At 36.7% G+C, this 63340-nt stretch overlaps 5 protein-coding genes across 8 annotated transcripts in view; 3 read left to right on the top strand and 2 right to left on the bottom strand.

Moving 5' to 3' along the window:
* Positions 1–3000: 3000 nt before the first annotated feature.
* On the bottom strand, positions 3001–14670 carry LOC103025547 (phospholipase ABHD3). Its single transcript, XM_022664351.2, has 9 exons — positions 14171–14670; positions 12354–12514; positions 11859–12041; positions 11614–11659; positions 11407–11510; positions 9165–9338; positions 8898–8946; positions 8207–8372; positions 3001–6148 (listed from the first exon to the last, which is right to left on the bottom strand). The coding sequence occupies exons 1-9, from the start codon at positions 14297–14299 to the stop codon at positions 5943–5945; spliced, it is 1218 nt and encodes a 405-aa protein (XP_022520072.2). The 5' UTR covers positions 14300–14670; the 3' UTR covers positions 3001–5942.
* Positions 14671–19182: 4512 nt separating this feature from the next.
* Positions 19183–29579, bottom strand: LOC103025240 (phospholipase ABHD3). Of its 2 annotated transcripts, none has more exons than XM_022664350.2 (9): positions 28944–29579; positions 27061–27221; positions 25911–26093; positions 25544–25589; positions 23660–23772; positions 22092–22265; positions 21816–21864; positions 20701–20866; positions 19183–19832 (listed from the first exon to the last, which is right to left on the bottom strand). In XM_022664350.2, the coding sequence occupies exons 1-9, from the start codon at positions 29061–29063 to the stop codon at positions 19627–19629; spliced, it is 1218 nt and encodes a 405-aa protein (XP_022520071.2). In that variant the 5' UTR covers positions 29064–29579; the 3' UTR covers positions 19183–19626. The 2 variants fall into 2 exon arrangements, with proteins under 2 accessions (XP_022520071.2, XP_049323176.1); XM_049467219.1 differs by having other exon boundaries at positions 29466–29571.
* An 83-nt stretch (positions 29580–29662) lies between these two features.
* LOC103024284 (uncharacterized) lies at positions 29663–44063 on the top strand. Of its 3 annotated transcripts, none has more exons than XM_049467100.1 (8): positions 29663–29754; positions 39290–40137; positions 40233–40284; positions 41109–41304; positions 41446–41598; positions 42220–42391; positions 43263–43363; positions 43494–44063. In XM_049467100.1, exons 2-8 carry the CDS (start codon positions 39321–39323, stop codon positions 43722–43724), a joined length of 1722 nt encoding a protein of 573 aa, XP_049323057.1. In that variant the 5' UTR covers positions 29663–29754; positions 39290–39320; the 3' UTR covers positions 43725–44063. The 3 variants fall into 3 exon arrangements, with proteins under 3 accessions (XP_049323057.1, XP_049323058.1, XP_022541241.2); XM_049467101.1 differs by having other exon boundaries at positions 29669–29758; XM_022685520.2 differs by lacking the exon at positions 29663–29754 and having other exon boundaries at positions 38476–40137.
* A 2205-nt stretch (positions 44064–46268) lies between these two features.
* On the top strand, positions 46269–56320 carry LOC111196322 (E3 ubiquitin/ISG15 ligase TRIM25-like). The gene is made up of 6 exons (XM_049467124.1): positions 46269–48035; positions 48349–48444; positions 53214–53447; positions 53655–53823; positions 54228–54287; positions 55083–56320. Exons 1-6 carry the CDS (start codon positions 47445–47447, stop codon positions 55610–55612), a joined length of 1680 nt encoding a protein of 559 aa, XP_049323081.1. The 5' UTR covers positions 46269–47444; the 3' UTR covers positions 55613–56320.
* A 3199-nt stretch (positions 56321–59519) lies between these two features.
* LOC125780444 (tripartite motif-containing protein 16-like) overlaps positions 59520–63340 on the top strand; it is a 5869-nt gene continuing 2048 nt past the window's right edge. Inside the window, exons 1-3 of the mRNA XM_049467163.1 lie at positions 59520–61650; positions 62621–62716; positions 63096–63329. Of these exons, the coding sequence (XP_049323120.1) occupies positions 61063–61650; positions 62621–62716; positions 63096–63329 (918 nt within the window). The 5' untranslated portion in view covers positions 59520–61062. The remainder of the gene's footprint in view (positions 61651–62620; positions 62717–63095; positions 63330–63340) is intronic.

The following is a 63340-nucleotide window of genomic DNA, read 5'->3' as shown; positions in this document are numbered from 1 at the left end:
ACACTTGCATTTTCAGATTATTAAACAAACTTTAATATCAGACAAAGATAACCTTCAGTCTCACTACTAGCCACAACCAGACTGTAAGGTGTTTTGAAAGGTGTGTCTCATTACATATAACGTACACACAAAAAGCTCAGGTGAACTTGGGTTCTGCAGCAGGACAATGACCTGAAACACACAAAAAAAATCCAAGAAAAAAGTGTAAACTAAATGAAGGTTTTGGGGTGGCCTAACCTAAATCAGATTAATATGAGACCAGGTTGGTCTCCCATAATGAATGAAATTGACATTTAAAACTGCTATTTATATTTTCTTATGTTATCTTTGTCTTATATTTAAAATGTGTTTGTTAATCTGAAATGTATAAGTATGATAAAAAGAACAAAACAAATATGTAGGGGCAATTCCTTTTTCCACCATACAATCTCTTCCAATAATTAGGGTGATTAAGTAGGGGGGGGTGTTGGTGGTGATGGATTATGGAGTGAGGTGTGTGTGCTCGGACAGTGAGACTGCACTGTGATTGTTGATTGCTGACTATGGGACTGACGCTGTCTACTGCTCTCACTGAGGCGGCTCAGGGATTATGTCACACGCAGCGCCGTGCGCAGTGCCCTAGTGCCTGTAGACTTAATGGTCCAATGAAGGTAATTTAAAAACCAGGACGCCCGGGACAGGACGTGAAATACGGACATGTCCCGGGAAATACGGACGTTTGGTCATTAAGTATATTTTGCTACGTTAAGGTGCACCAGTTGCTAATATGGTGCATTCTATTGCACACACATACATTTTATAATCTCCACAGAAAAGCACTAAACAATAGACCACAGAACACACTGGATCAGCGGCACATGATACTTAAGCTATGTTCACATTACCAGGTGCCTCAAATCAGAATTTTTGCTCAATGTGGCTCAGATCTCATTTTTTTTAAGGCTGTGTGAATGTGCCAAATTTGATTTTTTTATATCAGATTTTAGTCACTTTCATATGTGGTCCTAAATCGGATACGTATCCAATTTATGGACATGTGACATGAATGTGAAAGGTCAAATCAGAATTTTTGCTTTTTGCTTTTACGCATGAGCTTCGTGCCTCTCTCTCATACTCAAACTTTTCTTGATGCAGCTGCAAAAACAGCAAAAGCAAACCACCTGACCTTTTTTCTCCTCCTCGACCTGAGCATGAACTTCAGACCAGCTGTTTGCTCTCACTCCAGCAAAAGATGCTCCATATATGAGCTTTTAAAGCTTCCATTTCCTTTTATAAAGCTACAAGTCTCTCAAATATGCCATTTTTTATTGTTTGTGAAGAAAGCGACATTTATATATGTATCAATGTGCGCATGTGAGGTGTTTCAGGGACAGATTTCTTCAAATGATACACAGATACAGATCACTTACATTTGTGAATTTGAACAGTCAAGATAGACAAATCCGATCTGAGCAAAATTTGGATTTGAGCAATGTGACTTGTAATATAAAGCATCTCCTAAAGGGGTATAAAGCTCCCTCATTGTTAGTGTACTTGTAAACCTCCCTAATATTCTTGTGGCTGACTGCAATCAAATCAACAGATAAATGTAATAGAGGCTGCCAATGAATTTCCTCAATTTCAGAAGAAGTTCTGAATTCTGAAGATATCTAGCAAGTATCTACATACACGCACAAGCTATGCATTTACAGGGCTTTAAAACTGTCAGATTTTATACAAGAACACTTATGCCACGGCTGTCTGGCCTAGGGCTGAGTTTAATGACTCTATGTGTGGTAATGATTACCAGCAGAGGCTGTCACTGGACCGGGGTGTGACTTTGCATAAAATTTCTACACAGTTTTACCTCAAGCCGTTCCACAGGTGATTTCACCTGGATCAGAGAAGCTGGAAATGAATGAATTCTCAAGGAAGTTTTCAAAAATCAATATTATCATTATAAAGGCATCTACAGGCTTAACCAAAGGCTTAAGATGCTCTTTTGTTCTTTTGACAAAAACATGTTATTGATGCCTAATTATTAGAGATCACTGCATTAAGGTGAGTGAATGACACTAAATACAAAACGATTATAGACATACAGACATTTATACCAATTAGAATAATGGGTCTATTAATACAGTCCACTGTGATAATAATCAGGGCTGGATTGAACAAAAAAAATCAGCCCTGGACATTATTTCTAGACCAGCTCCCTAAAAAAAAAAAATACAGAAAAAGTGAAAACACCCATTTTCATCCAGCAGCCCCCCTGCATGTTTCACATGTGACTTCTACTATATTTTAAAAGTAGAATACACATTACAATGATCATGGCATACAAAAGTATTCACAGCCCTTGAACTATTTCACATTTGGTCACCTTACAACCACAAAATTAAATGTATTTTATTGAGATTGCGTGTTCTTTGAAGGCATTAGTGGTTTGCTAGAGAATATTATTGAACTAACAGCATTATGAAAACCAAACAACTCACCAGACAGGTCAGGCATATAATTGTTGAGAAGTTTAAAGCAGGGTTAGGTTATATAAACATATCCCAAGCTTTGAGCATCCCAAGGAGCACTGTTCAATCCATCATCCAAAAATGGAAAGCCTACCAAGACATGGCCATTCACCCAAACTGACAAATCGAGCAATGAGAGCACCGGTTAGAGAAGCAGCCAAGAGGCCCATGATCACTCTGGAGGAGCTGCAGAAATAGGAGATGGGAGAATTTGTCCATAGGACAACTATAAGTGATGAACTCCACAAATCTGGCCTGAAAAAGAAAACCACTGTTGAAAGAAAGCCAGATCACTGCAACAATCTGTGCCCCATTCATAAAATACTACACCATCTACGTGAATTAAGAGAAAGGCCATTGAAGAACGTAAGGCATATTTAAAAGAGAATAATGTGTGCTTCAAATATAGTTCATCACATATTCTCAACAAACTGAATTTGATAAGAAAATCTGGTCACTAGAGTAAAAAAAAAAAAAACTCAAACCACTCTGATTGTTTGCATTTCAAAGTTTTAATTATGCAGAATGCAGCAAAATGATCCTGTAAGCCAACTCTTACACTCAAAATCTAAATTGCAATCTAGGTTATGAAGCAGCATTAGAAATCCACTTAGTTCAGGTGTACACTTAAAGTGGGTACCAGCCCAGAAAGAAACACAGAAAACAGAAAATAGAAGACAGAAAAACAGACTTCAATGACTTATAATTAAGTGATCATGGCCTTTAAAATAGTGCCATGAACATTTGATGACCTTTAAATCATGTGCGTTACACAAAACACTTCTTCAGTGCTTTAATATCTACCTACATATGCTGAAGTATAAAATAAAATTGAAATAATGGCTAGTTTGGAAATGTCATTTGTTCTTTACAGCACTGCCAAATAGAAGTATTTCACAGGCAAAACAAATATAGTATGAAATAATTGAACAGATGTAACATTCAGTACAACCACATTCAGTATGTGTCTACACTGGCAAGTAACAGCAATTCCCAGTTTTTTTTTTTTTTCAAATAATAAATAAACGAACATCAGTGCATTACGACCATTATTTTTTTCTGTAACAGGGTATCCAACATTTAAAAAACCTTTATTCAAATACAGCATATGACCAAAAGTATGTGAAAACAGTTCAGCTATTTTAGCCACATTTATAGCTATGTGTATGAAATTAAGCATGCAGCTGTTCTGTTTACTATAAGACACACCAGGTCTTTCTGTAAGGGCTTAACTGTAAGAGCTGTTACCCTGATGTGGAACAGCTCAGCTGTGAAGCTCTGGGTCACAATTTTTTTTTCTTTAATCCTATTATTAATATGAGAATTCGGTAATGAACAATCATCTGTCTAGCAAAAGTCCGGATCCATTGAAGATATTTTTTTTTTTCAGCCAACACCAGTGAGCAACCCCACTAATGCTTGTAGATGATAGGAAGTGTATCATCACTGCAAAAATTCCAACATCTGTTGTGAAACTTTCACAGAAGAAAAGTGGCTGTGTGGACAAATCCCTATTCAGAATGACATACCTTTGGCCACATCCTATAAAGAAGTAGTGCAAACATTTGTCTAAATGCTGGAGTTTCTTTTTTTTTTTTTTTTTACAACATTGAGATTGAGATCTGAAAATTCATACATCGGTTATCAGTTATTGAGAATCTATGGAAATGAACAATTACAGTTTTACCGTCAAAAGCTTCTTTTTTTTAAAGAAAATAAATAAGTACATAAGAATAACGCATTTGAACATTGCATTAAAATAGTGCATTAAAAGTGGATTATTGCACAAAAAAAAATATTAACTACATGCACTCAACTGGCCACTTTATTAGGTACACTTTGCTAGTACCGGATTGAACCCTCTTTTGTCTTTAGAACTGCCTTAATCCTTCATTGCATAGATTTAACAAGGTACTGGAAACATTCCTCCGAGATTCTGGTCCATATTGTCATGATATCATCACGCAGCTGCTGCAGATTTGTCGGCTGCACATCTCCTGATTTGAATCTCCTGTTCAACTACATCCCAAAGCTGCTCTATTGGATTGAGATCTGGTGACTGTGGAGGCCATTCCAGTAGAGTGAACTTATTATTGTGTTCTTAGCTGCAGTCTTCTGCTGCTGTAGCTCATCCTCCTCAAAGTTGGACGTGTTGTCGTTCAGAGATGCTCTTCTGCAGACCTCTGTTGTAACGAGTGCTTATTTGACTTACTGTTGCCGTTCTATCAGCTCAAACCAGTCTGGCCATTCTCCTCTGACCTCCTCAGAAATGGTGGTGAGTGAAAATCCCAGTAGATCAGCAGCTTTTGAAATACTCAGACCAGCCCGTCTGGCACCAACAATCATGTCACGTTCAATGTCACTTAAATCACCTTTCTTCCCCATTCTGATGCTCGGTTTCAAATGCAGCAGATCGTCTTGACCATTTCTACATGCCTAAATGCACTGAGTTGCTGCCACATGATTGGCTGATTCGACATTTGCGTTAAATGAGCTGTTAGACAGGTGTACCTAATAAAATGGCCGGTGAATGTATATAATTATGTGTACAAATGTCCTAATATCTGCAAAATACACCTATAGGCTACATTCACACAGCAGGTAAAAGTATTAATAATTTCATTTCTCATTTGGGCCACTTCAGTATGTAGTACTGAAACCTGGAACATATCCAATATGCAGTAATGCATAGAAATTATGGAAGAGAGTAGCCTGGAAAATGCCTGACAGAGGTAAATGAGGATTTCACTGGTGCAATAATGAAAAAGCAGCCACTCAGTGATTTCAATGAAATGGCTGGACACAGCCACAAGACCAGGCTACAGCATCAAAGGAAAATAAAAAGCTTTAAAAATACATTTAAGGATAGGACACAGATAACGTGCCATTTTTACAACAAGTTCAAATCATTTCTACATGATAAGACCAGCCTGAACTTTTATCCAATGATCTTGAACATGTATCCAATGATCCTGGAATGTTGCTCTTTTGTGCATGCACATTAGTTACACAGGGGAGAGTTCAAATGAATGTCAGTTCAAATACAATTTAGAAAACAGTGTGAACAGTCTAAAATAAATATAAGATTTGGTGAGGAAAATCAGATTTTGGTTACTTTTCACCTGCTGTGTGAATATATAGCCCAAGACAAAGGAATGTATTTGTTTGTGTGTAAATACAGCATTTTGCTTCTACTCAACTGGCCACATTATTACATCATGTGTAACATATATAACAATAAATGCCCTATAAAAATGATCACTCAAAATGATCACTTATGTGCAAACAAAAAATGAAAAAAGTATTATGAAATGTCAAAATTTAATATTCTTTTACGTGAGCTGTGATAATTAACTGTGCACCGGAAATCTACTTTATTGAACTGAGCGGTGAATGCATTGAATAACTGGTTAAACACAGATTATAGAAGTTTTGTTACTCTGTGAGATGCTCCTTGATGTTACAGGCCTCTCTCAGCTCCTCCAGGTGTTCAAAAGCAGCCCAGATAAACTGTCTGAACAGGCGGTCCACGTAGCCCTCGCTTTTAGGAAAGAGACCCTCCAGAAAGCCGATGTGTCCTCCGTGAGCGGTCACCAACAGAGCCACGTTGGGCATTCTTTGAACGAGACCTACCGGTAATGCTGGAAAGAGAGTCAGATAGGAATATATATAATTAATGTGCGCTTAACTGAGCCCAACACACATTGTTCTTTTAAATTTACTCAAATACTGTAGCTCTGTATTTTGCCTACCAGAATTTTTTACTAAAATTTTACTTTGTGCTGTAGAACATAACTTCATAAAAAAATAAAATAATAATATATATATATATATATATATATATATATATATATATATATATATATATATATATATATATATATATGTGTCATCAGCATGGCAGTGGCTTGCTTTTCACATGGTCCCTCTTTACAGTTAGAATGGCGGTGGTATTCCAATTAATTTCAAATCGGATTATAAGGCGCACTATCAATTAACTAGTCTATTTTTATACATAAGACGCACCGAATTATAAGGTGCATTTTAAGACACTACTATGGAACAGGGGTGTCAACTTGTTTTCCTTCTAATTCAGCAGGTCTTACCGCTGGGTGGGGAAACCTGTAAAGCTAAGCTGAGTAAACAAAATAATAATAATAATAATAATATGCTTTTAAAGGTAAATGACCGCTGAATGTTAATCTACACACATTTCTCTCATGAAAATTGTTTATTAGGGTGAGTAAAGCACTTCTGCTTATTTACAGCAAGTTTAGAGTCCAAATTTCCATTATGGTTGGTTGCAGCAGCATCAGCATCAGCAGCTAACCGCTAGTGCAAGCCATGGTTAGTGGCTAATGCCGTTTGTCAGCACTACACTGAGGAACTCTGAGTGTTTGGGTAAGCCAGGGCTATATTAGCTATGTCCCACGTAACTTGTTTTCACACGATAAACGTGCAGACTACAGTCCGATTTACTCCCCTTTGAACAGCGAAAGGGCTAGCGCTCAGCACAAATAGCAGCTAATACTGCTCCAGCAGTGCTAGCCAGGGTTAGCAGCAGGCTACAGGTCAATAATACTCACCTCTGGCAAAAGAACTAGCGCTTAGCAGCTACTGCTAATACTGCTCCAGTCTTTGTACTAGGGAACTAAATTGAAACTACTGTATAACGCCGTACTTTAGCAGAGTGGATTTACCACTCCGCAATACCTGGCTAGGAAAATTCATAAATAATAAAATATTGCGCACTGGACTATAAGGTGCTCTGACAATTTTTGGAAAATTTTAAGGATTGTGCGCATTTCAGTGAAGAAATTCCTAGCAGAAAAGAGGAAGTATGTGTACTGCATTGTATAAAACAGATGTTAGTGACTTATCAAAGCTGTGGAACTAATATTTAGAAATATACATTAATTGGACTAAAATTGATTTAGTAAAGTATGGTATAATTGCAACCAATACATGTCCCTAATAACCAGTCATGAATATAGAAAATACACAATCAAACAAACTGAAAACAGCTTAGTTCATAAAATAAAGCACTCAATCTCAGTTAAAGGACAAATGTATTCACTTTCATTACTCAGGCATTAGTATATATACTGAGGTTTAAAATACTGTTAAAGTTGAAATGTCAACACAAGCTTTTTTCTCAAGTAGAAATGTAAACATGCCACAGGAGCCTTTAGTGCACTACCCCCCCCTGCCTAAAACACATTTTTCTAAAAGCCATGATGACTATAATGTTATATAAAAATGTTAAATATTGAAAAATGTGGGATGCACTTGGCTTTTTGTTTCAGCTGCTCATTGTATGCCCATTGAAAATGATTTTGGTATTTGCATTTTAGTACAAAACAAATATAGTAAAGAAGCTTATGTGGGAGATTTCACTTGAGTTCTTTTAAGTCTCTGCACGGATCACCTTAATACTAGTCTACATACGTCTGCTATGCTTTTGCTGGAGTGGGGGCGTAACGCGTGCAGGTGTGATGGATCGTGTATGAATCAAATTTGAGAGTTAGAATGGTATATGTTTATACTTCTTATCCAACCACAAGCTGGATGGAGGGATTTATCTGGATGTTTTTTTTTAATGATAAAGGGAGCTAAAGCTGAGCTGAAAGTAAATAGGAGTAAATGAGGATACTTTTAAAATGTGAGGAGTAGAATTTGTGGATATGTGGGGGTCTCACCGTGTTTTGGGGAAAAGGGGTCATCAGCAGCGTTTAAACACAGAACAGGTACTTTAGTCTGCTGCAATTTGTACACAGGGCTGGCATCTTTGTAATAGTCAACACAGGTCTTGTAGCCATTTATCGGAGATCTGAAGCGCTCATCAAACTCCCGAATTGTACGAGCCTAAAGAGACAAAGGGAGAAGAGAAAAAGAAGGAGGGATTGAGGGAGTAATTAAAAAACGAAAGACTTAATAATGAACAAATATATATGAATTAATATAAAGATAAAAACACTAATGTGTTTATACATGCATCTGTGAATGTTTAATGTGAAAAGGCTTTAGGCCTCTTTCACACTTGCTCAGTAACTCAGTTCCTTGTCCGGTTCAGGACGTTCTCCAGTCTTGACACTGCCACCTGCCTAGTATAAAGTCTGAGTAATGATTTTCAGTCCGTGTGTCAAAAAACAGGAAAATTCACAGAGCATCATGCTGTGAATCCAGCACGCAGTGCAAAGGCACTGTTCACCTGCATAAACCATAGAGGAACATTTCCTGTTGTGTTAAACTCAGAGCATCATCTCCAATTCCCTGTTTAAATACAACATGGAAAATTTAAATTCCCCCATCCAGTCTAAGGGCTTTTAAAACTAACCATAAGTAGCCACTATTTTAGAACTAGTAAAAATGAAAAACTGTAGTGAATACCTTCAACACGTGATCCACATCAATCGCCTTCTCCAGGATCTTTCGGTGTCTGAGATTAAAGTGGTACAGAAACATAACATAACGTCCCAGTGATGTTAGTTCTACTGATTTACAATTCATTAAAGAAGCACTATGTCTAAATAAATTAACTAAGCTCAATCTATCATACAATAAATGAAATATCCATAAAGCAAACACGTAATAACAGGCTAAATAGCAAGTTTTCTGATCAGTCGATGTCAGACTGTGTATTAGAAAGAAACTAACCTCTTGACAGCAAGGCATAAGTTGATGGCGATATGTCTGTTGAAAAGGAGCCTGTTGATTGGCTGCTCCAGGGATACAGAGGTTTCAAAAGATTCCCAAACCACAGATATGGTGAGACCAGCAACTATCTTGGAGTCTTGTCCCTTACAGGCCAGATAATACATTAACAACATACTGTAACAAAGTAAAACAAAATAAAAAATAAAAAAATTAGATTTTTTTTTTACAATGTGAAAAGTGCTAAAACCAGATACATAATACAAAATAAGCACAAATGTAAAAGAAAATACACAGTAATTATTAGCAAATAGCAGATTGACTACCTTGACCTGAATGAATGAAAACACTGTTAGTGTAAACTAAAGATTAAAATTGATCACATAAATGAGAACTGCACAAAAAAACATTAAATGGCGTACACACACCTGAACACAGTTTCCTCTTTATAAATCACAACCTGCTTCTAAATGTGCGCAGCTGATCCTGCCTCGTGTTCCGCCTCCGTAACGACCACATTTACCCATAAAAGGTCCACAAATCACCCAATGAATATTTAAATGTGGAATTCCCCCATTCATTCTAAGCGGAATAATGGAGGAACGCACCGCAAAGAAGTTTTTTTACCTGATTTAGTAACATTGGTCTCTAAAAATCTGTGCCCAACTCAGCACACAGTTCAAAACCTAAACTGATTCATTAACCAGTCATCATCATTCACAAAAAAATCAACGACATCTACAAATCTACAACGATGATGATAATTATAATAATAATAATAATAATAATAATAAAAACAATAATATATATATATATATTATATATATATATATATATATATATATATATATATATAGCACCTTTCAATTTTTTAATTGTGAAAAACAAACCAGATAATAAAAAAATTGAAATAAACTACAAGTTAAATACACAAGTTAGCATAAAAATAATAAAAGGTGAATAAGAAAGCAAGCATTAAAACTTTATAACTTAAATATATAACTTTATATATTTAAACATATATATATATATATATATATTAATATTTTAGTATATTTTAACTTCTTTAATCTTACGTTTTTAATCTTGATTTACGCGGTATGAATTAATACACTTAAGAAAGGTTTACGCATTTACCTGCAATTCCGTGCTTTACCACATGATGTCACTAATTCTCGCTTTTTCCGTAATCTTTTGCTGGGATACGGACGCTTCAAACCTTGCTTAAATATACGATTTTAAGCCAAGTATTTATTTATAAATCACACTTCTTGCGTGAGATGTTGCGCACGCATATTTCAGAGCAGTTTTTATGCATAAGCTCCCTTTATAAATGAGGACCAAGATATAAATGTTGCCCAGCCTGGCTCTCCACTACCCTGCTGCCTACTGTGATGTAGTCCTGCTCTAGAACCCTGGGCCAATGTTGTGCCGATCCATTCCCATAGCTGCACATATGGATGTTTGGACTTTAACATTAACACTGTGTCCATTACCTACTCACACTCATAATTCATAAACTGTTTCCACATGAGCCACAGCTCCTCTTTTTCTCTCTGTACAGTTGTTTTTGTTCTGTTAAATGTTTGTGCTTTCTGGGTCAACTAGAGGAGGATGGGTTCCTCTTTGTGCGTCTTGGTTCCTCCCAAGGCTTCTTCTTCTTCTTAGTATGAGGGTGTTTTTCCATGCCACTGTTGCCACCACCACCTTGCCACTGTTGCCACTATAACCGTGATGCTTACTTTTAAGGACCCATATCTCTGTAAAGCTGCTTTATGACAACATTAGATGTAAAAAGGTCTATATAAATACATTTTCAATTGAACTGACATTGTATGAAAGTTGTTATTTTATGATTGTTCTTTTAGCCAGTTCTGGATTAATAGGTTTACTGATACTTGTATACATACGCTAGAACCGTTTGCATTGAGATGTTTTAGCTGACAGGGTGGTCCCTCAAATTCTCAGTGGCAAAAGTGCCAAGTTCAAGTTCTGGATCTAGAGATCTGGTTGGTGTGTGTTTGGGAACAGTCTAAATTAAGTGTTTTAGCCATAGTGGTCTAGCATCTCCTGTTCTAAAATAAAAAAGCAAACCTTTCTTGACTGACCTACAGTGTTTGAGATCAACCATATTCATTAGATTTTTCACCAAAATATTTCTTTAAGAATGAATGTTTCTGATCTGTGGTACCTGATTATTTGTGTGGATTTGTGTGTGGTAGGATTATGTGTGTGTTTTTCTTACCCTCCAAGTGACACACCAGCTCCGAGCAAAGGTGCTTGTGGGTAAAGTTCTTTGACATGATTGACGACTGTGTCTACATCAGCAGCACAGAATGTAAGAGGAGTCTGACAGGGTAAAGTTATAGAAGAAAGAAAAAAAATTAATAAAAAGGAAATTAGTTAATTTATAACCCACATACTAAAACATAATCTGTAAATAGTTCCTCACCAGCAGTTCCTCGCCTCCAAAACCTCTGTTATTCAACACCACACACCTGGAAAAAAGAAGAAAGTAAGAGTCATGAGATAACACAATGAACTAAATCAACTTGGAACAGCGTCTATGTTAAACACAAAGATGTGTCAACTGCAAATAAAACCTACTACACACAAAAATAATATGTAATAATTATGAACGTATCATACTTGTAGATTAAAAGATCAAGCATAAATAGGACACACACTCTCACACACCTGTATCCAAGTTGAGTGGCATGCTGGACAGCTGTCAGGATGTATGTTTGCTGGCTGTTTCCGGTCATTCCAGGCAGGAACAGAATTGTCGGCCGTGTGGATCGCTGTGGGTGCGTGGCGCTGTTAGCATTATCAACCCAGTCTAGTGAGATCTGACCGCCGTCGCTCGTTCTGATCAGCTCACTAACACATTGAAAGGAACAGATTCAACATGTCTTGTTTCATTTATTTCATATACTCAAACTTTAAACTTCTATCCAGCTTCATTTTATCATCAAATTCACAAAATAGAGCGGTCCTGTAAAACTAAATGGAAGTCCAGCAGATCAACAAAATCAACAGTGAAAACTAGAGGTTCCTATAGGGCCTAGTGCTTTTCTTGCTCAAGCACACTTCAAAACACTTACCATGATTTTAAGACCAAATTGACACCAATATAATAAAAAGAGTGTATACTTTGAAGTAAAATAAATTAAACCAAACTAAAGGTCATACTTGCGGTATGTGACATCAGTGTTGGACTTGATAAAAGCACGCACAAGTGTTTGAACACGCCCACCCCAGCACCACGGCGTAGGACAGAAACGCTCCACCACAACGGGACAGTGTCTCTGCAGAAACACCCTAAAGCCATCCCCACACACCAACAGGGGTACCTGAGAGAGTGAGGGGGGTGGGAAAGAGAGAGAGAAAGAAAATAGTCACTATGGAAAACCGGGAAAACATTTAAAGCACTGGGACCCTAGTCAATTGCAGCAAGGACAAAAGGTACAAACAGACTGGCTGGCACTTTGACACAGAATGACAGAATAGAGGGTCAACGAGATAGCAACAGAATAACAGAATTCTTATCCAGAACTACAAAAGTAAAGTACAAGACCAAACAAGGGATTGGAAGCTTGGACGGTTGGTTGAAAGGAAGGAAAGTTGGAAGAAAGGAAGGAAGTTTGATTGGTCTAAAAGAAGGATGGAAGGAAGGAAAGAAGGTATAAAAAGTAAGGAAAAAGGGCAACTGCAAAAAAACATAATGTAATAAAATGACAGTCAAACATGGCACAGTATCATCCGCACATTTATCCCTATTGAATCAGTACCTAAACTGGCCCAATGACACACATGAACAGTCAGAAAGAAGACTAAGGACTAAGGACTACTGTAGTCTTAAACTCTTAAATGAGCCCAGGCCAATGACAAGCCTTTTAGCCTAAAATGACACCAGTGATACAACCACTGATTTTACCTTTAAAATCTTCACAAATTCCAGTTGTCTGTAATGGAAATTTTACTAGTTGGAAATTACATATCAGAGATCACACTGCTAAAAAAATACAGCTTAAGATCAGCTGGTCAACCAAAAAAAAAAAGAAAAACAACCTATACTGGTCAAGAGCTAATAGGCCGTAGGGTTCGCTTTCTTCTGGATGTCCAGAAGGTTTTGAGATGTATTATTTTTATCAGGGCAGTTTTTAAATCTTTGCTAGTAATATAAACAAACCTACAAAACTATAAAGACATTCTCTACAGTCACAGTACCTGGAGCATATATTTTTAACAGGAAAAAAAAATGGTGTGAAATGGACTTGAGGTGTGGTGTCACATGTAATACAGAGCTTTTAGCCGATGCTCCCAACAGACTTACAACAACAGCGGCAGGGGCATAGTGTTTTTCACACCATTAACGTGTGCAAACAAATAGGTAGACGGCAGTAGATGCAAAATTAATACTGTAGAAAGACATGAATTCCAGCTGTTGCTGAAAATATCTCTACAATATTCATTACTTCCACTGAATTCCCCTATTCTACCTATTCATACGTGCTCATCACGCAAATTATTGTGACTTAATTTCAAGATGACGTCGCCCGGAGAACTACCTGAAGGTAATGTGTGTATAAACAGTGTTTTTTTTTATAAACTATTGGTGCACTTTCAAATCTCTCAGTGCTTTGTTTTACATGATAGGGCTCTCAGAATTCAACCAATAAATTGTGGAGCTAATGGTGTAAAAATGGCCATTTGTTTTTATGTTTTTGTTTTTTCATGGGCAGCGGCATGCCCCTATCTCTAGCATTGTAGCCCTGTTGGGAGCATCAGCCTAAAGATCTGTATTCAGAATGGTGGAGGTGAACTATTCAACAAAAGATTTATCCTATACAGTTTTAAAGGGACTAAAGGTAGTAAACTAGTAAAAACATTGCAGATAGGCTTGTCTTAATAACTTTTTAAAATCATAGAAATTACAAAAATAATTCAAGACATATACATTGCAAAACTGATGCAATTTTATAAACTAAAACAAATTAATGACTGACCTGCCCCTCCCGACCCCACAGACAGAAGAGGGAGGCAGTGATGAGGCTGAGCAGCAGAGTGCAGGGTCTGGAGATGTAGTCCACACACCCCGTCCACAGCTCGGAGAGAGACAGCAGAGACAGCAGCATGATTTACACTCCGCTTTAAACTGGAGGGACGGAGGAGCAGTCCGGCTTAAGACCAGGTTTATCCCCCAACCTGTGAGCTGAGAGAGAGAGGCTGGATACAGTCTTAGTCCGAGATCAGAGCCAGACCTCCCTGTGTTCCTCTGTTTCTTTGACTTCTTCTCATGAAGAAATGTGGGGTAAAGGGTAAAAATACACCAATCAAACAGCCCGCAGCGCTACAGTCCAGAACTACACAGCACAGCAAACAGTACCAGCAGCATGTCACATACTGGCACAGCGCCGAGCTCACAGATAACTCACTAAACTAAACACACAGAGCTACATCTCCAACACTGAGAGGAGCAGGAAGAGGAAGGACCCACAGCTGTTTATCCACCTGCCTGATAAATAAACATCTAGACTGGTTAACAGAGTCCTCTTACTCTGCTGTGAGTCTCTCCTGGTCTTAATGTGAACTCCGCCACAACACTGGATACATAAAACGGCGTTTTAAAGCTTTAAACAGTAAATAAGTAAATTATTATTATTATTATTTATGTGCCACAGATTCTCCCACACAGTCCTCAAATTCAGAGACACGCCGCCCTCTGCAGGATTACACCAGTCACTACAGCACAGGAATAACAAGTAATTCTCAGTCAGTTTGTATTTAGCGCTGACCTTTTATAAATACTTTATTTTTTATATCTTCGCCATAAATACATTTATTCAATTATCATACATACTAATTAAAATTTTCATTGCTTACTTTTTGAATAAATGCTCTTTTTGTATTACTACCCCTCTTAACCACAACATGGTCAAAAATTACCTGAATACATTTTCTATGTTACTTTATGGATGGCTGAGGGTTTCTTTGATATATCTTCAAAATAAATGAATTAATTGTTTCCTATTCCAAGTATGCAGTAAATGTTTGTTTTGTCTTTTGAACAAACCTTCATTTTTATGTTCCTTTCTTACTTTATGAAGAAGCACAGCTTTTATATTTCTACATGACCCACATTTACCATTTCACAGCTTAGCAGAGCGTAGCATAGCTCAGGTTTAATTATTCTAACATTAGAGAATAATGAATGACGGTAGTAAAAGAAAACATAAATAATATTTCATTTGGGTTCCATAACTGTGAAAGTGAGTACATTATTAGTTAGAAAGTGATAGGTAATTATTAATAGCTGTGGTTGAGAACCACAATTTTGGAAAAATATAAATATACAAGGTTACAATATAAAAGGTTACAAGTCCATATCTAGAGATCCTGATGTTCCTTTGTCCATGGTGTGAAACATAATGAAGACGTTTACAATCCATGGCACTGTAGCCCTGAACTTACATGGAACAAAAAAATTGAAAAGTGGGTACAAAGCAGGATAATCTGGATGGTGGATAAGCAGCCCCAATCAAGCTCCAAAGAAATTCAAGAAGTCCTGCAGACTTAGGGTGCATCAGTGTCAGCACTGTGTCAACACTATGGCAGGAGACCCAGGACAATCCCAGGATGACACAGAGAAATAAAAAGCTAGACTGCAGTTTGCCAAAATGTACGGATGAAATCCAAAGACCAAGGTAGTGCACATCATTCTTTCTACTGTTTAACAAAAATGGAATGAGGCCTACAAAGAAAAGAACACGTTACCTACAGACAATTACGGTGAGGGTTCAAAGATTTCGAGGTTAAGGTTGTCTTGCTGCCTCTGGCACTGGGTGCCTTGACTGTGTGCAGCGCATCAAGAAATGTTTTTGGGTAACAATGTGGGCCCAAATTTTGCATCCTAGGTCATAGGTCTTTCAGCCGGACAATGATGTAAAACACACTTCAAAAAGCGTCCAGGAATGGTTGGAAAACAAAGCTCTGGAGACTTCTGAAGTGGCCAGCCTTGAGTCTGGATCTAAATACCATTGAACACCTGTGGAAAGATCTTAAAATTGCTGTTGGGAGAAGGCACACTTCACATATTAAGGCCTGAAGCACTTTGCAAAAGAAGAGGGGTCTGAAATTCCAGTTCAGTGGTGTAAGAAGCTTATTTATAGGTGTGCAACCATACATTAATTTCAAGATTCCGATAACTTTGTCCGGTCCATTATTGGAGTTTTGTGTGAAATTATATTTTATTCTCTGTTTTTGTTGTTGTTCCAATTCACACAAAGGAAATGAATGAATTATGAAGAAAAGTCTTTACTGTCTGTGAATCAAGAGGCTCCTTTGGTCTTTGATGAAAGAAAACAGAAGCACAAATAAATTACTGAAGCACTTTACTGATGCTTAATTATTATGGAACAGTGCATGATGGTGCGTAAATTATGATAAACACAGAATGACAAAAGAACCATGGCTGGAGTGGAAATAATGCACTCCATTACAGAAATACAGATGTTCTTCATGCAACTGAAAACATTGGTCTAACAGTGCAGTCAACATTCAACATTCATATACAAGCAATTGCAGAAAAGGTGAAAGTGCATTTTATTGCTCTTTTTTTGTAGATAATTTGACATGTCAGACAAGTCTAGCCACAGTTATCCTGCTTGAAAATATCTATTGCTATAATAGCTATACATTATTTTTTACATTCAATTTTATTGTGCATTAATGGTGATTTGTTTGTGTTTACAGCCAACATAAAGAAAATGCATCAGTTTACACCTGTGTATTGAATACGTCATCAATTCTCACAGATTATTTTTTAAAAGAAATAAAGTTTTAGTCTTTCTTTTCAGGAAGAGAGGAATAAGCCAGCTGCTAATGTGCTACCAAAATTAGCTACAGCTAATAACATAACTACATACAAATTTGATAACTGTTTAAATAAATGATAATTTTTATTATCATTGGTTTAATTTAAAAAAAAATAAAAACACCTATCTTGTTTAAGCTAGCTGCTTCCTTGTGTTAGCAACTTCCTTGATATGCTATATACACCGTTTCCCTAATATTAATATTAACTTTGTATTTTTCTGAAGGGACAATTGGCACAACTAAAGTGACAACTTATCACTACCCCAACAGTTTCATTTTTTTCAGTGTTATGCGAGCTGCTTTATCAGTAGTTAACATGCTAGTTAGCTGGCATTGGTCCATATACTTGGCTGTAGGTCTGCTGACAGATATTACTTGGGTATTACTACCAAATCCTTCTTTTTGGTCAAATGCAACACAGATGTGTTAAACTGAATTTTATTCATTTTTAAATAAGTGGTCTTTTATATAATCTGACATATCCAATACATGGCAATAGCTCTGTTCACATCTTAAAGATTGAAGCAGGCAGAATTAACACAATTATTTTGTAAGCCAACTCTTGGACTGAAAGACAACACTGCAATGCTGCATGTGAAGCAGCAATTAGAAATCCACTCATTTCAGGTGTGCACTTAATAAGGGTAACAGCCCAGAAAGACAGGGAAGAACAGTTTTTATTACATATTTTTCGCACTATAAGGCACACCTAAAATCCTTTAATTTTCTCAAAAATCAACAGTGCGCCTTATAATTTGGTGCACCTTATGTATGAATGTTACCAGTCAGGTGGTAAAAAGCAGTAAAGCCACTCCGCTAGACCAGAAAATAGACTTTCACTGTGCATCTTATAGTATGGTGTGCCTTATAGTCTGTAAAATACAGTAAGTGCTTTTTACTCATGGAGGATATTTCATTATTTCAACTATGATCCTTATTTTATATGCTTTACACAAAAAAAATTCAGTGCTTAAATATTCTTCAATCTACCCCACATGTGCTGGATTTCTATAGAAAAAATAAAATAATAGCTGGTTCTGAAAAATTGGGTTTACTGCACTGCCCTATAGAGGTAACATGAGATAATAGGCACATTGGGCAGAACAGGACTAATATGAGAGAACAGAACACAGTTGTAGGTTTCAGTACAAGGCATGTGCAAGTACAGGCAAATAAAATCAACTTTAAAAAAAAGAAATAAAAGAAAATTCAGTGCATTACAACAATTGGCCACACCTCACAAAAAGCTCACAAAACAAGTGCTTTAATATAGTTTTTTAGCATAATAATTCTTCATCAAAGGATACAATTTTGTCTAGATTTTAGTTATCAAAAGTCCAGATCTATTTAAAAATGTTTTTTTTTTTTTTTTTTTTTTTTGTGAAAAAAATGTGACTAGTGTGGTCTAACAGTGCTCTGACCATAACTTCTTCCAATGCTTCACTGCAACTGTGAGGCAGGCCTTTTCAGCCAACACCAGTGAGCAATCCCACTAATGCTTGTAGATTATAGGAAGTTTATTATCACTGCAAAGATTCCAATATCAGTGATTCCAACATCTATTGTAAAGCCTACTAAGAAGCAGTGGAATAGTGTCTGTTAACTGGACAAATCCTTATTATTACCACTTTTGTCCATATACTGTAAAAGAGTAGTGCAAGAATATGTCTTAAGAAGATACTTATTATACATATTTGACAAATCTGAATATTCATGCATCCATTATTATGTATTAATTAAACACAAATCAACAATTAGTTTTTTACAGACAACACAAGAGCTCAAGAAAACAAAAATGTTGAATTTAAACATTACATAAATAATAGAAATTATTTTTTTTTCTTAAGAAAAATAATGGCAGGTATATTACAATTTAAACAAATCCTTGTGTCTGCAAAATACACAAAAAATATGATTTTTGTGTAAATGCAATATTCTGCATTGTATATCCTAATTACTTAACGGGACACATTATTAAACAATGTGGAACGATTCAGCAAATAACAGAAACATTACAATTAATGCCCTATAATAATCACACAAAACATGTGCCTCTTTTCAAGTTTCTTCAAGTAAATAGTTTCAGCTGGACTCTTACTGAATAAAAGGTAAAAAGATTAGGTCTCACTTTTGTAGATCATCAATGAGACAAAAAAAAAAAAAAAAAAAAAAAAAAAAAATATATATATATATATATATATATATATATATATATATATATATATATATTGTTTATTAATAATATTTACATAATAATAATAATTATTATTATTATTTTCTATCTAAATCTACCTGGTAGATTATGCTACATTGATACATCTCAAATTGACAATTGACATGAACAATAATTTTTTTATTGTTAAATTTGGTCTTTTTAAAATTTGATCACTGAAATCAAAATTAGTCCTAAACTCATTTTAGCCAATGCACGTTACAATAAGTACTTCTGACAATGAAACGAAAGAAAGGGTAAAATGTCCATTTAATAAACTCCTAAATGAGCTGTAATAATTTACTGGAAATACCATACTGAACTGAGCGGTGAATGCATTGAATAACTGGTTAAATACAGATTATAGAAGTTTTGTTACTCTGTGAGATGCTCCTTGATGTTACAGGCCTCTCTCAGCTCCTCCAGGTGTTCAAAAGCAGCCCAGATAAACTGTCCAAACAGGCGGTCCATATAGCCCTCGCTTTTAGGAAAGAGACCCTCCAGAAAGCCGATGTGTCCTCCGTGAGCGGTCACCAACAGAGCCACGTTGGGCATTCTCTGAATGACACCTACCGGTAATGCTGGAAAGAGAGACAGATATAATATATATTATTACTAACTAAGCCCAACACACAGTGTCCTTTACAAAAGTGCAAAATCCTGCGTTTTCAGTCGTCTCTAAGTCTACTGCTGTGTCTCTTTCCACTTCCAACTCTATTCTTCTGAATCCCTCAGTGCCTCTGGTTAATTAGCTCCAGCTGATCTTTAATCAGCAGGGGTAACTAATAGAAAGAGCTGAGGAGAGAGGTTGTGCTGCCTCCTGAGTTACCTTCATTATTCTGTAGTGCAGCTTGTTGCCAGTCATTAGTGACTTTCCAGCTCTGTTGCTTTTTTTCTCACTGGTTGAAGGAACTGTAGGGGGTTTTCAGCCTGACTTTACTTTCTCTCTGTCCAATTTATTGATCATCAGCATGGCAGTGCTTGCTTTCCCTTAGTCCAGCTCAGTGGTTGAAAACATGGCAGTGGATTTCTTTCCCAGCTTGCCTTTCTCTTGGTCCTGCTTCACAGTTAGCAGCATGTCAGTGGGTTTCCAACCAGGAAGGTGTTTCTATTGTTGCCAGTTGCCAGGCCCTCGGCCTCAAGGTGGTGGTTTTGCCAAGATTTGGTTGACCCTTGCTACTAATAAAATAATAAAAACAGATGTACACACTGACATTGCCAACAACTTCCTGTGACCTCTTTTGTATGAAAATGAATAAAAACTGCATATTCAATAAAATCCAGAACAGGAAAACTACACGGGAATAGGATAATCAAGAATAATTTAGATTATTTCTCTGCAGTTAGTAAATTATCAGCCTACAGGCCAGACTAAAAAATCACGTGATGAATGAACAGCTTATTTCATAAAATAAAGCTGAGTCTCATTAAAGTGACTGCATGCCTCACCGTGTTTTGGGGAAAAAGGGTCGTCAGCAGCGTTTAAACACAGCACAGGTACTGTTATCTGATGTGCTCTGTTCGCCGGGCTGGCATCTTTGTAATAATCAGCACAGGTCTTGTAGCCAAACATCACAGATGTGAAACGCTCATCAAACTCACGGATTGTACGTGCCTTTAAAAAAAGAACAGAGCAGGACAGAGTGAAAAAGAAGCTATGTAAGGATATACTAAATACAATGATAAACTGTGATATATTTTCTGTTTTTTTGTTAATGTGCAATTGTGAATAATAGCACAGCTGTAAAAGCTGTCCATAAGGCTCAAGTCTCAACACACATTCTATATGCTGGCAATTTCTTCCACCAAAAAACTTAGCTCCAGCAGTGACAACTGTTGATCACTTATATTTAAGAGACTTCTTTTTTTCTTTGCAAACTCTTTTATTTGTTGGATTAAAAATGATTTTGTGAACACACAACTGCTTTTCTGAGCCAATTTTTTAACTGTTCAATAAAGAACCATATGCAAGCTGTTGTCCTTGTATGTGAAAAAACATAATTAACTATTAACTAAACTATTTATTCAAACAATTCTTTGTCATGGGTTCTAGGTAGCAAGATCACATTTACTATATTTACACATTTACTTTACTTTTATTAATAAAAAAGAAAAAAAAACAAACAAACAAAAGTTTAATCCTAGTTTCAGAAATTGGGAAAAATAATGTAAAAGTAATGTAAACACCCGAGCATAATCTTCAATTCGTTCATAATCCAATTAGCTCTAGTTCACTATTAACCTTATAACCTCCTCTACGATTTACTTTTAAACACAGTGCATCAATTTTAATTTACTGTTAACCTCAGAACATCTACAATTCACTCATAACCCCAGAACAGAATTTTTAATTCACTGTTAACCCCAGGGAATCACCTCCAATTTACTGCTAAATTTACAACATCCTCTCCAATTCACTGTTTACCCCAGAACATCTCCAATTCATTGTTTACCCCAGAGCAAGGAGTGACTGAACCATTTTTCTGTCCTATCTAAAAAAAATCAACATCTAGTAGATGCATTTTGTTAGTGTTAAAAAGAAAAAAGAAAAGTGTAGTAAATACCTTCAGCACATAATCCATGTCTATCACCTTCTCCAGGATCTTTCTGTGCCTGAGATTAGGGAGAAACAGAGGCATAGCACAGTCCCAGATAAGTTATTCCCACCAACAAGGTAGGTGTGAAAGCACCCATAAAAAATGTATGACTTAATAAATCAATCATCTGTCAGTATATAAAATGATCAATTAGTTATTTAAATGAAAGTAGATACTAGATTGAACAGCAAGGCTTCTGATCAAACAATGTGAGACTAAACAATGTCAGAAGGAGGAACTAACTTTTTGACAGCAACGCACAAGCCAGAGGCGAGATGTCGATTAAAAATGAGTTTGTTGATTGGCTGCTCCAGGGACTCAGAAGAATCCATGGAGTTCCAGACCACAGACATGGTGAGACCAGCAATCATCTTGGATTCCTTTCCCTTACGGGCCAAATAATTAAGTAACAACATACTGTAACAAAGGTCAGACATATAAAAATAAAAAAACAGCAAAATAAGTTGCAACAAATATTTGACTTGTGTGTGGACTAATTTAGCTCATATAACAGTAAGAACACTGCTAGTTATATTTGCTGTACAACACATGAGTTTTAATGGAAATATGGGAATACTGAAATCTACCTTAGCATTAAAGAATACTGGCTAAAAAAATCTACACTTCACATGTCTGATAGAGTAGCTTCGGAAAACTTCTGGACCTGATTTTTCAGACATTTTCTAGAGTTAAAATGATCACAAGTTGGAAAAGTTGCTTTTAAAATGATCAAATTAATGAAAAATATTAAAATGCAATTAACTAATTAATAAGTGAGCAAAAGAAAACAATAAACAGTTTTGTATATGGTTCCTAAAAGGACTAGTTCAGATAAAAGACGTTTCTAAAACGGACCTAAAATGTATTTTTTCGTTCGTATTTTATAGCAAAGTATAAAATATTTTAACAGACTTTTAGTAGAAAAAAAAACTGGAATAAAGATAAACCAATAAAGAACTGAGAGATTTTTTTTCGTGTCTGTGATAACTAAAATGCGATTTTAGCCCAGTGTTTATCAACATTAGCTTAGCATTTCTCATTAACAACTAAGCAGCAAATGTCCTGGCTGACTGACTGTATTTATTATCAGAGATCAATCATGTTCATTTGATTTTTCCCTCAAATATTTTTACTCATTAAAACTAGTGGTGTCAATCAATTAAAAAAAGTATCAAATTAATCACAAAAGAATTCTATGATTAATCACAATCTTTTTTCTTTCTTCTTTTACAACTTCGGTTTTGATAATGGGAATTTAAATGTGAAAAAATAATTGTATTATTGGTGCCAATCACTTAAAAATAACTGTATTAATCACAACAATATTCTATGACTAAAATCATGACTAAATTTTTTTAAATTAATGAATAAAGACTAGATATTTTCCATCCTGTATTATAATATCTCATGGTAGTTTTGATGTTTTTAAAACTAGAATATTGTAATGTGCTGAGTTACTGAGTTTAACTGAGAGTAATTGGAAAAAATAAACCAATGGGTGAGTGTGTGTGAGAGAGGAAGATAGAAAGAGAGCATAAACTTCGACATAAACAAAAGCAAATCTACCTTCTCAAATCAACAGTAAGTGTTGCTGTGTTATTTCACTAAAACTAAAACTGTTAAAGCATTACCAGGCTCATGTCAATTTTGTCACATAATTACTTTGCGTTAAAAATAATGAACGCATTAAAGATTCTAGAATAACTGCATGTGTTAATGCCTTACTATTGAAAGCCATAATAAAAACATGTTTATTTGTATATTGGAATCTGAATGTGTGTGTGTGTTTATTGGTTGTGTGCTTTTCTCACCCTCCGAGTGACACACCAGCTCCGAGCAAAGGTGCTTGTGGGTAAAGTTCCTTCACATGATTAACCACTGTCTCTACATCTGAGGTATCAGCAGCACAGAATGTACGAGGGGTCTGACAGGGTGGGGTTAAGACAGAAAGAATAAAAGAAAATACAAGGTAGTGAGTCAAGTGCACTTTGAAACATAAGAGATATGAGGAAAATCACATTGTGTAATTGAAACCTAATATCGATGATGCAGAATGATTTCAACGGCACAAAAAAAAAAGCACAAAATACCAGTGACTGAAACAGTGTAATCTTAATTAAAGGACAATGACATAATATGAGTACACCTGCTAAACACCCGAGTGCCCTGGCAAAACAAATGTGTTTTTTTTGTTTGTTTGTTTTTTTTTACTTTGAAAAAATAAATCTACCAAAAAACATATTTATTAAATATATAGTTCAAATTTATATAAAGAAACTATTAATCCTGTAGAAAGAAAAATCTTCAAACAGTCCAAAAGTCAGAAACAACCCTTCACTGACTTGACTGATATTTGACTGTTTAACATATCCACTTTTTACCCTCATCACCGCTTCTATTTCATTCAAGAGGGGCTTCTCAGTCCACAATCTTAAGTACAGCAGGAGTTTTTATTTTTGCTCGATTTTTGGTTGTTAGGCTGTTTGCCTAAGTAAGAGTTTAAGTTTAAGTTAGGTATCGCATTTTGTGTTTTTTCTAGGCTTGTCCTGATCCGATTACGTAATTTTCAAAGGTTTGGAATCATATAGAAAAGATCTGGATCTAATCCAGAAAGCTAGCAACCTATCGAGCCATCTACTACTTTCATCCACACTTTATTTTCCTCCAAATTATCGATAAAGCATCACCGTGCTGAAGACTCTCTCTCTCTGTCTCTCACTTACCCACTCGTCCTGTCTCTCTCTTAAACCACACTACACTATTTTTTACTGTCTTCCTCCTAAAAATACAGGGATCTTTCAGCATTTAAAAATATGAATCATAATTTTAAAATTGTGGTGATTAATACAACATACTTTTAAAACTGACACCACTAATTTTGCCACCATTTTGCATTAACCTAACACAAATTTTCTTTTATTACATTTAAAATCTTGTAGGCCACATTGTTTTTTTTTTTTTGTTTTTTTCTTATTGTTAATAAAAAGACATTTGCCCAAAATATATTTATCCATAAATTTATCTAGTAAGCAATTATCCTTTAAGAAGCGTAGGCTGGTGCAATATAAGACTATTACAAAAACATGTTTTGTGATGAAAAGGTATCTTTTGATACCGTTTTAATAATAATAAAAAATATAATCTAAAAACCTTAACAGATAAATTCGGGGGGGAGGGGGGGGGGGTTGTTGCAGATATTTAAAATTCAATGACTCGGACACAGGGACAAAAATGTGATCAGGACATCCCTAATTTTTTTATCTCCAAAAGAGGAAACTTCTGTTTTTCTCTTTGACTTTCCTTTTTCTCATATTTTATTACTTACACCTATTATTTTTCTTTTACCTTTGGCAAATTATATGAGATGAGACATTTTATAATGTAAAAGGTGCATTATTCCACTATGAATTCTGCAAATCTCATTGTAAGCTATATAAAATGTTTATTATTATTATTATTAATTCCCACTGAAGAGTAAAGATCAAGCACTAGAAATGTCGTGAGCATCTGTAACATGTACCTAAGCTGCTGTATTTTAGCCAAGAATCTTCTCTGCTTCTCTGTGATGCATCATTTTTAAAATGAATAGTCAGGTACATCAATCATTTAAAATGTTATGAGTTACTATGGTACTCTAATTAATTACAGTATTATTTAATATTAATGAATTCCAATATTTTCTAAGAGTTTCTCACCAGCAGTTCCTCGCCTCCAAAACATCTGTAATTCAACACCACACACCTGGGAAAGACACATGTAAAAAATTACAAACCCCCATACTTCTTTAAAGTGGAACCTAACAATGTTGAATTTTATCTTTCTGTGTCACTTAAGACTGCAAATTACATAAAAACTCTGTGCGAGGATTAATGGAGCCTAAGCTGCGTAAAACCCGAACTGTGCCAACTGCAAATAAAACATAAGCACCACAACACTGGTTAATAAAAGACTACACAGAAAACTACTATCAGTAGTAGAGATGATAGTTGTAACCATTATAAATGCATCATACTTGTAGATTATATGATAAAGTATATGTTGGACACACACACTGTCACACACCTGTATCCATGTTGAGTGGCTTTTTGGACAGCAGTGCGGATGTATTTTTGTTGGCTGTTTCCGGTCAGACCAGGCAGGAACAGAACCGTCGGCCGCGTGGAGCTTTGTGGGTACTTGGCATTGTTGGAGTTATCAACCCAGTCCAGAGAGAGCTGACCACCATCTTTTGTCCTGATTAGCTCACTGAGAGATCAGAGGGAATTAAGTTCATATTTTTTTTCTTTCATTTATACTGTTAATAAATGCTTGATTGTAAGGGGATTTTGGAAGGTTTAGTTATGTGGAGATCCAGTGTGGCATCTAGAGTATGTGAGAGGTTAAGCATGTGATGTAACAGTTGGCAAGATTCACTTTGGTTATGCCCAATGAGTGGCAAAAAGTCAGATAGCCAAATGTTCAGTGTGATTTTGAACTGCAATGATTTGTCAATATAATCGAAAATGTCAAATTTCATTGTTGACTAATCTTCAGTTTGTAAAAACAAAGTGCTGGAGACAGAAACACACATTTACTCACTAAATTTCACATTGTAAGCATTTAAATCCCACGTTTAGGTGCACCTTTCACTCTAAAGCAATGGAGGGGTGCAGAAATGAGCAATGGCTAATCAACTAAATAAACGAATGATAATCAGATTAGTCGATTACTAACTTAATCATTAGATGCAGCCCTACAGTGACTGCCACGAAAAATGCTGCAAACTAAAATAGGAAAGAGCTGTTGAGCATTTGACTGTACAAACCAATTACATTGGTACAAACAAGTTCAGACAAAAAATAAAGAAGTGAGAAGCATATACATTGAGCCAACAGCAATTCAGGTGTCAAGATCTGATTAGTAATTTTCTGAGGAGTTGATGTTTGATGTTTCTTTAATTTCTATTGACTGTTGTTGAGCCCAACTGCCTTTCATTTCAGCAAATAATTGCTTGTTTCATACTGCTGGTTTGAATGTTTCCACTACTAAACACGACCATGTTGGAGAATGTTTTACCCCTCAGTCTGACTGGGGAGCATTAGTGCATACCCTCTATAGTTCGTTTGTCTGTCTGTCTCACTTGGATGGAGTGGTGTACAACTGACAAGCCAACAATAAGGATGTAGTGTGAGTGTATCTTATCAAGCAGAAAAAAGCAAACCAAAGGTCATACTTGCGGTATGTGACTTTAGCGCTGCACCTGATGAACACTCGCACGAGCGTTTGAACCCGCCCACCCCAGCACCACGGCGTAGGACGGAAATGCTCCAGTACAACGGGACAGTGCCGCTGTAGAAACGCCCTAAAGCCATCCCCACACACCAACATGGGTACCTAAGAGAACGAGAAGGAAGAGAGAATATCAACATTTTATATCAGAAAATTAATATAAAGAGTAAATATAAAAAACACTTTTTAAATAATGATGATTTTATGTATTAAGGGGAAAAAACAATCTAGCCTTTAGTGAAAAGTGTTTGCCCTCACATGAATGAACTGTAATTAATCACACTTTTTGGAAAGCTAAGTTCAATTTCACTAATCACAAACAGGTCTGATTACTACCAGACCTGAACAATCAAGAAATCAGAACCTGCCTGACAACATGAAGCAGCTAAAAGATCTCAAAAAGCAGCACATTATGCCCCTATCTGAAGATTTTCAAAAACTGATGAGAAAACAAGCCACTGATCATCTATCAGTCTGGAAAAGATGACAAAGTAATTTCTAAGCCTTTGGGACTCCAGCGGACCCAATGAGAGCTATAATTCACAAATGGAGAAAAATAGAACACTGGTGGTGAACCTTCCCAGTAGTAACTAACTGAGCAACATTTTCCAAATGGGAAGTATATATATTTCAGAACAACTTTGGAGTCCTTGGAGAAACAAAACAGGAAAACATTTAAACAGTGACACCCTGGTAAGCTCAACCAAGGACAAAAAGTACTGACTGGACAGAGGGTAGACCATGAAGCAAGAGAGAGACATCCAAAGAATGAGATAATTAGAATTACAAAGTTAGGAACTAGAAGAAATACATTGATGAGACAGGCTAACCAAAACTGAAAAGGCTAGAAAATAAGTTAATGAAGATGAGCGAACAAATAAATAAGCAGGGAAATTATTATAAAAACTACATGACAGTCACAATTAATATGTTTCAGACTTACCCTCAATTATTTTAACTGACCTCAACATTACGCACTGTGTTTACTGTAGTGAGACGAGCCCATTAATGTAAATAGGCTGGTATGTCAACCTTGTTTAGAAATAACAGTTTATTTTATTCGTTGTTTATTTATGTGAACTAACCAAATTCCAGTGATTAAATTATTAATAAGGGTGTAATGTCGCCCTCAGAAAACGTTTTACAATATGCATGATGGGAACAGGCTATTCCACGCTTCATTACTGAATGAAATCTCATGCAGTTGCATAGTTTGTACACCAGAGGTCAAAATTATGCTAGTCCAGGCCAGAGAACCCGTGGGCATAAGAAAAGGGTGGAGGACATGTCAATCATTTTAGACTGAAGCCAATCACACAACCACTTTTTGATGTCAGTCACTTTTTGAGCCAATCAACAGCCAGAACTAGCGGCCCAAATATCAGGAAAAGATTTAATCAGTGTTTAACTGCATCATTATTCATTATCAGCGACATAAAATTCAGCTTTAATTTGTGGGCAATACTGACATCGTTTACCACGATTTTTTTTTTACTCTTCCAAAGATTGATTAGTCCAACAAACATAGATAGCACAGTAACAGTTAATCTGCGTTTAACCATTATTAATTCAGACATTTACAGAATAAATACATCAATACTTAAGCTGATGGAATGACACACATGAAGATAAAGCATGAAAGAAGATGATCAAAAAGTAGGACTTATCTTAAAGATAGACTGTGCCAATCACAGACTACCAAATCCACAACCAACCGTTTACAACTTCACACATAAAAACACTATCATCGCCTATCGATGACAGGAGACCCCAAGACACCCAGAACCACCTAATGATCCCAATATAACAACCCTCTGTTCCACTGACCTGCCCCTCCCGACCCCACAGACAGAAGAGGGAGGCAGTGATGAGGCTGAGCAGCAGAGTGCAGGGTCTGGAGATGTAGTCCACACACCCCGTCCACAGCTCGGAGAGAGACAGCAGCATGATTTACACTCCGCTTTAAACTGGAGGGACGGAGGAGCAGTCCGGCTTAAGACCAGGTTTATCCCCAACCTGTGAGCTGAGAGAGAGAGGCTGGCACTGATCCAGGTCGGTGTGTCCAGCCAGTGCTCTCTGACTTCCTCTCATGAAGAAATGTGGGGTAAAGGGAACATGAGCCACACAGACACACACACACCCTGCAGCACAAGAGTCCAGGACTGAGCAGCCCTCTGATAGGTCTAAAGCTCAGCACACGGTACTGCTGTGACTCAGAACACATATATTATCACTATTAATAACAGTTACTACAGCTCACAAAAATGAATGAAAGCGCAATAAAACCAACTAGCTTAACACGTGATTAACCTCTACAGTCAGAAGAACACCTATCTAACTATAGCTGACCTGTATGTCCAGCAGCATGTCGCATACTGGCACAGCGCCGATCTCACAGATAAAGTTCAAACCTGAAACGCAGCAGATAAACTAAACTAAACACTCCAACACTGACCCCAAACACTGAGAGAGGAGCAGGAGGAGCACCTAGGACCCAAAGCTGTTCATCAAGCTGCCTGAAAAATAGTTAACAGAGTTCTCTTACTCTGCTGTGAGTCTCTCTGCAGTCTGTCCTGGTCTTACTATGAACTCAACCACAACACTGGATCCATAAACCAAGGTTTCAAAGCTTTAAACAGTAAGTAAATTATTATTATTATTTATCAGCCACAGAATCTCCCACACAGTCTGTTCTCAGAGACACGCCGCCCCCTGCAGGATTACACCACTCACTACAGCTCAGTAATACTACTACTACTAATACTACTTACTATTAATACTAATATTAATCTTAATCTTGTTAAAATAAATAACATAATAAACACAGTTCTGCTAAACAATTACTTATTTAATATTAGGTACATTTAAATAACGTTAACATTTGTATAATATTTAGAAATATAAGTATACAATAGATCTAAAGATTAAAAGACATTTCACCCCCCCTTTCTAGATTAAACTGACCACTGCAGTAAACTACCCAGATAGCCAGCGACTTTGGCCCGGACTCATTTCTAAGTCGGCACTGCTGGTTTAGAGTCGCAAGCAGAAAAATACTTCTGGCCCAGTGTCACTTTCTGACTGTTCTAAATCAGTGTTACTGAGCAGTCGTTTTGGTGCTGTTGAACGACTGTCCCACCTGACCTGTTGATTCTCTGAACACAGGTGTGTAACTTACTGGCTCAAATACGGCAGACGACCCTGTACCAGCACTGCACTAACAAAGTGGAAAACTGACTGTTCCCCACTGTTAGCACTTTTCTACCAAAGCTGACTTGTACATTTTCTTTTTATTTACAGTTACAGATTACTCCTGTCAGTAAGAGTACTTACTCCCGCGATTATGCTGCTCCTCACACACACGCGTTATAGTACTGCTTCATACAAACACACACACAGCCTGTTATAGTACTGCTACACGCACACGCACACACACGATCAGCATCCCTAGACGCCCAAAACCAACCGTCCCTTAGCAAAATAACTTCCCGCGGCTATAAGCAGTATTGAGACGTGTGTGTGTGTGTGTGATCACGTTTAGAGTGTAAATGAATCTAGCATACCTGTCAAGTTTTGGACTTAAAAATAAGGGAAATTTTCCGTCACCTGCTTCGCGTCGCCCACCAACCCAACCGAGGTTCAGAATCCCTTATATTTTAAGACAGGTTTACAATAAATCTAAAATAACCACCTGGGAACCTTTTACAATCTACAATTAGATAATCAGAATCTGACAGGTCTATCTTTGTTGACACTGAAATGTTGTGGACATTCCTACATATGTAATTCTTATAATACAGCCTAAGTAAAACCCTTTTTTTTACATGAAATCATCAGCTTTTACAAAAAGGACACGGACCAGATATATTGCATAAGTAAATATTAGTCCAAAGGGGCCTGAAAAATTAATAATTTCATTAATACTTCTTTCTATTGATCAGTCCAGTCCTGATCAATTCAGTTAATTTCAGCCCAGCCCAGATCAACCATCTCTTCTGCCCCTTCTAAATAATAAATTACACCACAATACTCTTAAACTAGCCCTGAACTAATAAAATAAATACAGTTACGTTCATTATAGCTTACAGTAGGCCTGCAATCCTAAATTAATAAACAGTTTGAAAATGAAATAGTTATTGGCTGATCAGGGCAGGTTGAACATCTAATTGTAAAGTTAAGCTAACTGAGTCACAAGCTGTATTTTCTTAAGCACACAGTCGGTTGTTGTCAGAAACAACGTCATCATAGTTTACATGTTTAGCTCCGTTACCTCGCTGTATATCCAGATATGCTTTAACGTCAGCTCCGAGTAGCTCTCACAGCGAGGGAGGCGGGGCTTTCATACATTGCGCTCCGCAAAACCAGGAACCTGATTGGCTGTTTCACCTGAAAGGCGGGACTTTCTCCTTGAACCGGCACTACCATTGGTTAAGAGACACACAGTGACCAGTGCCCTGTCGCCTCAATAATAAAGCTTTTTTTAATATAATACGGGAAAATACCAATACGGGAGGACGGCGGGAAAGAGGCGTAAAATACGGTAGTTTCCCGGCCAAAACGGGAGACTTGACAGGTATGCCATTGGTTTAAATAAAGTATTCTGTTTACTCAATTAGTGTTAATGAGAGAAAAACTGTTTGTCTGGAAGCTCAAAGAAAGATATAAAACAAAGATTTATGTTAAATTTATGTTTAATTCCTAAAGTTTACATATCTTAAAAAAGGGGAATAAAGAAAACAGAAACAGAATACAATTAGCAAATTCTTTTTAACTCATTCAATTGAATACACTACAAAGACAAGAACTTTTATGTTGCAAATATTCACTCATTTTGAATTTGATGCCTGTAACATGTTCTAAAAAGTTAAGACAGGGTTAACAAAATTATGCATGCATTATGAAGACCGAATACGAGAACGGAGACCCTGGACTGTTTCTTTAACTAGCTGAGCTGTTTAAGAAACAGTTAAAAAGAAACAGTTAAAAAGCTCCGCACGACAGTGCTCTTACTGTCTCTCCCTATTAGGCTACAGAGGGACATGTAGTGTCGTGTTACAGTGTTTGTTGATCTTCTAAAGTATGGAGGATGAAGAAAAAGAAATCCAACCGATTTGAAAGAATCAGAAAAAAATCAAATTGTGACCCCAAGAATCGATTCTGAATCGAATTGTTGGATTCCCAAAGATTCACAGCCCTACTCTGTACTATGAATAACATTGGTTTAATAGGTTAGCCCAAACAAAGGTTTGGCACCTGTGGACTTCTTGTTACTTTTTACTGTATTTATTTTTATTTGCATCTGTTTTAATACGTGGTAACTTTGCCACATAAAACTCTCTTAATATTGAGAAAATTGGTTTTAAGAAATTTGCATCGGCCTAAACCATTTTCACAGTACTGTATATATACACACATACTGTATAGTTTTTTTTTTTTCGTGTGTGTGTGTGTGTGTTTAAGCTGTACTATGGAGGACCAAAAATGACATAAGTATAAATAAATAAATGCACATATAAATGTAGAAATAAATAAATAAATATATACATAAATAAATGAATAAATAAATACATATATAAATAAATGCACATATAAATGAATGACTCAATAAATAAATACACAAATAAATATTTGCATAGGTAAATAAATTAATAAATACATTTTTTATTTATTTATATATGTATTTATATATGTATGTGCATTTATTTATTTATTCATTCATTTATTTATTTCAACATTTATTTATTTATTTCAACACTTATTTATTTATTTATTTATTGATTTATTTCAACATTTCTTTATTTAATTATTTCTGTATTTCTGCATTTGTATGGTAATTAGGTAGGCGGTCCAATCTTCGCTCTAAAGCAGGATTGGTTGCGGCTCACTTGCGGGCACGAGGCTGAAGTTGGTTTGATATTCGCAGCTCCAGATTCGTTTGGCTCGATATTCGCAGCCTCATATTCCCCGGCTGAAGTTGGTTTGATATTCGCAGCTGCCGCTTCACTGAACCACCGTGAACTAAAGGGAGCGTTCACAAACACCCGCTGTTTATATTAAACACCTCACAGATCAACACTGAAGGAGATAGAATGAAGAAAAGCAGTACATCTGTTTATTAACAATGTAAATATACAATATCGTATTAAATGTAATTTTGTATATTGTAAAATATTTATTTTAATTACTGAATTTATAATTATATATTACAATAAATAATTAAATATATATTTAATAAAATTATATTTTAAAAGCCATTGCGCTCAAAAAATTTGAGGCAGATGTTCAAGTGTGATTTTGAAGAACTTTTTCATGTTGGGCCAGACCAAATACACATGATCTGAAGAGTACTAGTCTTCTACTTTAAGGAAAACCTGGAATTAGCCTGGCCCAAGCTGATTTTATACTTTAAAATTAACTGGCAACATGGCCTACCGATCCATAATGCACAAAAAAATTGAATATAAAGCTGATGTTCCAGTGTGATTTTGAAAGACTTTTTCATCTTGGGCCAGACCAAATACACATGATCTGAAGGGTACTAGTCTTCTACTTTAAGGAAAACCTGGAATTAGCCTGGCCCAAGCTGATTTTATACTTTAAAATGAACTGGCAACATGGTATAATGAGCCATAATGCACAATGTTTTATGTAAAGCTGATGTTCCAGTGTGATTTTGAAGGACTTTTACATCTTGGGCCAGACCAAATACACATGATCTGAAGAGTACTAGTCTTCTTCTTTAAGGAAAACCTGGAATTAGCCTGGCCCAAGCTGATTTTATACTTTAAAATGAACTGGCAACATGGAATAACGATCCATAATGCACAAAAAAAATTAATATAAAGCTGATGTTCTAGTGTGATTTTGAAGGACTTTTTAATCTTGGGCCAGACCAAATACACATGATCTGAAGAGTACTAGTCTTCTACTTTAAGGAAAACCTGGAATTAGCCTGGCCCGAGCTGATTTTAGACTGCACAATTAATTGGCAACATGGCAGCACAAAAAAAAATATTATTTAAAGCTGATATTCCAGTATGATTTTGGACTTTTTTTTCAGACCAAATACACATGAGATGAAGTGTTCTGGTATTCTCAAAATCAATGCTTTATATTCATTATTTCTGTGCAAAGTGGCTTTCATGTCATGTTGCCAATTCATTTTAAAGTATAAAATCAGCTCGGGCCAGGCTAATTCCAGGTTTTCCTTAAAGTAGAAGACTAGTTCTCTTCAGATCATGTGTATTTGTTCTGGCCCAAGATTAAAAAATTCTTCAAAATTGTACTGGAACAGTGGCTTTCTTTTGTGCAAAATGGCTCGTTATACCATGTTGCCAGTTCATTTTAAAGTATAAAATCAGCTCGGGCCAGGCTAATTCCAGGTTTTCCTTAAAGTAGAAGACTAGTACTCTTCAGATCATGGAACATCAGTTTTACATAAAACATTGTGCATTATGGCTCATTATACCATGTTGCCAGTTCATTTTAAAGTATAAATCAGCTTGGGCCAGGCTAATTCCAGGTTTTCCTTAAAGTAGAAGACTAGTACCCTTCAGATCATGTGTATTTGGTCTGGCCCAAGATGAAAAAGTCTTTCAAAATCACACTGGAACATCAGCTTTACATAAAAAAATTGTGCTTTATGGATCGGTATTCCATGTTGCCAGTTCATTTTAAAGTATAAAATCAGCTCGGGCCAGGCTAATTCCAGGTTTTCCTCTGGCCCAAGATTAAAAAGTCCTTCAAAATCACACTAGAACATCAGCTTTATATTCAATTTTTTTGTGCATTATGGATCGGTAGGCCATGTTGCCAGTTAATTTTAAAGTATAAAATCAGCTTGGGCCAGGCTAATTCCAGGTTTTCCTTAAAGTAGAAGACTAGTACTCTTCAGATCATGTGTATTTGGTCTGGCCCAAGATTAAAAAGTCCTTCAAAATCACACTAGAACATCAGCTTTAAATTAAACTTTTTTGTGCCTTATGGATCGGTATGCCATGTTGCCAGTTAATTTTAAAGTATAAAATCAGCTCGGGCCAGGCTAATTCCAGGTTTTCCTTAAAGTAGAAGACTAGTACTCTTCAGATCATGTGTATTTGGTCTGGCCCAACATGAAAAAGTTCTTCAAAATCACACTTGAACATCTGCCTCAAATTTTTTGAGCGCAATGGCTTTTAAAATATAATTTTATTAAATATATATTTAATTATTTATTGTAATATATAATTATAAATTCAGTAATTAAAATAAATATTTTACAATATACAAAATTACATTTAATACGATATTGTATATTTACATTGTTAATAAACAGATGTACTGCTTTTCTTCATTCTATCTCCTTCAGTGTTGATCTGTGAGGTGTTTAATATAAACAGCGGGTGTTTGTGAACGCTCCCTTTAGTTCACGGTGGTTCAGTGAAGCGGCAGCTGCGAATATCAAACCAACTTCAGCCGGGGAATATGAGGCTGCGAATATCGAGCCAAACGAATCTGGAGCTGCGAATATCAAACCAACTTCAGCCTCGTGCCCGCAAGTGAGCCGCAACCAATCCTGCTTTAGAGCGAAGATTGGACCGCCTACCTAATTACCATACAAATGCAGAAATACAGAAATAATTAAATAAAGAAATGTTGAAATAAATCAATAAATAAATAAATAAATAAGTGTTGAAATAAATAAATAAATGTTGAAATAAATAAATGAATGAATAAATAAATAAATGCACATAAATATATAAATACATATATAAATAAATAAAAAATGTATTTATTAATTTATTTACCTATGCAAATATTTATTTGTGTATTTATTTATTGAGTCATTCATTTATATGTGCATTTATTTATATATGTATTTATTTATTCATTTATTTATGTATATATTTATTTATTTATTTCTACATTTATATGTGCATTTATTTATTTATACTTATGTCATTTTTGGTCCTCCATAGTACAGCTTAAACACACACACACACACACACGAAAAAAAAAAACTATACAGTATGTGTGTATATATACAGTACTGTGAAAATGGTTTAGGCCGATGCAAATTTCTTAAAACCAATTTTCTCAATATTAAGAGAGTTTTATGTGGCAAAGTTACCACGTATTAAAACAGATGCAAATAAAAATAAATACAGTAAAAAGTAACAAGAAGTCCACAGGTGCCAAACCTTTGTTTGGGCTAACCTATTAAACCAATGTTATTCATAGTACAGAGTAGGGCTGTGAATCTTTGGGAATCCAACAATTCGATTCAGAATCGATTCTTGGGGTCACAATTTGATTTTTTTCTGATTCTTTCAAATCGGTTGGATTTCTTTTTCTTCATCCTCCATACTTTAGAAGATCAACAAACACTGTAACACGACACTACATGTCCCTCTGTAGCCTAATAGGGAGAGACAGTAAGAGCACTGTCGTGCGGAGCTTTTTAACTGTTTCTTTTTAACTGTTTCTTAAACAGCTCAGCTAGTTAAAGAAACAGTCCAGGGTCTCCGTTCTCGTATTCGGTCTTCATAATGCATGCATAATTTTGTTAACCCTGTCTTAACTTTTTAGAACATGTTACAGGCATCAAATTCAAAATGAGTGAATATTTGCAACATAAAAGTTCTTGTCTTTGTAGTGTATTCAATTGAATGAGTTAAAAAGAATTTGCTAATTGTATTCTGTTTCTGTTTTCTTTATTCCCCTTTTTTAAGATATGTAAACTTTAGGAATTAAACATAAATTTAACATAAATCTTTGTTTTATATCTTTCTTTGAGCTTCCAGACAAACAGTTTTTCTCTCATTAACACTAATTGAGTAAACAGAATACTTTATTTAAACCAATGGCATACCTGTCAAGTCTCCCGTTTTGGCCGGGAAACTACCGTATTTTACGCCTCTTTCCCGCCGTCCTCCCGTATTGGTATTTTCCCGTATTATATTAAAAAAAGCTTTATTATTGAGGCGACAGGGCACTGGTCACTGTGTGTCTCTTAACCAATGGTAGTGCCGGTTCAAGGAGAAAGTCCCGCCTTTCAGGTGAAACAGCCAATCAGGTTCCTGGTTTTGCGGAGCGCAATGTATGAAAGCCCCGCCTCCCTCGCTGTGAGAGCTACTCGGAGCTGACGTTAAAGCATATCTGGATATACAGCGAGGTAACGGAGCTAAACATGTAAACTATGATGACGTTGTTTCTGACAACAACCGACTGTGTGCTTAAGAAAATACAGCTTGTGACTCAGTTAGCTTAACTTTACAATTAGATGTTCAACCTGCCCTGATCAGCCAATAACTATTTCATTTTCAAACTGTTTATTAATTTAGGATTGCAGGCCTACTGTAAGCTATAATGAACGTAACTGTATTTATTTTATTAGTTCAGGGCTAGTTTAAGAGTATTGTGGTGTAATTTATTATTTAGAAGGGGCAGAAGAGATGGTTGATCTGGGCTGGGCTGAAATTAACTGAATTGATCAGGACTGGACTGATCAATAGAAAGAAGTATTAATGAAATTATTAATTTTTCAGGCCCCTTTGGACTAATATTTACTTATGCAATATATCTGGTCCGTGTCCTTTTTGTAAAAGCTGATGATTTCATGTAAAAAAAAGGGTTTTACTTAGGCTGTATTATAAGAATTACATATGTAGGAATGTCCACAACATTTCAGTGTCAACAAAGATAGACCTGTCAGATTCTGATTATCTAATTGTAGATTGTAAAAGGTTCCCAGGTGGTTATTTTAGATTTATTGTAAACCTGTCTTAAAATATAAGGGATTCTGAACCTCGGTTGGGTTGGTGGGCGACGCGAAGCAGGTGACGGAAAATTTCCCTTATTTTTAAGTCCAAAACTTGACAGGTATGCAATGGTGAGTTCCTTATTAATGTTTATTATAATAATATATAATAATCACATGATGTACTGATGTACTAAGTGGTTATTTACATACATTTTTTGTACAAATAGCTTGTAGTAGTAGGAATAACATTGTAGGTTATTCCTGTTTTGTAGGTTATAGAAATGAATGGTCACCTGTCGCTTTCCAGTTTTCTATTATCGTAATTACACTGCCTGGCCAAAAAATAGTCACCTCCATAAAAATGGCCACACACTATATTATTTTCTTTTTGAGTGCCTTTAGCTTTGATTGCAGCATGCATTCACTGTGGTGTTGTTTTATTAAGCTTCCACAATGTCTTTTCCACAAAGTTTTTTTTCAACCCAGTGTTGCATTATTTTTTCACCAAGATCTTGCATTGATGATGGTAGAGTCTGACCATTGCCCAAAGTCTTCTCCAGCACATCCCAAAGATTCTCAATGAGATTAAGATCTGGACTCTGTGGTGAACAGTCCATGTGTGAAAATGATAATTTCATGCTCCCTGAATCACTCTTTCACAATTCCAGCCCCATGAATCCTGGCATTGTGAACTTGGAATATGCTTGTGTCATCAGATAGAAAAATTCTATTGATGGAATAAGCTGGTCTATATTCTGTATGTTCAGGTAGTCAGCTGACCTCATTCTTTCAGTACATACTGTTGCTGAACCTAGACCTGACCAACTGCAGCAACACCACATCATTTACTTACTTAAATCAGGTGGAGACTTTTTATTTGGCCTGGCAGTGTATATGGGCATAGTTTTGTGATTACTTAGATATAAACTGATTGTCCACACTTAGTTGTTTAAAAAAAACAAAAACAAATGAACAAATAGACCAGTTTGCACTTGTTTGCACTTATGGGTCTGCGATCACTTTTGTTGAACACAATGCTATGCATTAATAAAGTTTCTATTCTAAAGTACTATGAAATGAGAGCGGAACCAATTATATGTTTTACTTTGCTTAGATTAAAATTGTAAATATTCTAAGATCCTTAAATTGAGATTCTAAAGCATGTAGGCTATATAAAAAACGGTTACCTTAATCCAAGACACTTGTGAGACGCAGACAGACCCTGCTCTCTCTTTCTCTGTGAGATCTCTGGTGGTATTTACAGTTAGAAGAAGTGGGTGTGTCTGATAGATAAGTTTCGTTTCTCTCTCGTCTCTCCTCAGGGCTCTCTCTCTTAGTGCTCAGAAACTACAGAACCGATAGATCAGGTTACTGTTAAGCTGCAGCGCAGTGAGATTTAGACTAAAACTTAAACTTTATTACTGATTATTAGCGAGCTGAACTCCGGCTGATAACTGGATCAGATGTCTTCCATCGTGTCTTCTCTGGGGGAGGAGAAGGAGTGGAGGCTGAGGGGTTTATTCCCCCGGCCTGTCCGCCTCCACCTCCTCTACAAGAGCAGTCATCACGGAGCGGACATCAGCACCCTGCTCTCCAGCTTCGACAGCTGCGGGAGCTTCGTCCTGGCGGTGTTTCTGCAGTCGGGGGAGGTCAGAGGAGGCTTCACGAGTAAGTCTCTGAAGAATGGGAGCGAGTTTACTGATGAAGAGGCTTTTCTGTTCGAGATAAACAACAACGCCAGACGATTCCCTGTAAACAAACCTGCCCGAGCCGTCCAGGTTCATTTCACAGAGTCAGCTCCGAGCTCTTCATCTGTGTTTGGCTCTGCCGTTCCTCGTTCTACTGCTTTTGGCGTAAGCGCTGGTTTTGGCTGCCCTGCTTCTTCTGGTTTTGACTCTCCTGCTTCTTCTGGTTTTGACTCGGGCGTTGCTCCTTCTTTTGGCTTTAGTGCTGGTTTTGGCACTCCTGCTTCTTCTGCTTTTGGCTCTCCTGCTTCTTCTGGTTTTGGCTCGGGCGTTGCTCCTGTTTTTGGCCGGGCTTCATATAAGAAGCCAGTGATCCGGCGAGGCGCAGACCGAGGTCCTCTTGGCGGTTCTTCTTCAGCTCAGACGGACCCGTCTAGTCCTCCAGTGTCTGTCTCCTTCGGGAAGACTCTACACATCTACTCGTCTGATCATCAGATGTATGTGAATTTCAGCCCTGACCTGACCTACAGCAGCAGCTCCTGGACTGAGGAGCAGGGCGTGCGCTGCCTGGATGTGGAGCTCCACAGGGTCCAGGGTCAGTTTACAGGAGTTAAATTAACCTGAGTTTAACTTCTGCTGATTTCTGATGTAAAGGTCTGACTTTCATGATGAATGATGGTTTTTGTTTAGATGTGGGAGATATTCTGCCCAACCCCTGGAGAGAGCTATCCTGGACAGAAGAGTAAGTTAAGTTAGTTAAATGACATTTTATATAATGAAATAAAAATACTTTGTTCACTCTTCGCAGATATTTTTATTTTAATTTATTGAAAAAAGAAAAATTAGAAACATTCCGACACAGAGATCATATCAAGATTTTACACAATTCTATGATGAACAGACAATGGATAAAACACTTTAAAAGTTAGGGGTCAAATAATTGCTTAGTTTAATATACAGTGCTTTGTTTTCATCTTTTGTTTCATCATTTATTGTTGTCTTGATTTCATGTCAATTTGTGAAAAACAGATAAATAAAAAAGCTACAAAATGTAAACCAAAAAAAATATTTAAATGTGTTTACATTGATGGACATTGAAAGTTTATTGCCATTTTGCAGGTAGGGAAAATTATTTAAATTCACCAAACAATTTAATTAGACCTATTAATACTTTGTAGCTATTTTTGCTCTCAAAACAGCCTTACTGATTGCAACATGGGCCAGAATCTCAATAATATCATATTTTAAATATATATAATATATTTATATATAATATATAGAAAATATATGAAAATCATGATAACATGTTGCTTAAAAGTCTGGATAAACCCAATGATGCTTTAGATTGAAGTTAAATTTGCTGCACAAATTAAGACATTACATATTTATGTATTTTTTTACATATCAGGAAGTATTTTATATAACAATTTACATATTTGCAAAATTAGCATTCAGAACTTGATGGAGATAAATTAATCAATTACAGTAAAGTAATTTCCTAATATTCCTAACTAATATTATGAAGATATTTGCAATTATACATTTTAAACCATCTTTGTTGTTTAGAAACAGGAAGAGCCTGAGGGAGAATTTTGTCTCTTATAAGCTGGTGGTGGAGACAGTATCGCAGGTCAGAGCTCTGCTTCTTGGACCAGTGGGTTCTGGAAAATCCAGCCTCATCAACTCCATCAGATCCACCATGTTCAAACGCATCATGCACTTGCCCAATGTTGGCACAGCAGCAGGAAGTTTCACCAAGAAGGTATCCAGAAAGACATGGCAGATCCAAAGTTTGGCTTTAATTTACTATCGATTTAATTTACTTTCAAGAAATATTTGACTTATAGAACTAGAATAATTGATGCTTTCTTTCTATTTTCATTATTCTTATTCTTTCACCTAGCTGAAGTCATATGATATTCGTGTAGAGAAAGGGGGTCCTCCTACTGCTCTCAGCCTGTGTGATGTGATGGCCATTGGAGATGAAGATTGTACAGGTCTGTCTCTCTCTGATACACTGGCAGTCATCAAGGGCCATGTTCCAGAAGGATATCAGGTACTGTATTTGGATTAGAAATGACACAGTTACTGGTTTCATAGTAAACCATGTTAAAAATCATAGAGGTTGTGCTACTGTTTTAATTTAAATTATTATTAAAACAGCGGTTTCTGTCAGAATTCCAGAGATTTTTCAACAATATAAAAAGAAAATGTCATAGCGCTGCTGTCTGATACTGTTTTCTTCTCATTGTCTGAAAAGCTGCACAGTAGCATTCTGTTATTGGACTGATTTTAAATGTGGTATAGGTTAAAAGTGAAGATGGAAAAATAGTTACATAACACATCTAATCATCAACTTGAGCTTTATTTGAACATTTATTAAAGAATTTAATTTTTTTTTTAATAATGGTTGATTTATTTTAGTCAATATGTAAAATAATTTAAATAAAAATAAGTCATGTTCACTGGGGGCATGTGAAGATTTGGTTTGCAGTGTTGGCCAAACATATTTTAATCGTTTAAACCCAGAGCCATACTTCTCCTTGCTTTTCATACAGATAATTGCAATAATAAGCTTTCTGAAGTAATAAGCGTAGTAGACCAGGGTAAAATGGTTGGTTTACTGAAGGAGTGTACAGAACTGTATGTTCAGCTGTGTTCTCTTCTGCTCCTGCAGTTCCAGAGTGATGTTCCCATCAGTGATAAGATCAGTGGCTACAGAGCAGCTCCCACGTTGGAAGACCAAGTTCATGGCGTCCTGTTTGTGCTTGATGCATCTAAAGTGACATCCTACTCCACCAGCCTGCGGAACAACCTCAGGAAGCTCCACACTACTGCATCAAACATGGGTGAGCATTTACTAGACTTCTTATTTTAACCGACAAAAACAAAATCCAGATCTCATAACCTGTGACCTTTCTATAGAATGGCTTGTTTGTTTAATGGTTTAACCCTGCTGCCAGATGAGGTATAGTTAATGCATGGTAAAACAGATTTACATATAAAATCAGCACTTTTCTGTGCTACTGTATATTTATGACTGTATGTATAATTAATCATGTTAAGAAGTTTAGGTACACAATTGGTAATTACAGTATACATATTAAATCTATTATAAATCTAAAAATATTCTTTATTGATAGTTAATGTTTTTTCCCCATTCATACAGTATCTATAATGTAAAATCTTTGGGCATTGCTATCCCCTTAAAATCATTGTGTTCATAAATATTCATATATTACTCCTAATGCAAAAACTGCATGAATTGTTTGGTAACTGTTAGGTTTAGCATATCTTGAATCCTGAATAATTCTGTTTTTGTGAACACAAAACTGATATTATTTATCACGGTAAAGTTATTATGAAATTATGAAGTGTGAAATTGTGGCCTTACATGCAGAGTCTAACGGGTTAAATCACTTTTATATGTATAAACTTAAACTTAAATGCAGCAATATTAACGAGACATCACTACAAACACATAAATAGCAAATACTTTTATACTGCAGTAGCTTTTCCCTCGTCATTCCACTGATGAAACAAGTCATTAACAGATGTCTTCATCACACACAGTTGTGTTCTGAATTATAGAGTGCATCCAACAACATGGTAACATGGTATAACATGGTAGCAGAATAAGAGCTCTAATTCCTCATGCACGACTAATATGGCCATGCACTATAATATAACTGACTCTTTTGGTGTTGAATTCTGCCTCAGGTATCCCTCAGTTGATCCTGCTGACACATGTGGACCTGGTGTGTTGTGCAGTAAAGGAGGATGTTAAGTATGTCTACTCCAGCCGAGCTCTGCAGGAGAAGGTACTTATGCATTTACAGGGACTAGTCAAGCTGGGCTTGTGTGTTTGCACATTTGTCAGCGATTAGAATAACCTCTAGTGTGTGTATTGTGGTTATGCAAACCCCTGTGTGTTTGGTGATATCCCTACAGATGCAGAAAGCAGCCGAACTGGTGGGATTGCCACTATCCTACGTGGTGCCAGTGAAGAACTACATGTCTGAGCTCTCAGTGGACCGCAACACTGACATCCTGCTCCTGAGTGCGGTCAACAGCATCCTTCAGGCTGTGGATGATGCACTTGAAGACCAATACCCTGGTGGCATCACAGTGCAGCACACTCAGACCACTCCAAACAGCAGCATCGGAGTGGCGGAGCTATAAGTGAGCTACAGGATAGAATCATTTCCTGTCAAATTGTGAGTGCCTAATGCATGCTTTACCATTTCTGCTGAGCAAAGGAATGTATTTTTACTAAATTTCTGTAAAACAAGAAATGTGTCCTTTAACATATTTATTTTATGAAAATGCAAAAAAAACAGATTGTTCTGCTTTGCTAATGATGCTACAGATTGCTCTGTCAGTATTTTAAGGAAACAGGGTTTGGACTTTCAGTTATAGTTAAATTCCCATCTAAAATTTGTGTCAACGGCACTCTTGCACTCTTTATTTCTTATTCAACTGGGCATCACATTAAAAATGTGTAAATGTAATCAAAAACATATTTAAAAAAAAAAAAAAAAAAAATATATATATATATATATATATATATATATATATATATATATATATATATATATATATATAATCAAAAACATCTATTCCTAGAGGTCCCTTTGTTATGCATCTAAAGAAGAAAAAATATGAATTCAAAATATTAGAGTATTTAGAAAAATATGAATTGTGTAATACATTTTTGTCTGTTTAGTTTATCCATTTTTCGTGCTTCTAGCATTGAATATATTATATGTAGGAAATAGGCATATAAGCTGTAGGATCGATCATTTGTGTTGTGTGAAAAGATATTGTAATGAGAGTTGGAATGGTAATATATTTATGTAATAGAACTGCACAATATTTAAAAAACTAATAAATTGCAATATTTTTTGTGATATAGTGATATTTAAAAATCTAGGAATTCACAGGATTTCACAAGAAACCAATAATTCAACATGTCATGATATTAACAATGCACTTAATCAAACAATGATTAAAGTAGCATAAATTATTTTGATCATTTGGTGGATTCAAAATATACGAATCTTGCCAATTGTCTTTCTGCTGCATTAAAAATAGTAGAATGACATGTATGATTTAATTTGATTTAAATGACATTGTAAATCATTATGTGATTGACAGACTTGTTGCAATAACAATGCTGACATGATATATTGTGCAGCTCTAATGTTTTTGCCTTTGTTGGTATTTGATGTTTTCAATAAAAATGATGGTCAGAGATTGAATTTAATGTCTTAACATTTATGATAAAGATTTATCAGTAATTGATAATGATTTAACCAACATATTCCATCAAAGAAAGATGCTTTTTCATAGCTTACAAACATTTGACGGACAGTGACAGATTATTAAAGCGGCAACTGAATGCAATCAGCTGAAGAATACGGAAACGCGAGTACTTGTGTGTGTCTCATTTAATTAGCTGGGTGTGTGCGGTCCTTAGGCGATGGCACGGCTCCTGAATGTAGTCTGGTCTTAGCTCTTTGCTGTTGTTGATTCTTGAGAAAGAGCCAAGTGTCAGGTATGTGGAGCTCATGATTCAACAGAAGGAAGAGGCCAGAAGACTTCTTTGTGGCTGCAGTTGAAAGAAAGGAAATGGAGAATTTCATTAGTGAGGAAGGCTACAGGCAGGTTGGATAGGGTGTTGTCGATGACAGTGATTGTTGCCCAGGGTTAATTATGTAGAGACCACAGTCTTTTTCAGAGTGCAAATTGCATTACCGGGAATTGTGTTATGCACCAACACCAGGGTAAACAGAATCTTTGACTTTAATGTTAGTAACCTCTACATAGATCAAGGGAAGTTAGCTAGAGTGTTAATAGCATTATCAGTGTGTGGGTGGGCGCCACGTACAACCAACTACTTTATTTATTTGTTAACCCAGGTAGCCAGTGCAGTTTCTGCACTATAGAACAGCTACTACCATCTCACACACCTTCTCCTCAGTATTTGTGTTGATCCATAGCATAAGCTTGTTGATCTCTCTGCTGCTAATGACTGTTTGACCCACACCACATCAGCTTTGTAAGCTGGAATTCGTGTCACATTAAAGATTTTTTTTTGTGGAGTAAAGCCACTGATGTATAGCCCTTTTGAGCCACAGACTTATGTATTGTTACGGTTTATTACAGCCAAAATCTGACATTAGTTTAACGTTTTCTTTTAAAAAAAGCCACACAGTGTGTATGCTGATCACAGGGCGGAAGACCTCTTCTGAGGATCTCTGGCACTTTAAGAACATGTTAATTTACCAAATTACCATATTATTATTATTATTATTATTATTATTATTATTATTATTATTATTATTATTTATTTTTATTTTTTTTCTCCCCAGTTTATCACCCACTCACTAGGACCCCAATTATTTACAATGCTTCTGGAGGGTGAGGACAAGCACATACCTCACCCCATACATGTAAAGTCAGCCACTGCATCACTGGCCAGTAGGGGAGCTGGGCAACAGAAGGAAAGAATCAGTAAGTTTGCTCCTGAAACTCCAATTCCCAGAATCCCTGGCAGTGATCAGTGCCAACTAGCCATTCTTGTGCTGCATGGTATAAAATTACAGCCCAAAGCCTCACACTTTATAGCCTCTTTGGGTAACTGGTAACTGAGGGTTTTAAAAAATAAATAAAAGAAACCCAATAAAAGAATCCCACGACAGTAATAAAGCTAAAGTAGAGTTTAGGAAGAAAAAAGGCCGCCAGTGTAATTTAATTTCTTCTCTTTTGTTGTGTTTTATGTTTGGTTTCTTGGGAGCAGAAAGCTAAATTCTGTTTGCATATACCAAAAGTGGCAATCCCTTTGTTCTGCTACCTGCCTTTTTTTCCACACCTCTTTTCAAGCATTTCTTTTCCTACCCATTCTCTAGTCTCCTCTGTGAAGAATCAATTCCACAAACACACCTTATTTCTGTTCCATTAGTAACAATTAAAAGAAGTGACACTATAAATAATATTAATGCATATTAACAAATAATTAATCAAATAAACCAATAATTATAAATACATGTGAGTAAACAAATATAATTAAAATAAAACTGTATACTTGGATCTTCCACCTCCCCCTCCTGTAACACCATTGCCTCTTTGTGAACTGCCACCAATGCAACATCACAAAGGCAGACATGTGCACCAAAGAAAGAGCCAGATCCCCAGCTTTAATATATCAGCCAACAGAAGTCTGTGCGATCCATCCATTAACACAATGGGAGTGATAAAGAAATGGTACGTCATCTACCCACCCAGACAGAGTGTGGCCAGTTGGGCGCTCTAATGCTTCAGCTGCGACCTGGATTTAAACTTGCGATCCAGTGTCTTAGTCTGCTGATTGTAATCTTTCAGTGTTTTTGCTGGGAAATGATTACAAAATGCTACACCCATGTCAAGTTTAAATCCGAATACAGAAAGTTAGTTTGGACTGTAGAGAAATAACAACATTTTGATTTTGTCATTTTGTTACCCCTAGTTTCAGTTATTGCAGTTCAAAAAAGAAGATAAAAAAGAAAAGAAAACCACTATTCTGCCTTCAAAATACTGACCACTTGGAGGCACTCCTTTCTAATAATAAAAAAAAAAACATCATGTGGTACTGCTACACAGTGTGCCTGCTGTATTGAAGTGTTTATCAGATTACCAACACAAAGTCTAAATTACTGTACACTTGTATTCAGCACTTCACAATAGAAAAGACCTACCAAAAATTTCACTTTCCTCCCCCATTACTTTACACAGTATGAATCACCTTTCCTTTCAGAAAGTCATAATGTATTTGCAGGACCAGGAAGCCACTCCTACTTACTTTAGACCAAGCAAAACTGATATCAGACTGCTGTTACTCTCTCAGTCTGTGAGAGCAGTAAGATGGCAGAGGCCAGTATTTCAGTAGATCAGGATCAGTTCAGCTGTTCAGTCTGTCTGGATCTACTGAGAGATCCAGTGACCACTCCCTGTGGACACAGTTACTGTATGGTGTGTATTAATGGCTGCTGGGATAGGAATGATAAAAAGGGGGTCTACAGCTGCCCCCAGTGCAGAGAGACGTTCACTCCGAGGCCTGTTCTACGCAGAAACAACATGCTGGCTGAAGTGGTGGAGAAACTGAAGAAGACAGAAGTCCGAGCTGCTTCTCCTGCTCACTGTTACGCTGGAGCTGGAGATGTGGAGTGTGATTTCTGTACTGGGAGAAAACTCAAAGCCATCAAGTCCTGTTTGGTGTGTCTGGCTTCTTACTGTGAGACTCATCTCCAACCTCACTATCAGTCTCCTGCCTTTAAGAAGCACAAGCTGGTCAAAGCCTCCAAACAGCTGCAGGAGAAGATCTGCTCTCAGCATGATAAACTGATCGAGATCTACTGTCGTACTGATCAACAGTTTATCTGTTATTTATGTTCAGTTGATGCACATAAATACCATGATACAGTTTCAGCTGCAGCAGAGAAAACTGAGAAACAGGTATGAAAAATTTAACATTTGGTATTTGCATTTAAAATCGTTTACAATAATTCTTTACAATTGTGTGTCATTTGAATTTACTGCATTAACATAGATTCTTTAAACAACATAAAAACTAGAAAATGCTTCTCAGCATTAGTACCAAATGAGTGGAACCGGTCAATCTGCATTTTTAGTTAACCCTCATCTGCCAGCATTTTTTACATACTTGCATGTATACTCATTCATTCCAGAGTTATGAAGAGCATCATGCCTTAGCTGGGAATCTTTGGAACTTTTGATTTTAATTATAAAACAATGTATATGTTTGTAGAGTCACCTAGAGACATTGCAAAGAAAATCACAGCAGAGAATCCAGGAGAAAGAGAAGAGGCTGCAGGAGGTGAAACAGGCTGTGAAAACTCTTAAGGTGAGCAGTGAGCTGCTGGAACAGCTTTCTTTACACCTAAGTCAGACAGCCAGCCAGAAGCCCAGTGATGTGACATTTCGAAATTGTAAACAGCCACAATGTGAACATTTAATGTAGAGACACAAAGACGTAGTTCAGCTTTAAGCCACATCCACACGTCTCTGAATATTTTTGAAAACAGAGGTTTTTGTCTCTGTTTTTAAAAATATCCTCGTCCACACGGAAACCCTATACCACTTAAAAACGATAAAATGAACAAGAATTCTCTAGATATCCGGACGTTTTCTCATCACTCCTCAGCAGCGTTGGAAAGGTTACTTTTAAAATGTAATCCCTTAGAGATTACTGATTACATCACTCAAAATGTAATTTGTAACGTAATCAGTTACATTACTTATAGCCTGAATGAATGTAGCAACCACATATTGCATATTATTGTTTTATTTTTCTTTCCAGTTAACAAATAGATAAACAAATAAAACAGCCTTTTCAATCACCCTATAAAATACTTATGAAACCATTTCATCAAACAGTTTTATGGGACACTTTTCTAAATTGATGATAAAACCCTTAAAACCATTAAAAAACAAACAATGTAACAACTGTAAGCTATCTTTTTGCAGGGTTGCCACTTTCTGCAGGTGGATTTTTTGGCAGGATTATCTAGGAGTGTAAATCACAAGATTCATTACAATATGATACGATACGATTTTTTTAGTCAATGATACGATAATGGACGATACCTCAAATTATGTCACGGTACGATACGATTCGGTTCAATACGATTTTATGCGATTACTATCTTTTCCTTTTTTTAAGAACTCACAAATGCAAACAAAATATAATTTGAATGTTTTATTATTAAATGTCAAATGCAGTGTAATTATAAACAGTAAACAATAATTCACTTCAACACTTTAATTTCCATTGTTTAGGTTCCATTTGAGAACATCAAATGCAGAAGAAAATGTAAAAAAAAAAGTGCCTGTTATATTTATAGTTTACAATGTGTGTATGGATGTTGGTGATGAATAGTCAATCATTCTCTACATTTCCAGATTCAGTAGGGTCTTATCAAACAAATTACAAAATTTGTAATTTATAGCACAAAGCATTGAAGATTTACACTGCATTATATTAGGTGTCCACCAGGCGTCTCCAAATACAAAGATACACAAGTAAATATGTCACTATACAACAACAGTTTGTAATATTTTTGTTTGTTTGTGATAAAATAAATTAATGTAAGTCAATTTCAGAGTAATATAATTTTTTTTTTTGATGAAATGACACAAAATCACACGTATGCGCGCACCTTTGTTTAGCAGAGGGATTTGGCATGCCCCACCCCCAGCCATTAGAAGACCAATAAGGGCAAATTACGTACCAGTGTTTTCGTCTAAGGGTGGACTATTGGTTGAAATAGGTGTCAATCACTTTTGTGACCCTGGAGAAAGGCAATGACCTGATTTGATTGGATTGGATTGATCCAGCGCTCACGTTATTGGTTCAAAAGACGATCACTCAAGAAAAATAGTGGTTTGTGGACCAATAAAAACCACAGAATCTAGAAGAGGACATCCTTAGCTTTGTATTCACAAACAACTTTATGTGAAATCATTACATTGAGTGGTCACTAGGAGCTTGAGAATATGACGTTGCGGTTGAGCTGAAACTAAACGCATGTGTGTGAGGAGAAGTGAGCAGGAGAATAAAGGACTTTATGGATATTTTATCTGCGGTTCAGTGCTGTGTTGTAGATGCTGTGATAGTAAGTGAATTTTCTATAATCTAATATGATGTTATTTTACATATTAATAATATTTTATGAGGCTATTTTGTTGGGGAGGCGTGTTCCCCATGTAAACAATGTAAAAAAAACAGGCTGTTTTCAGTTGGAGATTTCTGGCGACTGGTTTCATGTAGATGGCTGAAGATTTGCGTGCAGGTAGTTCAAGTAGTACTAGAGAATATGAGTCGGTTAGTTGGTCGGTGTGTTTAGAATATTTGACGCTTTAAGCATTCTACTTTACATAGTCAGCTAGGGGGCGCTTCTGCAGTGAAAACATTCTGAGCAGGAGGTTGTGAATCGTAGAATATTCTGATGTCGTGATTTATGTGAATGTGATCGCGTTTTGTCAGTGTTGGATTAGAAGACCAAAAATAGTAAAGTACCGCAATGTAATCCATTTATTTTAGCAGAGTAACAGTAATCTGATTACCACTTACTGAAGCAGTAACTGGAACGGATAACAGTTACTCATAATTTGTAATAATGATTACGTAACACCGTTACATGTAATCCGTTACCTCCCAACACTGCTCCTCAGCAACAATTACTTCATTTTTTTAAATTGTCCCACCAGGTGCTTGTTGGTCCAGACCTGGGCCAGAATCTCTGTTCACGGTAAGGTTTGTACCTCCGGACAGGAGGATCGGAAAAAAGCTGCACGCAGCGCATTTTAGAAATGTTACCTCTGGTGTGTTAGTTAACGTGAGAGTTACATTAAATTAAGCTGTGAACATGTTAATAATCCACAAATTGCAGAGAGAACAGAACCAACCCTGGCGCTGTCCCTGTTTCAGGTTTTACAGTTACGTAAAATACTAATTACAGCACACCTGATCCAACTACTCAACTAACAACTAGCTTATCAACTAACTAATCAACTATCTGCCCCAACAGCACTGGCTGAGATGAGCTGTGTGATGCAGCAGGAAAACTAGCATTACAGTGTTATTCAACAGCACAGAGCTAACCCAGCTAACTGAAGAACAGTATAGAACACCTAAATGCTTAACGTGGGTTTTCTTTTCACTGAAACCTATCAGAAGGACAAATCTTAACGTGTCTTAATGTACTAAAACAATGAGCCATAAACACAAACATCTCTAATTTATTTCACTGCATAATAAACTTAATCAGAATCGTCATAAGATAAACAAACTCCTGCACTGTGACCAACATTACTGACCCGCTGTAAAATCCAGAGAGGCTGTGGAGTAAACATGCTGGATGAGGAGCTCCAGCAGTAGTTAAATCATGCATTTTGAGTTTGATGGTCTAACTCACATGTGTCAAACACAAGGCCCGCGGGCCAAATGTGGCCCGCCACGTCTTTTTATGTGGCCCGCGAGAGCTTGTAAGATCTTAGTGTCTATAATAAATAGGTCAGAAGCGTCCTTTGACCAAAAAATACATTTCCCACAATGCTTGTCGATTGTATTACCCGCAAAGTTACGGCTTACTGCCACTACACGGCAGTGTAGTCATTGATGTGGAAACCCTGCCAGAGGGAAGGTGTAACTTCGCGGGTGGAATTGAGACATATAAATGTTTATCCCATAATGTCCAGAAAAAGAGAAGTTGATGCAGACGGACGGCTGTGCTTCAAGGCGAAAGACCGGTATGCCTTTTGTGTTACGAAGAGTGTTACTGACCAAAATAAACGCTTTTTAGGAGAGATATAAGTTCTGTGTAAATATTTATAAGTCAATAGCTGACAAAATCTGTTTTAATGACGTTAATAAACATCACTGTGACAGCGCTAGTCGCAGTTTCACCGCAGCAAAGGAGGAGCACGTGAATCACTTATCTAACCAGCCTTTACTGATTTCTGCCCTCAATAACCCTTTCAATAACCTCCAATAGCCTTTAATAGTCTTCAGTAGCCTTCAACAGTCTAACCTTGCAGCCGTGGTGTGTCCACTAAACTCCGTAGTTATAAACATCCTGTATTATTCGGTTACAAAAATCTTTATTTCATACACAGAAGAACTTAAAATTTTTAAAAACGCTCCAGACTGGCTGAGCTGAGCCCTGTAGCCCGTGGCTGGGCTGTAGCTCTGACTCAGTAAAGACTGCGGACTTGTGGTGCTGCTGCTGCAGCTCCCACTAGTGGTTGGATGAGGAACTGCTAAATCTGAGGAAATGCTATGTTCTTAACAGCTCACAATTTTTGATTTTATATTTATTAAGCCTTATTTCAGTTAATAATTTCAAAGTTAATATAACTTGATGTCATTTCTATTCACTTGAATAGTTTGGTTCTTGATTGATGGAGTTTTTGGATTTCATGACATGACAAATTAAAAGGATTTATGTTAATAGAGCAACAAGCAAACATTTTTTCCATGCAACTGTAATGTTTGATTGAATAAATAATATATTGAGAGTTATTTAACATTAAGGAGTAATTACATTCATTTACATATATTACATTTGGTTACATTTTATTACATTTATAAGTTACATCTGGCCCTCGGAGGACAGCAAATATGCCAATGTGGCCCTCGGCCAAAATGAGTTTGACACCCCTGGTCTAACTGGTCTGTCAGTATATCCAGGGTGGTGTTGGATCAGTATAACGAGTTCATACCAAAAGAGCAGTGCGTAGAACAGACAAACACGCCACTATCACTCATCTCAGCTACACTGGTAAAACATGTTACTGGTTTTGGAGTAACTCTGTGCTGTGTGTGCTTTTCTGCTGTGTGTAAATATTCTGTAAACATTCGGTCGAAGTTCACTGGTGTTGCGCCAAAAAGAGTCCCCTCACGATCTCTCTAAGCTAATGCTAAACAAAAAGCAGACATTCACAGACTCTCTGTGTGATGTCAGCATTTTCAGAAAGCTCCATTTTCCCCGTCCACACGGCTCCGCTGGGAGCGGTGTTTTCAAAAATCTTCTCTCTTTTTTAAACTGTTTTTAAAAATACCCCGTTCGTGTGGACGGGCCTTAATGTTAATGTGTGTGTGTATTATAACAGCTCTCTGCACAGTCAGCAGTGGAGGACAGTGAGAGGATCTTTACTGAGCTGATCCGCTCCATTGAGAAAAAGCGCTCTGAGGTAACAGAGCTGATCAGAGATCAGGAGAAGACTGAACTGAGTGCAGCTGAAGAACTCCTGGAGCAGCTGGAGCAGGAGATCACTGATCTAAAGAGGAGAAACACTGAGCTGGAGCAGCTTTCACACACAGAGGATCACATCCACTTCCTCCAGGTAACAAACACTGATCTGATCTACAGAAACACCTGATCCAGAAACATTCTCACACTCCTCCTCATAAAGTTTAATAAATGATCTGACAGCTCGATTAATCAATATTATATTAATATCTAATAGAACTACAAATTAGTTTTCTAATAAAGAAAAGCATCACTTTTCTCCACTTTCATCTTTCTGCACTGTGTTTATCCTCCTCTGTAGAGATTCCAGTCTATGAGTGTCTCTTCTGGAGGTGAAGATTCACCCAACATCACTGTCCATCATCATCATCATCATCTCGCATTTGATGGAGTGAGGAAATCTCTCTCTGATCTGAAAGAGCGACTGGAGGAATTCTGCAGGAAGGAATTCAGTAAAATCTCTGCACAGGGTAAGAGGAGGTCATGTGCTGTTCTCCAGTAAAGATAGGTTCAGTAATGATAATGTATCTTAGATGTGTCTCTTATGGGGACAGTTGTTTATTTTAATATTTACAAATTGTCCTTGATATTTGGGATCAAAAGGACCCAATAAGGCCAAATTAGGCTAACTACAGTAAGGAAAAAAGCTAGTTTCAAACATAAAATTGAATGAGAACACTTACCTGGTAATAATTAACAACATATTAAGACAACATAATAATAATAATACAATAATACAATATGTTGTAATAATTAACAACATATTGTAAATGATACCAGTGTTTCATTTAAAACAACTAACTGCTTCATTATATCTGTATATAAATGTTTTTCAGTCATTATGTTGAATCATTTGATTTATGTGTTTCCACAGATGCAGCAGTTCCAGAAATCCCCCCCACAGTTACAAACAGCAGAAAAGATTTTTTGCAGTGTATGTATACATATATGCACACACCTAACCACCCCCCATTTCTGCATTATAAAATGATTTTATTTTATTGGCCTGATTACACATGAACCTACCTATTACAAAATCAATTTTAAACTAAATGAATGTGATACCATTAGCAATGACAGTAAAATATTAACATAACTCACAATTTGGGCCTTAAAGATGTGTTATGTTGTAATATATATATATATAATGGTTTTTTTTCTTGAATTAATTTAATTTATATGTGTCAACCTTTTAGTGATCAAGAGTGGGAAATCACCTATGAAAAGTTGTGTATAATGTTCTAATTGATAAACAAATAACTTTAAATATAGTGAAATATTAGCAACACCTGTTTTCTTGTGACAGTAAATATGAGCTGTCCTAAAACTTTGCGCCAAACTTTATTCCTCTCTATATCGGCCAATGTTGCATGGACCACATCTAGACGCAGGGTATGCGTAGGCTATGCCATGGGTTTGATGCAAAAGTAAAAATTGGCCTTAGTCGAAAAAAAATGATTAAGGCAGGAGGAACTTTTGGAACGAGCAATTCAAAGTTTAAATCTTAACCCATTAGAACTGTTGAGCAATCTGATTGGGGCAGTTGTATCCACTGCTGTAAGCAATTATTGGACAATTTTGCTCAATAAATAAGTGTAAAATAAAAAAATGTTTACTGCCTCTCATTGATCAAATTCCAGGTCAAACTATCCTGAATCACTGAAAAGTTCACAAACTTTTTTCAACTTTCTTCAACAATCGGGTAATAAACTATATTTTTATCTTCTAGATTTCTGTTGGCTGACTCTGGATCGCAACACAGTGCAGAGTTATCTCAGTTTGTCTGAGAACAACAGAGTGGTGATATGCAGCAAGAATATCCAGCATTACTCTGATCATCCAGACAGATTTGACCGTTATTGTCAGGTGTTGAGTAAGGAGAGTGTGAGTGGACGCTGTTACTGGGAGGTTGAGTGGAGCAGTGAGAAATGTGTGTACATATCAGTGTCATATAAAGGGATCAGCAGGAAAAGACGGGGCAATGAATGCTGGTTAGGACACAATGATCAGTCCTGGAGTCTGCAGTGTTCTTCCTCTCTCTCTTTCTGGTACAACAACACTGAGACTAAGATCTCAGCTCCTCCATCCTCCAGAATAGGAGTGTATGTGGATCACAGTGCAGGAACTCTGTCCTTCTACAGCGTCTCTGATACAATGACCCTCCTACACACAGTCCACACCACATTCACTCAGCCCCTCTACGCTGGATTCTGGTTTGGTAATTTTGGATCAACTGTAAGATTATGTGATCCAAAATAATGTGACTGTAGTTTGATGGGGTTGTGTTATAACTTCAATAGGAGCAGTTTTCCTACATTATTTTAGAAAGTGCTTGATATTCTGTGGATAATTCTAAAAGTAAGATTTTATGAAGAGAAATCAGTGCCAATTTAAATGCATTCACTATAGTGGAAAAGTGGAAACTCTTCATCTGCTTTATTTACTGGAAAAATTCATACTTGAAAACATATAATTGAACTGCAGTGCACATGAGCTGCAATTTAAAGTACAAATCCTATTACCTTAGATGAACAAAATTGTATAAAATGTGTGCAGAATATGAACACAAATCACCTTAAAATGCTATTTGCTCAACTGTATTTTATTAAAATGTGTGGGGTTGTGACAGTGCCAAAACAAAACATAATTGCACAATTGCATTTTGTCAAAAGCAGTCCCAAATTTGTGCCACAGTGATCTGGTTTTTATTTTTTATTTTTCAAAATGTATATATTTCTGTTACTAAAATCTAGGTTAAAGTGAAGAGCCAAATATGAGCGTAGCAACATAATGCTGCCTAAATTAATAATGACACAGTGGTCTTTACTGGTCTATGTCTATGCTCACAGACATTAAATTGTCTAGAATATACTGTAGCTGGATCTAGAGTGATGCACTGTTCTAATAATGTTTTTTTTTTAATTTGGGGTAGATTAATTCACATGAAATATATTCCAGTCTAAGCTGGTTTTGTGTGTTTATCTTGTTTTTTGTTTTTGTTTAGCTTTTTTTCTCTACTCCTTTCAACCAAAGGAGAGCTGTCGTGTACTTGGACTTCATTTCTCATGAGCCCTCAAACTCTCCTCTAATATTGAATTCCCAAGCACTGAATCATATGTTTATCTCACCTTGGGGGCCGAATTATTATTTGTCTGATCTGCATGTTGTGAGTGTCTGCACATAGACATCTTGTACATAGATGCCATACCTGCCTCCTGGCATGTCAGCGTGGCAGCCATATTGGATGAGGCAACCATGTGCCCCCCAGTGCATTAATTTACACTGAGGAAGGTGTTTAATACACCTATAATAATCACACCTCTACTCATTTTTACCTGGTTTTCACACGGTTTGGTTTGTTACAAAGAGCAGAGATGTAGTTTTGATAAAGAATGCAAATTACAAATATGTGCTTTCATGCTGAAATACTTTGTATTATGCTGTTTAACAAAGACAGACATGTGTATGTATGTACATATAAATATAAAATTCATTAATTGATACCATTTTAACATGCCATACCATATGTTTGCCTTAGTTAACCCTCCTATTATGTTCATTTGTCAGAACCAGCAATGGTGTTCCTGGGTCATATTGACCCGTCTCATGTTTAATTATTCAAAAGATGTATGAACAAAATCCTAACATGCAGTGTGAATATTTCATTACTGACTCCATTCCTAATTATTTTTTCATGTTTTAGTTTTGGTTTTTGCAGGGGGTGGTTGGAAATATTTGAGGTAAACCATTTTTATTAAGGCAAGCAGAAGAAGTTTCATACTGAAACCATACTTTTAACTAATTTTCCCAGATCTTCAAACTTCAAAACAGGTTAATTTGACCCATAATATAACAGGAGCATTAAAGAGCATAATATAAAATATTTCAGCACAAAAGCACAAATTTGTAATGTGTGACAGCGTCCCGTATCATAACTGTATCTCTGCTGTTTGTAAGAAACCAAACCGTGTGAAAATCAGGTATAAATTGGTAGAGTTATTATTATATGATTATTATAGGTGTATTTTACACCTTCCTCAGAGTAAATTAATGAATTAGGCGCGCAGGGTTGCCTCCTCGTATATGGCGGCTATGCTGACAGCCAGCGCCAATAGACGGCGTCAGTCGATACCAAAATACACAGACATATAATTCACACATATAGCACAGATGAACCTGAGAGAGCGTGCAGAGGCAGAAATTACCAAGATAAAAGTGTTTTTAAAGGTTAGGAAATGTTTATAAAAATCCTAGGCAGTACTGATGTGTTTAATTAGTTCAAAGGAACACATTTCAGCTATTAGTGAAAATCATATGGTTTAGGGTTTAGTGGATCTTTAATCATGATTTAGTACAGGTCTCTCCACCACATCAAATATAAAATAAACTGCAGCCTCTCATATCCTGAGCAGCAACAGCTCAACTTCAGAACCTCTTATCAGGTAATGTATTATAATTTTACTAATTCTCATTTCAGTTCGTTTTGTTCTAAGAACTACTGTCCATTTTTGAACACATTTAAATGTTGTTCTGCTATTTTATTTACGTTTTGTTGCTATAGTGTGCTAGCCAGCATCTCTCTAGCTAGCAGCTATCTAATACTAGCTTTAGCTAGTTAGCGGATTATACTAAAGTCTATATTTCTGGATTATACTAAAGTCAGTTATAGCTAGATTATTGTATCCAACATACAGGTGCTGGTCAACGAATTAGAATAATTTGAAATAGTGCAATCATGAAATTCTTTGAATGCATTTTTTGTGCAGAAAGCAAATCAGGTGTTCACCGCACCTGTCCTACTCGTTAGACTAATCACAGAACTCGTTACCTGCTCAGCTGAGCTTTCCAAAAGGCCCATTTAGGCCATTTAACTGTGACACTGTTGTTTTATTGAATTAGAATAATGGAGAAACGTTTCATTGAATTAGAATAAATGCTCGAATTTTTGTTTTCTGTGAAGAGTGTTCACTGTGCAGTATAAAGTCAGGGTTGAGTAGAATTTCTAAGTCGTAAAATCAATCATGGGTAAGCAGCGCGACCTCTCAACCAGAATAGTGGCTCAAATTCAAGCCCTTCGCCAACAAGGCTTGACCCAAACTAAAATTGCTGAGCAGCTCGGCATCAGCCAGTCTTCCGTCTGCAAAGCTCTCAAGAAAAACTGCAGCAAGCGCACCAACTGTTCCGGCGTCCGAAAAACTTCTGCTCGCGACAACAAGCAGCTGAGAAAGATCACAGTCAGCAACCGGTTCAAGTCCACTTCCGAGCTCACCGACTTGTGGAACAAGCAGACCGGCGCTGACGTCTCCAGATCTACCACTTACCGTCGTCTGCGCGAACTCGGCTTCAAATCTCGCGTTCCAGCAGTAAAACCGATGCTGAACAAGAAACAAATGGAGAAACGGCTGAAGTGGGCCAAAGAACACGGCGCGTGGACTGCTGAAGACTGGCAGAAAGTGGTCTTCAGTGACGAATCACGCTTCTGCATCTCCTTCGGTGACCAAGGTCCTCCTGTCTGGCGTCGTGGTGGCGAAACCTACAACCACGAGTGCGTGAAAAGATCCGTCAAGTTTCCCCAGAGCGTTATGGTCTGGGGATGCATGTCCGCTCGAGGTGTAGGGAAACTCTGCTTCCTCAAGAAGACTGTCAATGCTGCCGTATATCAAGATGTTCTGGAAACGTTCCTGATTCCGACTGTTGAGGAACAGTTCGGCGAAGAAGACTTCATATTTCAACAGGATCTTGCACCGGCTCATGCGGCAAAGTCGACCAAAGATTGGTTCACTAAAAAACAGCTTGAAGTTTTGGCATGGCCGGCCAACTCGCCTGACCTCAATGTCATTGAAAACCTTTGGGCCATCGTCAAGCGGAAAATTCGCAACAGAAATCCTACTACGCTGGACCAACTGAAGCAGAACATCGCCACTGCCTGGGAAGCTGTGAGTGCGGAAACTTGCGACAAGCTGGTCAAATCGATGCCGCGGAGACTTCAGGCAGTCATACAAGCCAAGGGGGCAGCCACAAAATACTGAGAAAGTGATGATTGTAATTATAATCAAAATTATTCTAATTCAATGAAACGGTTTCTCCATTATTCTAATTCAATAAAACAACAGTGTCACAGTTAAATGGCCTAAATGGGCCTTTTGGAAAGCTCAGCTGAGCAAATTTTTTTCCAGGTAACGAGTTCTGTGATTAGTCTAAAGAGAAGGACAGGTGCGGTGAACACCTGATTTGCTTTCTGCACAAAAAATGCATTCAAAGAATTTCATGATTGCACTATTTCAAATTATTCTAATTCGTTGACCAGCACCTGTATGTGATGAGGTAGTCGTTTTTATAATTTCATAATAAGACATATTTTTAATACTTTAGTTTTAGACTATTTAATGAATTTTAGTTCAGTATTTCAAGCACTGTTAGTTTTGTGTCAGGGTTTGTTGTTGCTGGTGTCAATTTATTATTTATTTTTTCAATATAAAAAGATTAATTATCTTTTATTAAACCATAAGAGTTTAGACACTGTTCTGAATATTGATAAAAATTCTAAATTGAATCAGATAAATCAACTGAGTAGATTTGTAGAACTTGTATTTTAACAGGTGGTTCAAAAACAAATAATTTAATTAAACATTTTACATTGTTAAAATAGCGGGAATTAAGCTGTATAAGTAGAAAAATCCCATTCCAGCCTCCATGAGCTCTTTTGGGTTAACCCCCGCCAATCTCAAGTTCTGATATTTGCTTGTTTATATGATTCAACTGATAAAAAACACAGATACTACATTATAAAATAAACTGCTGATGTGTAAAATCTTGTGTATAAATATAAATATAATGTGTCAAAAAATGTTAAATATTGTAAATATATAAATATATATACCAGCTTGGTCAGTGTGCAGTTTTGTACACCATGGGAGGTGGCTTTTAAAGTGTTCATATCAATATCGGAAATATATTGCATCAACCTTCAATAAGAAATATATTGTAATATAAAATTTTACCCATATTTTCCTAGCTGGAAAGCAAAGAAGTTCATGGTTTTACAGGTAAAAAAGGGATGAGAATGCCTCTATTCATGCTAGTGGGAATACTGACTTATTTTTTATATTTCATTAAAATAGCCAGGTAGCTAGCAGGCCAAACACCAGGCACTTGCCTAGACTGTGCAGAGACCTCATCTGAAACTGATTAATCTCTGCAGAGAAATGATAAAGTGATTTTCTGAACGTGACCATATTCATCTAATCATTTCTACCACTATAACATAGGCTACATTACTATAACAGAGACACAGAGACATACCATGATGAGCATATAACGTTTTAGTAAGTTAATAAGTTCTATTCTTTAAACATTTAAACTTGTGTTTTTGCAAATGAATATCTAATATCATAAGTTTATAAGCAGATATTAGAGGGCAATCATTTTTTGCCTGGAAAAATGAAAAATGATGACAAGTGAACACAACAAGAGGGTTAAACATCAGGCTGAAATCTGCTGTGCTATAATAAGACTGAATTACTCTCTACATTTGTCCTACTTTGCAAGATTCTTTTCCATTTTAATTGAAAATTTCTTTCCAACTCTTTTCTCTCGCTCTCTCCACCTCCTTCTGTCTGACTCTCCAGTAAACAGAGAACCAGGAAGAGACTCCTGATCACTTCAGAGAAAACGAAACTCTCTCTCTCTCAGTCTGTGAGAGCAGGAAAATGGCAGAGGTCAGTATTTTAGATCAGGATCAGTTCAGCTGTTCAGTCTGTCTGGATCTACTGAAGAATCCAGTAGCTATTCCCTGTGGACACAGTTACTGTATGGTGTGTATTAATGGCTGCTGGGATCAGGAGGATCAGAGGGGGGTCTACAGCTGCCCCCAGTGCAGAGAGACGTTCACTCCGAGGCCTGTTCTACGCAGAAACAACATGCTGGCTGAAGTGGTGGAGAAACTGAAGAAGACAGAAGTCCGAGCTGCTTCTCCTGCTCACTGTTACGCTGGAGCTGGAGATGTGGAGTGTGATTTCTGTACTGGGAGGAAACGTAAAGCCATCAAGTCCTGTTTGGTGTGTCTGGCTTCTTACTGTGAGACTCATCTCCAACCTCACTATCAGTCTCCTGCCTTTAAGAAGCACAAGCTGGTCAAAGCCTCCAAACAGCTGCAGGAGAAGATCTGCTCTCAGCATGATAAACTGATCGAGATCTACTGTCGTACTGATCAACAGTTTATCTGTTATTTATGTACGATGGATGAACACATGGGTCACAGTACAGTTGCAGCTGTAGCAGAAAGGAAAGAGAAGCAGGTAAGAAATTCAGATTTATTTTATATTTAATTAATTTATATGTGCTCTTTACTGATTGTCTGATCATGTAAAAGTAAATGAGTTCAGAGAAAGAAAGATTGAGATTATATTTGATGTAAACTGGTGAGACTGGTTTAGTCAGTCAACTACGGTGGCCGAGAAAGCCCAGCGCAGTGCAAATTGAAAAGCGCTGCAAAAGCACAAAACACATCCATCAAAATTACAACACAGGCGCAGCAAATAGAAAAACGCGCTGCAAATAGAAAAACGCGCTGCAAATAGAAAAACGCGCTGCAAATAGAACCACAACACAACGGAATTTTCCCGGGGGACCTTAAAAGATGCTGTACCAGCTGTATACAAAGGACAATAAGTGGCAAACAAGCTTCTGAAAAGTAAGTTATGTTTATTACCTGTGATTGCCACGGTTGTGTGCATATTATTAAAAGTTCTGCTTCACAAAACGCCTTGTTTGCCACTTATTGTCCTTTGTACACATAGTGAAGTCCGAGACGTTACTGAAGACGCAGCTTAGCTGGTACAGTATCTTTTAAGGTCCCCCGGGAAAATTCCGTTGTGTTGTGACTCACTTCCGTTGTGTTGTGGTTCTATTTGCATCGCGTTTTTCTATTTGCAGCGCGTTTTTCTATTTGCAGCGCGTTTTTCTATTTGCAGCGCGTTTTTCTATTTGCAGCGCGTTTTTCTAGTTGCAGCGCGTTTTTCTATTTGCTGCGCCTGTGTTGTAATTTTGATGGATGTGTTTTGTGCTTTTGCAGCGCTTTTCAATTTGCACTGCGTTGGGCTTTCTCGGCCACCGTAGTCAACACCCTTCTACCAGTCTTTCTTCAGCTTCACAACACAAACTACAGACAGTACCAGAGTCCATTACAGAAACAATAAACTTCAATCTTCTGATTAATAATTCACCTCCTCTCTCACACTTCATAAAGAGCTGACTTTGTTTCTCCAGAGTGAAGTGAAAGATATGCAGAAGAAATTCCAGCAGAGAATCCAGGAGAAACAGAAGAAGCTGCAGGAGGTGAAACAGGCTGTGAAAACTCTTAAGGTGAGAAGAGAACAGAGAACAGCCGGAGCAGCTGTTTCACATCACACTCAGTGTACAGACACACTGCCAATGAGAAGTAACTCATCTACAGTTAAAATGAAGAGTGTGGAGAAACAGCAACACTCAGATTTAATAACCTGTAGATCCCCTTCAGCAGCGATCACCTTCCTGTTACATTACCCAACATCTCTTCAGATTAAGATCATGAACTGCAGCCCTTAAATTCTCCTGTTAACTGTAATGATACACATTTACATTCATTATTAATATGATCTATCAATAATCAAAAGATGTTCAGATCCTGATGCAGCAAACCAGGATGCTCCCTCCACCATGCTTTACAGTTTTTTATAAATGTTTTGTGTTTTGTATATAACAGCTCTCTGCACAGTCAGCAGTGGAGGACAGTGAGAGGATCTTTACTGAGCTGATCCGCTCCATTGAGAAAAAGCGCTCTGAGGTAACAGAGCTGATCAGAGATCAGGAGAAGACTGAACTGAGTGCAGCTGAAGAACTCCTGGAGCAGCTGGAGCAGGAGATCACTGATCTAAAGAGGAGAAACACTGAGCTGGAGCAGCTTTCACACACAGAGGATCACATCCACTTCCTCCAGGTAACCAAACA

Source organism: Astyanax mexicanus, chromosome 1, assembly GCF_023375975.1.
Source record: "Astyanax mexicanus isolate ESR-SI-001 chromosome 1, AstMex3_surface, whole genome shotgun sequence".
NCBI lineage: Eukaryota > Metazoa > Chordata > Actinopteri > Characiformes > Acestrorhamphidae > Astyanax > Astyanax mexicanus.
The sequence above is the reverse complement of the archived record's forward strand: the minus strand, read 5'-3'. Positions and strand labels throughout refer to the sequence as shown.

Bases quoted from the DNA above. Each gene is read 5' to 3' on its own strand.
- LOC111196322 (XM_049467124.1), top strand. From the start codon at position 47,445: ATGGCAGAGGCCAGTATTTCAGTAGATCAGGATCAGTTCAGCTGTTCA. The intron at 48,445-53,213 runs GTGAGCAGTGAG...GTATTATAACAG, and splicing joins AGGCTGTGAAAACTCTTAAG to CTCTCTGCACAGTCAGCAGT. The intron at 53,824-54,227 runs GTAAGAGGAGGT...GTGTTTCCACAG, and splicing joins CAGTAAAATCTCTGCACAGG to ATGCAGCAGTTCCAGAAATC.
- LOC103024284 (XM_049467100.1), top strand. From the start codon at position 39,321: ATGTCTTCCATCGTGTCTTCTCTGGGGGAGGAGAAGGAGTGGAGGCTG. The intron at 41,305-41,445 runs GTATCCAGAAAG...TCTTTCACCTAG, and splicing joins CAGGAAGTTTCACCAAGAAG to CTGAAGTCATATGATATTCG. The intron at 42,392-43,262 runs GTGAGCATTTAC...ATTCTGCCTCAG, and splicing joins CACTACTGCATCAAACATGG to GTATCCCTCAGTTGATCCTG.
- LOC103025547 (XM_022664351.2), bottom strand. From the start codon at position 14,299: ATGCTGCTGTCTCTGCTGTCTCTCTCCGAGCTGTGGACGGGGTGTGTG. The intron at 9,339-11,406 runs GTAAGAAAAACA...ACTTTGTTACAG, and splicing joins GCTGGTGTGTCACTTGGAGG to TATGTTGTTAATGTATTATC. The intron at 6,149-8,206 runs GTGAGACCCCCA...CTCTCTTTCCAG, and splicing joins CCCCTTTTCCCCAAAACACG to CATTACCGGTAGGTCTCGTT.
- LOC103025240 (XM_022664350.2), bottom strand. From the start codon at position 29,063: ATGCTGCTGTCTCTCTCCGAGCTGTGGACGGGGTGTGTGGACTACATC. The intron at 26,094-27,060 runs GTATGACCTTTG...CTGATCTCTCAG, and splicing joins GCTAAAGTCACATACCGCAA to TGAGCTAATCAGGACAAAAG. The intron at 25,590-25,910 runs GTGTGTGACAGT...TGTCTTTCCCAG, and splicing joins GCCACTCAACATGGATACAG to GTGTGTGGTGTTGAATTACA.